The sequence below is a fragment of the Uloborus diversus genome, chromosome 7 (genome assembly GCF_026930045.1).
Source record: "Uloborus diversus isolate 005 chromosome 7, Udiv.v.3.1, whole genome shotgun sequence".
Taxonomy (NCBI): Eukaryota; Metazoa; Arthropoda; class Arachnida; order Araneae; family Uloboridae; genus Uloborus; species Uloborus diversus.
The window spans coordinates 100165504-100236107 of record NC_072737.1 but is presented as its reverse complement, the minus strand read 5'-3'; the positions used below and the strand labels follow the sequence as shown (position 1 = coordinate 100236107).

The 70604-nt window shown below is 32.8% G+C and overlaps 3 protein-coding genes across 7 annotated transcripts in view; 1 reads left to right on the top strand and 2 right to left on the bottom strand.

Annotated features, from left to right (window-relative positions):
- Nucleotides 1-9881: 9881 nt before the first annotated feature.
- LOC129226564 (phosphorylated adapter RNA export protein-like) lies at nt 9882-37054 on the bottom strand. Of its 5 annotated transcripts, none has more exons than XM_054861178.1 (5): nt 36918-37054; nt 24607-25243; nt 22474-22565; nt 14876-15050; nt 9882-10161 (listed from the first exon to the last, which is right to left on the bottom strand). In XM_054861178.1, exons 1-5 carry the CDS (start codon nt 37005-37007, stop codon nt 9986-9988), a joined length of 1170 nt encoding a protein of 389 aa, XP_054717153.1. In that variant the 5' UTR covers nt 37008-37054; the 3' UTR covers nt 9882-9985. The 5 variants fall into 5 exon arrangements, with proteins under 5 accessions (XP_054717153.1, XP_054717156.1, XP_054717155.1 ...); XM_054861181.1 differs by having other exon boundaries at nt 36900-37031; XM_054861180.1 differs by having other exon boundaries at nt 36839-36968.
- Nucleotides 37055-42167: 5113 nt separating this feature from the next.
- LOC129226566 (DNA-directed RNA polymerase III subunit RPC7-like) lies at nt 42168-59815 on the bottom strand. The gene is made up of 5 exons (XM_054861183.1): nt 59520-59815; nt 48160-48349; nt 45609-45712; nt 43185-43292; nt 42168-42381 (listed from the first exon to the last, which is right to left on the bottom strand). Exons 1-5 carry the CDS (start codon nt 59634-59636, stop codon nt 42295-42297), a joined length of 606 nt encoding a protein of 201 aa, XP_054717158.1. The 5' UTR covers nt 59637-59815; the 3' UTR covers nt 42168-42294.
- Nucleotides 59816-63015: 3200 nt separating this feature from the next.
- LOC129226567 (small nuclear ribonucleoprotein E-like) overlaps nt 63016-70604 on the top strand; it is a 14403-nt gene continuing 6814 nt past the window's right edge. Inside the window, exons 1-4 of the mRNA XM_054861184.1 lie at nt 63016-63198; nt 63512-63538; nt 64511-64573; nt 68838-68916. Coding sequence (XP_054717159.1) covers nt 63145-63198; nt 63512-63538; nt 64511-64573; nt 68838-68916 — 223 coding nt within the window. The 5' untranslated portion in view covers nt 63016-63144. The remainder of the gene's footprint in view (nt 63199-63511; nt 63539-64510; nt 64574-68837; nt 68917-70604) is intronic.

Genomic DNA, 70604 nt, shown 5'->3' with positions numbered 1-70604 from the left:
TTTGCAATGCGAATTGTCCAATAAATTCATTTAGTCTATGCGGAATAACTTAATACAGTGAAGCATGGTTTATATGTTTCTCTTCAATATGTTTTTATCAATTATACGTTTTTTTAAATTGTCACTGGATAGTCTAATATACATTAATCTTTACCAATTATAAATTTTTTCCATTTGTACGCTTTTTTCATAGTCCCTTTAAAAATGTATAAGCAGTGTTTCACTGTATATACAAAAATGTGGTTGGAAAAAAAAACTTCAGTATTTACAGGTTGCAGTTAATAAAGCGTGACCACGAAAAGAAGGCGGATGACCTTGAAGGGAAACATCATTTGCATCATTTGTAATAGGTAGAATCTTCCAGAAAGCACCAAATAGTAAGAGGCATGGTCTCGCTAATCCTATCTATTCCAAATAAGAACAAACAACCTGTTACAAATGATTTTTTTGCATTAAGGTCATCCACCTTCTTTTCATGGTAAGCTACAGGAGGGCTGTGGAGTCGAACTGGTTTTATGGTAAAGGAGTCGGAGTCGAAGGTTTAAAATTTCCGTGTCTACCATCTTTCGCCTCAATCCCCAAAGGGATTTCTGCTTGAGAGTATGATGGATGGGAATCTCCCAGTGGGGGGTGTGGGGTATGTCGATTCAAACTGGTTGTAGGGATTTTGGTTTAGGGGACAATCGGTGTAGGAGAATTCTATGCGGGTTATTTTCCCCTGTTCATACCACGTGCGTATCTTCCCTCCTAGGTTTATATCCAACTAAGGTGCATACAGTGTTTTCAGACCTTTAATATGTTCGTGAAATTATTCATTCTTCAGTATACTATATAAGTTTATTTCAAGTAAAAAACCGTATTTGAAGTACTAATTTTTTCGGGAGAGGTACTCCTTGTAGAGAAAATTTCATATTGTTTAAACAAGGTGTGTGTCCCTCTACCCCCCCCCCCCCCCGCAAGATTGAGATTATCTGCAAAAACAACGAAAACGACCCTTTAAAACGGTTTTTCCCCACTTGGACCGAGGTTGGCCCCCTCCCCCACCCCCTTGCTTGAATTCTAGATCCGCCACTGATAAAAACCGAATATTCGGCGTGGCCTAATACTTCAATATTCAGCAGCAGAATAGTAAACAAGTTTAAATGATCGATAATTAGCAAACAAACACATTTTTTATGCATTGAATGAAACTTAAAACATTGTACCAGAGTACAAAATTTGTTCAAATTGTTACTTTCTAATTTTATCAGATTCGAAGTAATTTTAATGCAAGAGAAAATATTCGGATGTTAATCTAAATAGTTCTGCTTTTCAATTTTTCTTAAATCTTATGAGGGCACGTTAGCCGTCATATTAGAAACTCATTTAAATATGACACAGTAACCAGAAAAACAATCATTATCTTAAGTATAGTGCCTAGAAAGAATAGTGTGCCGATCGGCGCTTTTTCCCCTTCGATTCTTGAAGACAAAATGTATGAAAACCGCTAGAGGGCAGTGCGGTCGAGGTGTACGTTCAATTTCGCGGTGTTTACATTAGTAGACGCGGTATTTTGTTACAATTTAGTTCCGCGTTTCTCTTTTTTACCTTTATTTCGTGAATATTTCCTGAAACAGCGTTTAAGGCTTTTAATGGAGGCATCAAAGTTTAATATTAGAAGAAGTAAAGCTTCATCTTGTTTCGTACCAGTGTGCAAAAGTGGATACAAAACATGCAAAGAAAAGGTTTCGCTTTTTAAAGCTCCAGCAGATGAAGAAAAACTAAAGAAGTGGAACTCGTTAATTCCCAGGTTTGATAAAGTTTTTGATAAATATTGCTCAATTTGTGCTCTGCATTTCGAAAAACATTTTATTGAAACGCATAATGAGCATATTATAAATGGTGAGGAAGTTTTGATTCCCCGGGGAAAACTTTTTTTAAAAGACGAGGCAATTACGACAATTCTCCCAAATCTGCCAACATACTTTACTAAAAAAATACCAAAGCTAAGGTCCATCAGGAATTATGCAGTTAAGAAAAATGTTCCCTGTTTGAAAAAAATAAAACTTGATCTTTCCGCAGATGAAACTGAAATAACCACGTATAAATCTATTATAGATGAAATTGTTCATATTAATTTGCCTAACGAATATTGGGTTTGTATGAAATTTAAAAAATCTCCAAATATTGTAGTTTTTGTATATAATGAAAATTATGTGGAAAATAATATTGACGATAAAAAGATCATTATTGAAGTAGAAGAAAATTTACAAATCAATGCTACTATTTTGGTCAAAGGTGTAAAAGTAGATTATCCTGTTCTTCGACTCAGACTGAGAAGCCATAATAATTTTAATTAGCTTCAAGAATTTAGAAGCAGTTTTATTTTGTAACTAGCGGTACCCGCACGACTTTGTCCGAAGGAGAAAATTAAAAGGTCATTTGATTAGCCTGTATATTTACAAATAATGGATGATGAATTTCTCGCCAATAGGCTATGTTCATTCGCTCTTCCCATGTTACGATTCCACGTCAGGATAATTTCGTAATTTACTCGTCCATCTTATGATAATTCTGCTTCGGAAACTGCTTTTAAAATTTAAAAATAAAAAAAGAACAAAATCGATTTTTCGAAAATTCGCTTCGAGGTGCACACCCCCATGCTACAAACTAACTTTGTACTAAATTTCACGAAAATCGGCTGAACGGTATAGGCGCTGTGCGCGTCACAGGGATCCAGACAAAATTCCGGACAGAAATCCAGATAGAGAGACTCGGCTTTATTATTAGTAGAGAAATAAGAGACGCGCTGTTATTGAATACTTAGGGGGCCATTCATTAATTACGTAAGGATGATTTTGGCAATTTTTGACCCTCCCTCCCCCATGTAAGGGTACGTAAGAATTTTCACCTCCCCCCCCATTCTTATGTAAGATTCCATTTCGTTTTTCAAAATGATAAAATAACAAATCTTGAATCGTTACATCACTGGAATCGTTATTAAATTCACATTATTAAATTAAACCTTTTGCGTAAAGAAATAGTTACTGAAAAGAATCTAAACTGAATGTTTTTTCGACTTTTTTTTTTTTTGATGTAATATTAATTACAAATAAAACATGCCGTACGCAATGCGACTCCTTTATTATATTTTACACTATAAATTCTTTGTAAAACAAATAAAAAAACATCTTATCCTAACACGTTTCTTACCTTCCAGACGCAAATGGAACATAATCTCTGCCAAATCACTTGACCGCGCAATGTCTAATGTGAAATATCGACTTGGAAAATATTATGTAAGAATGAGTTTGACCCTCCCCCCAAGTAAGGGTATGTAGAGGCTTTTCCAACCCCCCTCCCCCTTGGGACCCTTACGTATTTAATGAATGGGCCCTTATAGTCTACTATTTTCATTGAAGTAAGGTAGTTTTGTAATAAGGTAATAAGGTAATTTTATATGCTTCAAAAAATAAACGAACACCCATGTAACAATTAGCACTAATTACAGAATTTGTCTTTTGCGCAGAAATAAGTTTAATCCGAAAAACGGGGTTTTAAAACTGCGAAATCAGCATGCAATCGCCGATTTAAAACGAGTCTGATTGAAGAGCATAACGTACTACTCGAGTGCAGCGCCACCTGGATTTTCCTCAGATCTGACCTCACTTTTTCCCCGCCGATCGACACACTACTCTTTCTAGGCACTATATCTTAAGTAATATTAGATATATATAAAGTGCATTTATTGTTACCTAACATAAACTGCTAATTTTTCATATAAAATACATAGTTAAAAAATGGAAAATCACCTGATATTAAATTTAGCAATACTTTAATTTCTGAAGTTTTACATCAAATGATAGATTAAATATTGTTTTAATTAATCACTGTAATCAAAGTTTGATAATCCTTTGCAATAAAGAGAAAAAATGTAAAATGCCTGGCAGTTTTAAATTTCATACATCAATCAGTTTCCGAAGAGATTAACATTTTAGAAACTCATATATATAAATTGTAATTTGTAATGATATATTAAACAACTCGAGTTTCTTTTTCTATCGAAGGTAAACACCAGATTATTTATTACACAACATGTTATTGTACTTATCAGTTTTCGAATCATATATAAGAAAGAAATTAACTATTTTAAATTAAGAAGTATACTTAATATAGATAAGTTTATGTTGTTAAATGAAAATGTACTTACTTTTCCGGAAAAAAAAAATCTATTTTAAACTGGTGTAAAATTAAAATCTTGCAGTAAAAAATTTTTAAGCAAGTATTCTGCTGAATATTCGGTTTGAATTTTAACCGAATATTTGGTATCCGGAATTTGGGAAAATATGGCATTCGGTGCATCTCTAAAAATAACCATCATATATTGCTGCCAGGAATAATAAGTGAGCAAAAATTTTAATTTGCAAAATTTTAATCCTTTATTATCTTAAATTTTATGTATTTTTTCTCAAAATTTGTTATTGAATTCCCATTTCATTTGCTCTAATAAAACGACTGTCCCCAGCGTTTTGGAAATACGCTCCATATAACCAAAAATACGTCTTGATTTGGAAGCCGCAGGACACCCAATGTGTAGTCCTCAATGCTAAGATTACTAAAAGTTAAAACATGTGTAGATTCTTCTACTAAACTTAAACTTCTACTAACGCAAAAGATTAAGAAAAATTCAATAAAATTTTACTTATATTTTTTTATTGCTTTAAAAATGAAACTTTTACATACCAATAAGAACGATACTTGTATTCATTTTTTTTTTGGACAACTTTTATGGGACAAGAATTAAAATGGCTAAACATTTATTTGTTATAGTTCATTTATGAGTTTTCCAAGAAATTAGGAGAGAATAACGGATGGATTAAGTTAAGTCCTCATTCTGCGGTAAAAACTCACATTTGGGTGTATGAGGTCCTTGTTTACATTTAAAAAAAAACATGTTTGAAATTTATTGAAAAATTGAGGTTCTTACGCACTAATCAAATAATTTTAAGCATAAAAATCAAAACTATGTTCTTCTGACATTACGCCTTCAGTAGGTCCTCGTAATTAAAAAAACATGAGCGTTCAATTAAATAAATAAAAAGCCATCACTTTTATATATTAAACGTTCTTTATAAGTGCTGTATATTAGAAGTCAATAAAGAACTGCACTCTGAGGCAGTGGCTTTTCATCTCAAAAATATTCGTGGTGCGCTTAAAATACAGCAATAAAGCGCGCAGACAGATTCATTATTTTGCGAATCGCTGTACGGTTCCGTTTTATTATTTTTTTTTTCTGAATTTCCGAAAGTAATTCGGATAATCGGAGTTCGGATAACTGGAATTCTACTACTTGTTAGAGTTTATTACCTGAGTAACACAAGAAATCCCGAGAGAATAATGAAAGGAGAGCAAAGTCCTTGTTCTCAGGTACAAACGCACACTTGTGTATGAGGTCCTCGTTTACATTGAAAAAAAAACATGTTTGGAATTTTTTGAAAAATTAAAAAATCGAGGTTGTTACGCACTAATCAAATGATTTTAAGCACAAAAATCTAAAAAATGTTCCTCTGACACAACGCCTTCAGTAGGTCCTCGGTGTGACGGTGAAAAAGTAGGGTCCTCGCTTTGCACCATCTGCACACAGTGGTGTGTGTGTGTGTGTGTGGTTTTTTTTTTTTTCTAGTCTTACATGAAAGTGTTACCTACTAGAAGTAACTATAAACAATGGCTCGGCTAAATTCTAATTATTTTACTCATAAATAAGAATAAAAAATAAAATACCTTGTTCACGGAAATTTAAAAAAAAGAAACGTGTGTTTGAAAATAGAGGTCAATTTAATATTATAGGAGAAATTTTGTTAAATGTGCAAACAATTAGTTATTTTATTGATTATTGTGAATCTAATATTGAGTTCTTTTAATTAAAGTACGGCTTAAACTTCAGTTATCATTTTAGTTCAAATTTGTGTTAAAAATTGTTTTGTATTAATATATTTCCAAATTAGCAAATTTGAGAATGCATTGGTAAGTTATAATTTTGGTAGATTTACTAAAATTGAGGTATTTCCTCACCTTCATCATTTATTCTCACCTCAAAAATAATGACATTAATAAGGTCTGCCACGGAGGTGAAGAATTTTCCATCAATATATAATCGAATAGATCAAGTTTTCAGGGAAATAAATTTTTTCTTAGTTGCTACATTCTGCTCATGTTAAGCATATGAAAACATGTGAACTTCTTTTTTACATTAATTTACGTTCTGAAATTCAAATTCACGGAAGTGAGAATTCCCAATAACCACACTCAGTTTTTAAAACCAACTCTATCTTAATTTTCAAGTGAAATCTCACAACTTCTATATTTTTGAACATAAACAAGGGGGCTCCATCGCATAAAGGAAAATAAAATGTGATGTCATTACTGCCATCTGTTAATGAGAAATGGCATTTTGTGACGGAGGTGAGAATTTATTGTATGACGTAATTCCTTATGCTTCTAAAACGAACTAAAACACAATATTAAAAAAATAAATATACTTAAACCGTTAACATTTGTGAAAGAAATAATAAATAAAAAACCAGTTATTAAGCAACAGAAACAGTAACACCAGGTGTTTGACATGCCCCTGAGGTGAGAATTCACATGCTGTGAACCAAAAATATGTTAAAATAAGAATTACTATTAAAATACTGCTGGCAGGTTTAAATAGATATATACTTTTGATGAAGTTAAAAATAAATAAATAAATAAAAACAGAAACTTTATAAAATGAATTGTTTCTTAATGTTTTTACTAAAAGGCGTGTGACGGAAAAGATACTTTTTGAAGATAACCCTAATAGTTTTGCAATGACAATACAAGTTGTAGGTTTTCAAAAAAAAACAAGTATGCAATTTAAGTTCACGAAAAAGTAGCCATTTTGTCTAGCACATGAGGGTTAAGAAGCATTAAGAAGTTTAATAATTTTAAAAAGGAATAACGAAATTTTTTACTTAATGAATCGCACTTACTTGTGTGTTTAAGTAACAAGATATTGTTTAATGGCGATTTAAATTTATTATTTTTAATCTAATATATGAGGCTTTAGTTGCGAGACAAAGTGACTGCTTTCTGTGAAATAGCCCTAATGTGTAATTCATGAAAATAAAGAACTTTATGTGTATAATACGGGAAGTTAGTTTTAATTCATTATTTTCATGCTATTTCTGAATTACTAAATTTGTTCTTTATAGGAGCTGTTTTTTTTTTCCTCGGTTTATTTATTAAATAATAAGATAGGTTGAGCATTGTGGAAATGTAGTTTGCAGTTATCAAGTTCAGATAAGAAAAATTAACTTTAGGAATGTATGCAATTAACAAGCGCATGAATTAAATTCACTTTGCATACTAAAAAACTTTCAGATTTTATTATTTTTACGACTAAAATTATTTTTTTACTCAGCACATCCATAATATTCATATTCTAAACAGCCATCCCACATTAAATCACATTTAAAATGTTTCGGTTTGAAAATAAATGTACTGTATAAAAGATATTAAGATATTTCTGGAAGAGATTCAGAAATATTTGGGAAACGCCTTTGCCTAAAAATAAAGTTTTAAAATAAAAGTTTCTTCCATTTACAGTACAGAATATGATATCGTCAAGAATCTTAAAATATTTTGACCAAAAAAAAAAAAAACAATAAATGAGAAACAAGTTTTTTAACTCAATATATCGTCACATGGGACTTTTACATTTGTAGTCCAAGATGGCGGGTCTACTGATCATACGCGAAAAAATATCCCTGAAAATTTTCCCTCTCGCTAAACTTTTCCCTCGAGTTGGAGGAGAGGGCATCTATTGTAATTCTTATCTCCCCTTTCCCCTTTGTTCCTTTCGAAGCCTCCCGAGTTTGACACTTATTCCCTAAGGGGTTGGGGCAAGAATTGGGGTGAACCAAAATTTCAACAGACAGAGTCAGTAATTTTCTCTCAAAATTCACAGCTCTACCAATATTTGCGGAGTCAGACTAATTTTGGGTAAAGGAGTCTGAGTCTCTAAAAACATGTAGTCAGGGCAAGACATTTTTCCTCCGACTCTGCAGCCCTGGTAAGTAGGGAACTTTATTTTTTGTAAGCACTATGGTTAAGGGAAAAACCTTTCGACATCAACATTAACTTTGCAATGGATTAAAAAAAAATCATAATACTTCTCTGCATACACGATAGAAAATTGTATCAGAGACATAATAAAATGATATGACTCTTGAATGCCTTACATATGACATGTCTATGACTGAAAAGTGGTTTTGTCAAATCTAAACAAATTTTATCAAAAGTTTGACCCTGTGCATTATTTATGGTCATTAGGAAGGCTAATCTAACAGGAAATTGTTTGTGTTTGAATTTAAAAGGCACGTTACTATCGGATAAAATAAGTGGTATTCGTGGATAAGTATCAGTGTGATTATTAGCATTTTTTTTTAAATAAAATAATATTTTTCTCCAGTTTTATTACTATCACTGTTAGTTCAACTCTTTTCTCCAGTAAAGTGCATGATTATGCCGGAAATAAGTTTGAAAACACTTACAGAACTCACTCGATTTGCAATTTGCGGTTCACGGCGTGCGTATGCGCGCCCAATCCTATCGGCATCATTTCTTACCGATCTGCGTTTAAATCTTTCATCTAAAGACTCCCAAGCATACTGCTCTTTTCTTTGTAAATTATATTCAAGTGATCGAAAACATTCATTCAAAAATCAAAATTCTAACGCTAGAAGCGAGTCTGCAGCACTTGTAAACAACCGATCGTACGTAATCAAAGCGCATCGTTGCCAACGGAGAGAAAGAAATAAAGGCTCGTTTTGCGCCACGCATAAGCGTTTTATATATATAGATTATTCCTTACATCTGAAATGATTTTCCTATAGTTGAAAGAATAATTTTTGAAAAAAACAGTGTACTTTATAGACGAAATAATTAAACCAAATTTGAACAAAGAAAATTTTTATTTTTTCGTCCTTACTCATGATCCAAGTACTAATTCCACTGTTCTTTGATTTTATATCTAAACTGAACCCTTTAACACTTGCATTAAGAACAAACAGAGCTTGATAAGGATCCTCTTGACGTTTTTCAGAGTCTTCTTTATGTTTGAATGCTTTAGCATGCTGCCTCAATTGCGAAAATCCACTATTGCATATGGGCACTGAACAGTTGCAAAAATGGCAAAAAGCGGTAGAATCATCTTTTCTTCAAGTGCACCATGCACCAAAATTTGTAGAATTAATGTCCTCCTGGTTCAACAACAAAAAACAGGAATATAGGAAATATAGGATGATTTTGATGCTTTTCTTGAAAATATAGGATATATAGGACTACTTCGACCCCTGCAAATAGTGTCCTGGGAACTACAATTCTCTCACAAAAGTCTTTGAAAAAGACCTGTAGCTGATGCAGGATTCGGCTAGCACCTAATTGGAAAGTCACAGATCTCCCAAGGATTGTTGTCAAAGGCTTTCAAAACAATAGGCAATCTGGGCTAATTCCTTTTTTGCGCACCTAAGTTGGTTTGAAGATTTGAATCAGATTAAAATCAATATGAACCAAATGTAAGTTGAATCAATTTAATTAACTAAGAAGTTAGTTGATTAATGCCTAACACTGGTTACAATACCCTGCGCTCTCCTTTTAAGAATATCAATATAACAGGGGGGAAAGTAAGCAGATAGTGGGATTTTTTTTCAGCAGATTGTTTTCTGATTAAAGAGAATACAACTCGAAAAGTTACGATGTTTAAAAATAATTTTGGCGAGTTATAGTTATTTACTAGAGCCAGCAAGCTTAATTATTAACTTTTTATAATGATGCACTTTTCTACTTACATATATGAATGCAACATATCTATACAACTTTTATTTCACATATAATGAATAACAATTACAAATAATGAGCTTTACACTTTCAATTCAGAAAATGGCTTAAAACACTGTACATAGATGAATCATTTTACTGCAAATCAATTAGGGATTTCTCCATCTTCTATTTCAGCAGCTTTTGTTTCTCCCTCATTACTTATTCCATTTGGTTCTTCAAGTAGCCCTGTGACCTCCATTTCGGTTGATTCATGTTCACCACTTCTCTCTTTATTTTCAGATGTTTGAGAAATTGCATTTTCTAGTAACTTCTTTTCCACTAATAAAATACAAAACCACAAGCTAACTAATCTATTTCAAATAAAATTCATTAAATGAAATATATAGAAACTAATGTACATCCGTCTTTTTTTTTTTGGTTTCAAGCTAAGCATGACTAACAACTTTCATTCATTTCTGATATTTTTCCTGCTATGTTACATCATTGTAAATAAAGAAGCAATAAGTGTTTTAACTGTCTACTTTCATCCCAAAAATTAGTTTGTTTGGAGCTTTATTGAAATTTCAAATTTACTTTATTTGTTACAAAATGTGATTTGACACAAAATTTTCAGAAATAAACATTTTGCAGCAAGATGCAGCATAAGAATCATTTTGGGGCAGCTGTAGAAACACTGAATCTTTAACTAGTAAGAATTTTGGGAAGTTTTGATATTTGGTTGCCTATTCCACATGAAGAAAACGACTGACTATTCAACATTTGGCCAAAACACTATTTGTTGCAAATATATGTTCAACTTTTATTTTTTTCTGCTTCAGAAGCGAGCATCTATAAATTCAAAATCATCAATAAAGAATAATGTTATTGGCTACACCCCTATGCATCACAAATTTAAAAACCTTTTTTTTTAAAGTTATTTTGCAATTTTAGAATGTGTTGTTCTAAAAATAAAATATGTTCCATTCATAACGTTAGCTTCAATTAACTAAGCTATCTAGGTCCCTCTCTGCATGTCTATGATGTGCAAGTTCACACAGAGTGTGAAATTTCAATACTTTAAAACCAAATTAATTATTCAGGACCTTGAAATATTGCTTTTATCCTTCAGAAATGAAATAAAAAACAAAGAAAAGATTAATAATTTTCTAATATGGGTATGGAAAATGTAATTGTTAAATATAGTATTTCTTGCTTAAAAGACACCATAAACTTTACATTTTATTAAAAAAAATTAACTTCTTACCTCACCTCAGATCACAACATATTTCTGAATATTTATGAAATAATTAAAAAAGTTATTCTAATTTGATTAGTAGACTGTATGGATATATTAATTGAGATTGATTTCATAACTCTAAGTAATGAAGTAAACCTTGACTTTTGATTTTATTTAATAGGTAGTGAAAAACATGCCAGGGTGTTAAAATGAGAGTCAGTCAATAAATAACAAGGCAGAGGACATTACACCTAAACTGTGGTATTGAGAAAAATTGAGAGGAACTGGAAATATATTTTCTGATGTGGCAAACACAATTTGCAAATATTTCACCTGCTATAGGGCATCTCGCGTTTAGAAGGGAGGAGAAAAATATCATGATTGTACAACTGACAGGTCCAGTTATTCCATTTTGGAAAGCAAAATGTATTGGAGGCATTGAAAGAAGAGCAGAAGGGTGTAGTGGGCCATTCCATTTGGTGGAAATTAGTGATGTGCCGGGTCGTTAAAAAAGTAGATCTGCGGATACGGATCTTTAGTGTCAAGATCCGCGGATACGGATCTCAATTTTTTTTACCCAAATTAACTACCCAAGTGTAAAACTTGCTACGGAAAGTATTCCCGTTAGGGTAATGGCACTGTTTCTTCAAAAAATGTCATCTACGGCGAAAATATAAACAAGACTCAATTATTTACTCTTTAAATCTCCGTTAAAATTGAGGTGGAATTGGAAGAAATGGGTCAGCGCTACATTAATGCTTAGATAGAATATGAAAAATTATTTCTAGATAGACTGGTAGATGTAGGATAAAGGAGCAAAAGTGTAAAGCTGCTTCTGGACAGGCTAGAAATAATTTTCCACATTTTATTTCAATGTAAATGCCGCGCTGACCCTTTGCACCCAACTTACCCCGACCGACGAAGTAACAGAGCCAGGAACACCTTTACAACTAGTAAATAGATAATTTAGTCTGACTTTTTTTGAAGGATGCCGAGAAAAACCAAAATGAAGAATTACACAAACCCCAGGACAATAACAAAAACCAATATTAAATTAAAAATTAAAAAAAAAAAAAAACTTCCCCCAGACAGCCGACCTCATATTAAGATGAATTTCGCGGATAGGAATACATATTGTTAACAAATGTGAAACGACAGGAGATAAAAATTTTAAATCGTTGAGCTTTTTCTCTTTGTCTTCCGACTATGAAATCGCTACCGATCACGCGTATAAAGGCTTAGATTAGCATTAAAATTTACTTAACAAGATTATAGCTCCTACTGTATATAACTTGGAAGTTCAAAATAAATATCAAACACAGAAAACTTCGTTCTTTCAATTAGGGCCAATATTTTTAACATATGAGTAAGTTTTTACTACCATAATTGTAAAAAACATTAAGTCGGTTTTTAATTAATATCTCCAGTAACTAAAGTTCTACAAAAACGAGGTCAAGCTAAGAACACTTTTGATCAAGTCGCCTTTGAATGAAAAAAATAACTACCAAAATCGGTTCATCTGTTTAGGAGCTACGATGCAACAAATAGACACACAGATACACACTTTTAAAACTTATTACCCCTTCCTTTCTGCGAGGGGGGGGGGAATTGACTTCGGAAATCATAATTTATAATTTAGAAAGGGAATAAAACCTAATTAAAACGGAATTCAAGAATCTTTAATTTAAATATTTAAGAATTTTTAGAATAGAAAAGATCCGTTTAAGATCCGCCAAAAAAGTAACAGATACGGATACAGATCCTTATTTTCACTCGGATATCCGCAGATACCGATACGGATATTCGGAACATCACTAGTGGAAATGGACATTTTTCGGTATATTTTGTTTTATAAATACAAATAAAACAAAGTAGAAATTTTATTTTTGATAGCAACAGTAAGGATTTGTCATAAGAATTCCGTAGAACATTAAAGTTATCGTTTTTGAATAAAATAATAGATGAATACAAGATAAAATGTCGGTGACAGAACAGTAACCTTATGGGTCCCGTTCTGTCACGGGCATTTTATCGCATGTTGTTCAATTATTTTCTTCAAACTGACTAACTTTAGATGATCAACACACTTCTTATGACAAGTCTTTACTGTTGCTATCAAAAATAGAATTTTTAGCTTGTATATTTGTTATCATGAAACAAAATCTTTTGACAAAACTACTCAAAATGTCCGGTTATGTCACATGAAATTACCCTTGTGCATTTTTTGACAACAGATGTAGGAGGAAGTGAAATTCATTGGCGAATAGAGAGAGTTTATAAGGGACATGATGTCTCTGTCAAGAGTTAAGGAGTGGTATAGACAATTTGCAGCACAACAACACTAGACCACACACAGCTAAAGGAACTTTTGTTGAAATTTAAATGGGAAGTCTTGAACCTCCCTCTTATAGTTCAGATCTATGGGGAGTTCAAGAAGGCACTTCGGGGACAATGATTTCATTCGGACAATGAAGTAAAGGAGTGTTTATGTAATCGGTTCCAGCAGCAGCAGGGTTCGCCGATAAATATGATATATATCCGATATTTATTTTGGAAATATCATGATATTTTCGATATTTATGTTTTTAACTACGGTATTTTAGTATAAAAATTATATTAATCCTAGTAATATTGTTCATTTGCTATTAAAAATAACCAAAAAGTTATGTACTGTAGTTTTATGATGTATTAATACATCATTAATGTAACAAAGTAATATACTATATTTTTTAACCTTAATTTTATTCATAATAATCTCTTAAAATTATTAGTAATGTAACAAATTTAATTCATATTAAGAGTGCTTAATTAAATATAAAACATTGGTCAGAAAAAAAAGAAAATGTCTTATGACTGTGCACCGACTAATGCATATTTTTTATTTCTCAAGCTAACAGAGCAAAAATGAGTAAAACAGCTAATGTTAAATTAACTCCATAAAAATTGAGAAAAATGTTAAATGAAATATTAGATATAAATAATGAAAGAAACTTGAATTAAAAATCTACATAGTGTAAGAATAATATAAGAAAAGGAAGAGTGATTTGAGGATGCATAAATTATTTTGAAGACTTTGATTAGAGCTGATTGAAAGTATCAGATATATATAAAAATATTTCGATATTTTCGAACCCTGAGCAACAGCCAAAGGACTTTTATGAGCACGGAATTATGCGACTAATTTCTCAGTGAGATAAGTGTTTAAACAATCTCGGTCAGTATTTTTGAAGAATGTCGAATAAAATCCGTCTTATAGTCTGACTATTTATTGACCGACCCTAATAGAAAAAAAATATTATGTAAAAAAGTAACTTAAACCAGTGGTTCCCAATCTTTTCACCACTGAGGACCACCCTGGTACCCTTCCTAATCCTTAGTGTGCCACATCTGGTAGAAATTATATTTTCACAACAATATTAGGTGAAATTAGATAAATCCAAAAACTTTCTTTATTAACTTCATTACAGCTATAAAAATGACATGGATAGATTTTCTAGCTATTCGAGGACCGCAGGTTGATAATCACCGTCTTAAAGTATTAATGAGATTTGAGTCATGTATGTTCAAATTGTATGAAAACAACTTTTTTTTTAAATTCATTTTTGAAATATCGTGCAAGTTTATAAATATAGCATAATTAATATCTAAAATTTTAGAAGTCTGTTTAAAAAAATAAGAAAATTAATCACTTTTTTTAAATTAAAAAATAAATAATAAATCGCAAGCTCTGCATAATTATTGACAAATGTTTGAGAAAAATTACGAAATAATTACAAAAAACTTTTACAATGAGAAATACTACAAATACAGCCTTACTTCGCAATTTTTTTGCCTCTGCTTTTTGTTTCTTGCGTTCTGCGAAGTGCTTCTTTAGGTCTATAGCTGACATTTCCCCTTCAAAAATTTTGTCAAGCATTTCCTGTGTGACATCCTTGTCATTTTTGAGCAGCTGGAAATAGACTCCACCTGGTGTTCTCCTTCGTGCCTGATTCTAAGAAAGGTATTCACTTTTAATATTGTTATTGCTGGAAATTTCCATCACAGTTGGCAGGATATTATGTGAAATATGAACTGATATACTTGGAATAATTACAAAATTTTGCCAATAATACATTGATAAAAAATTATTAAATTAAAGACACATAAAATCATACCTGCCAAATCTAATGGTTGTTCTGGGAGATTCCTCGATTTTGATAATTTCTCTTGATTATGATAAGATGTAAGGAACATTTGGTTGTACTAAGAAGGATAATAAAAAATTCCTTTATCTCCTAACTAACAATAAAAAATCTGTCCTTAACATCTACTGGATTTTTTAAATATCTTCTGGATTTTTTTCCAGTAAATGTTGGCAGTTGTGTAAAATACTATTTCAATTCAAAAAATGAAAATCGTGCCACCCAAGCATTTAATTACAAAATTACACCTACATGCACCTACTCGCGAGGAACAAAGCAAATCAACAACCACTTCATTGACGTTTTGTAGCTTAAATCATTACTGCGATTACTCAGTTGCGTGCAAATTGTCCTCCTTCTTGGATTTATAAGTAAAAATAGTTTTAGCATATTAATGTTGATGCCAAATCAAATTTAGTTTCTAGAAAATATTTACATGGAGGCACATCAACAGCATGGGCGATCATATGCAAAATTTTAAGGGGGGGGGGGGCTTAGATATTTTCCTAGTGGTTTAGCAGGATATTTTCCCTATGAAAACCGATTTCAGCACAGATTAGAGTAACCAAAATTTTGCATTTTGAATGACTTATTCATTAATGGCTGGAGAAAGTTTTTTTACATTTTTTTTTTTGCAAAGTACTAAAAGCAAGGAAGTTCTAATTTCTAGGAGGGGGGGGGGGGCTTGAGCCCCCATTTGCCCTTCAATATGGGCGTCCATGATCAGCGAGAATATTACCATATTTCCAACATTCAGCCCTCTCATGAGCCTCCTTTTCCTTTACAAAAAGGAATACTTAACCACTTACAAAATTTGCACAAAAAAAAATTTAAACAATGAAATAGAAAACACCTTTCAACAAGAATCAACAACTTTCTCTTTAACTGTATTTCTTGTAAAAATGTCAGCTTTATTTTGTTTACTACTTATAGATTTAATGCCCAATACTTATCCTTTCAGAAGATTCTAATAAAATGAAATTTTATGTCTATATGTTTCCTGCAATGATTCTAAGCACGTGACTTTGAAAAACTAATAGCAGTCTGGTTATTGCAATACAAAACTTCAGAATTTAAGAAACATTTAGAATTTCATATACTTTCACTTCAAATCATTTCCTTTGCAGCTTTAGTTAATAATACTTAGAGACGTACCGAGTACTCGGTAACTACTCGGTACTCGGCCAAATTTTGATCCGATACTCAGCCAATACTAAGTAGTGGTAAAAAACGGAATATTGTTGAGGCAGATTTTAGAATTAATAAAGGAGTGCAACTATATAATATACTGCAATTATTTACAAGTCAAATTTAAATTTTGAGAATAATGAAGTTTGTTATACTTCAATGGAGTAAATCTTTTTAATGTCCGCAAAGTTAATAAAAAATTTTTTATTAAAAATGGAGCAGTACAAAAAATATGAAATTTTTATATTATTATGTTTGGCGAACTAGAATCAGGAGCATGAAGAAGGGGGAAGAAGGGACACCTGTTGTCCCGAGTCTAAAGGGGGCCCAATATTTTTTAAACCAGGCATGAAATATAGAGGTAAACAATATGGAGGGAGACTCAGGAAAAAGTGCGATGAGCCCCAAAATTTCTGTGCACACCCCTGACTAGAACTAAAATAGATTGATATAATTTGTTTTAATTCCAACTTGATTAATCATACTTATTATTTATTTGTTTATTTTTAATTTTAAAAATTACCTTTTTGTAAAATTTTTGACACAAAAAAAAACTTTTACATAATACGTAGTTAAAATTCAGCTGGAATTTTGTTTTAAAAACTATTATGGACATGGAGGTCTATACTACTATTCCAATAAGTTCGAAATTCATCACGTGTGTGTCGGTGGTTCTTCTTAAAACATAACTGGAACTCGGCGAGTAGTGAAAGACAGAGTACTCGGTACTCGGCCAAAGTGCTACTCGGTTCATCTCTAATAATACTTATTCTGCTTCCATAGTTGAAAGTGAAACACACTTTTGCTTAACACGTTTGTCAGAATACGGAAACATTATTAATTTGAAAAAACATTCCACTCACTGAAACGCGATCAACTCGAATAGCTGCAAAATCTGCATCAGAAAAACATGTCAGATTTAAATTCTTTATGCCTGATAAATTTTAACATATAATTTTGAGTATCATTCAAATAAACTAGCAATTTCGATGAAGTATCCGAATGACTACTTATAGGCGAAATACACCGCCAGCTCAGTCATTTCCAGGAGAAGGACTGCAGTTTCGTGCTTATTAGCACTCATCAGCCCGGCATAGATAAGTTACTTAACTGGAGATGGAAAACCTCTTAAGGAAGCCAAGAGTGCGAAACAAACTGGTCGCTAATATAGAATTAGCAGACCAGACGAGTGACCGAAGCAATGGTTCGATTCAACTCGAAGATTGAACGCGAGGCAAGGTATATTCAGTAAATTACCGCCCATTAGCCAGGGCTAAAGCAGAAATACGTAAAATACACCGCCAGCTCAGTCATTTCCAGCCGAGGACTGCAGTTTCGTGCTTATTAGCACTCATCAGCCCGGCATAGGAAAGTGACTGAACTGGAGATGGAAAACTTCTTAAGGAAGTCAAGAGTGCGAAACAAACTGGTTGGCTAATATAGAATTAGCAGACCAGACGGTCACTCGTCTGGTCTGGTCTAGCCCTGGCTAATGGGCGGTAATTTACTGAATATACTTATAGGGTTTTCTTGAAAGTGCCACATTTACTGCATAGCATACATACATGGTACAATCCAAAAGTAATGAGCCTTTGTTTAAAAAGACAGATTTATTGAGCTGATTGGTACAGCTGACTAAAAGTTTTGAAAATAGGCACCTCCTGCAACAATGTACTTCTGTAGGCGGCTTTTCCATGACTCAAAGGTATCCCTGAAGTCCTGTTCCGGGATATCAGCTAGGGCTGCCTTGACATATGCTTAGATGTCCTCGATGGAGTCGAAACGTTTCCTTTTCAGCGCTGATTTTAATAGTGGAAACAAGAAGTCAGAAGGTAACAAGACCAGACTGTAGGAAAACTAGGGCACCACAGGAGCGTTGACTCGGACCTTCTTCAGTCAGAACTCTCGGCACACATTTCGCGCAGACTTTCTGCATGTGCAACTTCTCCGTAACCATGCGTTGCACCGTTGTTTCCGATAAGTCCAGGGCTATTGCTATTTGGTAGAGACTCCAACACTAGTTTGTGTTCAAAAATTCACACTCGTTGCAAATTCATGTCAGTACGGGTCAGGACGGGTGTCCAGACTGGGGTTCCTCAGTCACCACTTCCCGGCCTTACGAAAGGCTTCGTGCCACTTTTCTATTTGCAAATAGGACAGACACTAAACGCCTGTTGAAGCATTACGAACATTTGAGAAGGAAACAGGAAGCAAAATTTGATCTCTTTGCATTGCTCTGACGAACTTTCCATATCAACGTGTCACGCACTACCGTACAGGGGTTACTGTGAAAGCTGATGGTACCACTCCAAAAGCTGGGAGGCAACCAGTGGCGGATGGGGCCGGCGGGCAAATGCCCGGTGGGCCGCCTCGGTTTGGGCCGCATTCAAACTTTCAATTGAATAATTTTTAAAAAAAACAGATTTTTTTCCCATTTTTTTTTCCTTAAAAAAACTTAATAAATATATCTGAAAACATTATAATAACCCGGCATATTTCTAAACGACTAATAAGAAAATTGCTGCAAGAAAAGTAATGGTTGTAAAATTTAAAGAAAAAAAGAAAAAGAACTCTGCAAACTTATGCTGTAAGCAATAAGATGCTTTACTGTGTCTATAAATTCATCGGTCGCCCGAATAATAACTTTGTTGCTTAACTGTCCAGAACCTTCTAAGGCCCTAACAACTGCCTGTAATAATAGTCTGTAGGGGACAATGAACACGTAAAGGCAGGGCCGCCTCCAGGGCAGGTGTAGAACCATGACTGCCAATTGTTGGAAGAAAAAAAAAAAGAAAACCTTCTCAGTATTTAAAAAAAAATTAAATAGAAGTAACAAAATACCAAGTTCAATTCCAGTAACAAAAAATATTTTCTCAACAAAATTTTGAAAGAAAATACAACCCTTGACTATTAAAGAATTAAAACCTTTAAATATTTTTTAGGAACATCCACGGTTATTTATTGTAATTTACCTAACTAAAGGCAGCTAAAATTTTTCGAGACATTCTGACAAATTAAAAAAAAAAAAAATCAACGAAAAAAAGTATTCAGTACATGGTAAAAACCTATGATAAGTTTCAATTTAATACAATGAATGAATAGCTAGATAATAACAGCAGTTTCATGGGGGCCGCTGAAGCATATTTTAAATAGAAAAAAAGTTAAAATGCAGTAAGGGAGATTCAAAACATTGTAACGTACTGAATACTAAGTGTTTGAATGTATGAAACGAAAGTAAAATAAAACTTTGTAAGATATTCTAGCTGGAAGATATTTAAAGTAAAATAAAGTTGGGAGAAGACCTGGTGACCCTGGAAAGTACCACATCAGTCCAAAATGTTAAAAAATCATTTTAACGAATCTCAAACTCTTTAATTTCAAACAAATTCAAACATCAGGTTGGAAATTGAAAATTTCACTATGAAAAAAACCAAAGAACTAAAATGAACTTTGAAAAGATATACTGGGGGGGGGGGGGAGGTTTTCCATAACATTTGTATCAATAATTTAATAAAAAGATAGGGACTTAGCAAAGAATGCGGAAGGGAGAGACATCCTCCGGTCTTACCCTTCATTTTACACCTCCAAGGTAGATTAGAAACGCATTTAAAACTTATTTTGAAAGAGTGCAGGGGAAGTTTCTAAATCGGAACCCAGTCCCATCTCATATCACCTATCGTTATCAAAGATGGCCTGCAATTCGTATTTAGGACTTTAAATTCGAAAAGCTTCCAGGAGAGTGATCACCCAAATCCTGCAGAAGCGTCTCCACACCATCTTTAAGGATCATTTAAAATTTTGTTTTTAGGACTACAATTAAGAAATTTTTCAGAGGTCATCGAATCTCTCCTCCCCCTTGTATCACCAAAGATGGTATGAAATTTCTTTTTTAGGGCTTCAATCCCGAAAAGATTTCTAAGAAGAGCCCCTGAACCCTTGGTAACATCAGCAAATACCATCTACGACTGCGTTTTAGAATTCAAATTTCGAAAAATTACCGAAGGAAGGTCCCCGAACAGCTTCACCCACTACCATTACCAAAGATCGACAAAAACTGCATTTTAAAAGTTAACTTGGAAAATTTTTTGTTCCCAACACGCTCGCCAGCATCACTAAAGGTCTTCTCAAATTTCGTTTTATGGGATTCAATTCCATATTATGTCCCGAAAATTCCTCCCCCTCACGTCATTGAAAGTCGAAGAAATAACGTTTTTTAAGTTTCAATTTCCCAAGAATTGTCGGTCCCCTTTACGGTATCAAAGAAGACCTACAATCCCTTTCTTTAGATTTCAATTACGAAAAAATTCTTGGAGACCTTCGAGCCTCTTCTCTCCCAAACATTGCCTAAGATCATCTAGAATGCATTTTTAAGACAATTAATTTTAAAAATTCCCGGAGGGGAGGGGGGGACACCGGATCTTTGCTCTCATTAACATTGTTAAAGATAGTTTAAAGACGTTCATCAAAATTATACGTTCTCTTTTCACGCCATATCGCGTGAAAAGTTGCTCATCAATCGTTATTGCACATAAGACCTTCAGGTATTGACTTTAGGAGGGGGATGCAATTTATAGGTAACACACTTTTACAAGAACTTCAATTTCAAAAAACATAGCCCCCCCCCCCCCCCCCCAAAGATCATCAATTGTCACCTAAATTGTCGCTTTGGGAACTTCAATTGAGAAATTTTGCCCAGAGAGAATTCCTGAACGCCCTTCTCCCCCCTAGTGTTTCAAAACATTGCTTACGCATACGTTTTAGAGCTCCGATTTTGAAAAAGTTTTGGGGGAATTCTCCAAATACCCCCTCCCACAAACATCGCCCAAGATCATTTAATAAGTCTAACAATGCAATTTTGAAGCTATAATTTTGAAAATTCCGGGGGAAAATCCCCGTCCCTCCCCCCATCATCGGCAAGAATATTAATTTTTACTATGCAGGTGTTCGTATTATTGATTCTTTTTCTCCACATTCGTAAACGCAGTTCTCCTAATTTGAATACTCAAATTCTAATGATGACTCCCTACTAAAACTAGAAGATGTATCCGCTCTATCTTTTACATCTGAAAAAAAAAAAAAAAACTCAAGGAAGGTGGGAGCGTCTCCTCTTCAAGGAGCAAGTCTTAAGGGGCCAGCTGGCCTGTAAATGCCAGGGTCGGTTCATGTTGCCCCATCCGCCACTGGAGGCAACTGACCTACATTGCGCTGTACAACCAACAATCCCCACCCTCGCTGTCAAGCAGAGCGAGCTGCAGGGAGTGTATGCGTCAGTATAACGTGAGGCTCATTACTTTCAGATTGTATCGTGTGTGTCAGGTCTTGTTCAGTTGACAATAAAAGCCAAACGCTCCAGCAAATTCTGGTATGGAAGTTACGCCACTAGTTCTTTGTTACAATCACTAGAAGGGCAATCCAATTTTGACAAAATTACACCTTTAGCAATTGGTAGTGAGGAATGAGGATATTTAATTTCCAAGATCATCGTAATGTGATCGTGGCATAGCAAGTTAAAAAAAAATTGGGCATCAAAGCCTTTCTAAAAGCAAAATAGAAAAATTTCTGCAAATAAACAAAACACTATTTAAAGTTCCTTTAAATTTAAAAATAATCTGCCAAATTATTTTAAAAGCAGTATATTTACACTAAACTTGATTTTAAAATGTAAAATATAAACTTCTAACTATTACTTATCTCCAAGTGACCGTTGTTGCTGTAACCCAGCCATATTTTGGTTTTCCCAAACATACCTATTTCCTTTATTACTCACATCCTTCAAACGAACTTCCCAAATAGTTAGGTACAACAAAAGTTGGTTTTAAAATAAATATTCGTTGCCATCTTCAAAAATTGGAGATTAGGTTATAGGTTGTGGACCCATTTTAGCCACAGAAAATGTTTCACATTTATTGTATTTCAATGGGAGGAAGAGATCTTAAGGTATTTAAGGCAATTCTTTCAAATTTAAGATAGGCATCACCATAAAGGTACTGCTAGTCTTACATATTAAATCAAAGTTCAATAAAACTTCAAAATATCGCTAATTACCATTATCATCATGCCTCCACTTTCTTCAACTTGTTCAGTCATTTTCAAAAGGTTTAGTGCTTTTTCAATTCCAAGGATTTTGACCACTCGATCTAAAGTAAAAGCACATGCTAATGAACATTATACTACACTAACTAAATAACTTAAAAAACAACAAAACAATATTTCTTTATAACTAATGCAAACAATTAATTACCAAATAAATAATTCAACATCAATCATCCTTCCATAAAAATGTAGCAATAGATTCTCACTCTCCCCCTTCATTTTCATGAACCCTCTTCCCCTTCATTTTCATGAACAATATCTGACAACTACGAAAGCTTAGCCAATCTTCATCCTTGAAAATGTTGGCCAGTTGAACATTATGTTTCACCAACTTCAAAAACGTAAATCTGGCAATCGCGAAAGGGCTTTCCCATGAGATAACTACCTGTAAGGAAAATCACAGAATGATGAAGACTTAATAATTTTGTCCATTTTTGCCCCTACTAATTGATTTTCGTAGAATTTTGAACCCAAGAATTAATTATAACTTACCAATTTATTTATTTATTTATTTTTTTTTTTTTTTGCCATGAGATCCCTATTAACAGTTGGCGGACCTCCAAGGGGTCCACGGATCGCAGTTTGGGGGAAGCCCTGTGTTAAACAATGATCATTGGGGTATTCATTACATCAACTGGGAAAGCAATACTGGATACAGCAGACAAATAAGGCAGAACTAAAAATTTAGACTTGAAAGAACATGGAAATTATGTGAAGAGATAACAAATTTTGATGGCAGACTATAGTTGGTATAGTAAAACATTGGGATGCATGTTATAAATTTAAATTTTTCAAAACCAAGATTACTTGCAGACCTTCCACTGCAGAGAAGTTAGCATGGTGGTTACGGTGAACTAGCAAAGATGTTAATTTATAAAGCATGAGCTTTGTGCATGAAATAGATAAAAGTAGGAAACATTGTTTAAAAGCACAAATAAAAGATTGAAAAGTTTAAAATTTCAATCTTTTATTTGTGCTTTTAAACGTTGTTTCCTACTTTTATCTACGGATGTTAAATGCATAGGGTTGGTGTTTAACTGTCCCTGAAGTCCCATTTGTCAGGGATAAAAACGATGAACCATGCAAACGGTAGGTGTGGAGGACTTTGGGGTGTCATGTCATGCAGGGGAGTTACTGAGGGACATTAAATATGCTCAGGGCTACTGAGACCTCCAAGTGAAACGATTCCTCTGGGGAACTGGACCACGGAGTTCTTGGTTTCTGGTCTGGATCAAAAAATCAGAGCTGTCTTGAGGGTCCCATTCAAATGGTTAAACCAAATAGTGATAGGTATGGGGGACCTTGGAGTGAAACATGCAAGGAAGTTGTAGCCGATGCTTAACAGTCCCTAAAGTCCCATTTGTACGGGTAAAACCTGGTACGTCTAAAACTGATAAACCATGTAAACAGTTAGTGCAGACTTTGGGGTGTTATGACATCCAGAGGAGTTTGATTTTATGGAAGTGTTTCATGTGCATTTTTTTCTTTTTTTTTTTCAAATACTTGTGTAACATTTCTTTTGCAGTCCCTTACATTTCGTTAAATCTACTAAATGGTCACGAATTTGCATTGTCTACAGTGGCGCACACAGGAATTTTTCAAAGTAAAAAATACCATTTAATTTTCTCAAAATCATCATTATGGAAAAACTTATGTTTCAATTTTGCAGGGGAAGGAAGAGAAAATGAATATTATTTGTTGATTTTTTAAATCTGAAATTATTGTTACCTTTGCTTGTTATTAATTTGTGTACTACATACATAGGATTATAGTCAATCAAAAAAAGTTGAGAGTGATGGGAAAAGTCCAGACCCCCCAAAACAAACTGATTGTCTAATATCTCAACAGTCAATTTTAATCAAGCTAACCCTGAAGACTGATTCGTTTTGGAGTTACACTTACAATAGCCTTTTCTTCGATAGATGCCAACGAAGGGGGCAACTGCCTTTGAAATCGGTTTGTTTGTTTTAATCTTCTATTTACACATGCACATGTTTTTCTTACTATTTTGACATAACAAAGTGCCTTACTTTAAAGAGTATTAACTTCTAATAAACTACAAAAAAAAAAAAAAAAAAAACTTACATATAATGTACTGTTTCTTTTCATTTAAAATTTTAATTATCTTCCTAGCAGTTTCTATTTCTTCTTTAGTTAACCTCACAAACTCTTCAGTTCGCAAGAGATTTTTTTTATATTTGAAACTACTTTTTGAGCCACCTTCTGAATAGTCCTTTTCAACATCCATTCTTCGAACCTTTTTCCGTTTGTGTCTGTGGGAATCTGAAGAAATGCTATTATTATCATCAGAAGATTCCGACATTTCATCCGTTGACATGCGCCTTTCTAAGTCTTTGACATTTCTAGGGTCTTGATACTTGAGCGTATAATCATAGCTTTCTTCACCACGAGCCTTATAGTTTTTTGGCTTATTTTTCAGACCACAATGATTCAAAGTTTCTGACATTATCTGATCTTCCAAAACCTCACACCATATATTATTTCTCTTTCTTTTAAGAGAAGTTTTAGTGTTCAATTCAGTACTTTGATCATCTTTCTTATCAGGTGATTCCTTTATTTGAGTGAATCCCGTAGCTCTTTCAGAATTGTTGGATTGTTTTTTAGGAGCCCTTTTCCAAACTGCCGGCTCTTTCTCACTTCCATCAGAATCACTATCTGACGATTGTAATTGGGAACGATAGTTAGAGCACAGCTCCATAATCTAAAATTTAAAAAGACAGAGTAAGTAACTGACTCATACACATTGTTAGAGAAAAATCATTATTTTTGTTGAGAAATTTTTTAAAAATGTTATATTAAAATTGATTTTAAAAAATCATTCACATCATTTAAAATGCACTCATATTTAACTTAAAAATCTGTACCTCACAGTCAGACTCACATAAGTCCGAAAATTGCAATTTTCTGTTTACTAGTGCATTGTATGTAGAAGCCTATTCTACATCGAACCATGTCAACAGAATTCTTTAAAAAAATTCCTTCTCAATTTTTTACCAGGGTTAAAAGAGGGCACGTCCCATCCTTTGCATGGGCCAGAGAAAAGTTTTTTCTCTCTACTGTAAAATTATCATAATTTGACTTACGCTCCTCTGGCTCGGAGGTACAGAACTAGCAAAATAATAATTGGTATAACTCGAAGTAATGATAATCATATTATATTATTTTGCTTGCCCTATATACTTGCATAAAGTCGAACCCCCCCCCCCCCCCCTACTTTAAAAAGAAAAATCAGGGGAAATCGAAAAAACACGTATAAGTCAAGCTTTTACTTTCTGAAAAAATCTGCTATTTTGAACACAAACATCTGAAAAAGGAGGGAAATAAAATGTGATGAACATTTTTATACTTTCGCACAAAGAGGTTCCCTTCTGCATTTGCAATTTTTGTAAAGGGTGAGATTTCACTGTTACATTTGTGTTAATTATTGCTTTTATTTTGAACTAATATCAATAAAATTTTGCACTGTAGCCATATTACATTACCTTAAAAAAATGAGCATTAGCTCCCGACTATTAGGAACATATTTGTGAATACAGTAACTCTTGCACTTTCGGCGTACTCGGCCGTGAAATTATTTCGTTTTTATTTCACAGTCCAACCATATAAAATTATAGCAGAATGTGTAAGTATTTACTTCTTTAGCTTCAGTGTAAAAGGGTTGGGCTAGAATCGGGAAAATGATCACTATCAAGTGTTTTTTTTTCCAAGAATTGTTCTGAGAACATTTTTGGCAATTCTGCCCCACATATAAGTAGACCCGCTTACTTTTAACCTGAGTTTTTTGTATTAAGTTTCTCTATTTATACACGAGTCCATACGGTATGCTTGTACAACGCAGCTCAGGACTGATGACAAGTCCTTGAAAGAGTTCAAATGAAGATCAGTTAAAAATGAGAGAAGCAGGGTTGTTGCAATCAAGCATTGGTAAGACAAGTTTTTTTGTGATGCAGCTATGTTTGTTTGCACACTATTGTGTTAGTTTGATACTATATGCAGACTTAGGATGATGTAAGGAAATATTCTGAAACAATTCAACCTATTTGATGTTTTACCTTCTGTATATAAAAGACAGAAACTTTTAAAATTAGACAGTGTTCAGCTGATGAAATTATTGGATAGTTCATCATAAGACAATGGGGAAAATTAGAGAGCATAAATTTACTAGTATGGTGGAGAAGTTTGTGAGGAACAAGTGTTAAAGTAGCTTAGCACATTTGAAGTGCATCAATTAATCTACTACAGGCTGTAGAAGAAAGAATTTTCAGTTAGGTTCACAGTAAAAAAAAGAATAAATATATTTTTTTTTTATCCAACAAAGTGGCTAAGCTCAAATATCTTATTGGAAGCCACATTACAAAAGGGGAGACAAATCAAAAGAAACAAGAACTAGAAATGAATGAAAGAGCCATTACACAAAAAAATTAAGCAATTATTGATACAAGTACAGAAATTATTTGCCTAAAATTAGATAACTTGTACAATTCAGATCACTATTCAAAAATCAAAGTCTCACTTTGAAATGTTTGAATGAAATCATAGTTTTCTCTTTAAATGAGCAAAAGTTTGTAATATGTTTTATTTATCACTTTCAGAAAGATAACCACTGTAAGAATTTTTGAAATAGCACAGAAAATTCCCCCTTTAATTATTGCTATCATTCATTCTGATTTCTACTAGAGCTAGGTGATATAAGAATTTCTGCATTGTGATGCATTGCCAGACTTACATAGCGATGTTGTGATAGATACATCACGATGTAACAAATTCTTTTTTTTTAAAGCTTTAAACAAAATTGCTTGTTTTAATTTTACAACACATGCACAAGTTTTAAAAATATTCTATGATACAGGACTACTTACTTATAAAATCTGGTACCAGCAAGAAATTATGAAAAAAAAAATATATATATATAGGTGCTAATAACAAAAAATATTGTAAACATGTATTTTGAGATTACAATGAGCCTATCTTTTCAATGCAAAAAGATGCGAGTTCATGGAAGAAAAGTCATGCATTTCAACGGCAAGCTGACATCTTGCTTTTAAAAAGGGATTCCAGGCCATTCATTAATTACGTAAGGATCCTGAGGAGGGGGGGGGGAAATCTCTACATATACCCTCATTTTGAGGGGGGGGAGGTCAAACCCATTCTTTTGTAAAAAAAAATTTCAGTCGATATTTTATAGTAGAAATTGCATAGTCAAGTAGTTTGGCAGGTATTACATTTCATTTGCATCTAAATTATTTTTAAAAAAACGTATTCGGATGAACTGTTTTTCACTTGTTTTACAAAGAATGAATAGTATAAGATATCATTAAAGAATTGCACTATGCATGTCAAAATTTAATGTTTAATCAATATTGCATTCCATATAAAAAAGTGAAAAAAACATTCAGTCTAGATCAGCGGTTCCCAAACTTTTTAGGCCGCGGAACCCTTAGTGCTTTTCTTTTACCTCAAGGAACCCCATCATTGTTTATGACTTAAAGACAAAAAGTTAAAGATCTAGGAATTAAATGATAACTATGAAAAATCATTCGAATGCTTTCTTCTGCATAGAAGGAACAATTAATGATGTGAAAATTTTCCTATTTTAAGACTTACGCATTTTGAGATATGCTGAATGCTGAATATGTTTTAACCATTTTTGGAAACTAACTATCTGTTTGCATGTATTTGACTGATTAATTGTGGATGTTCTAATTCAAAACGTAATGCATGAACTTGAGCAAAACTTGGTATACTACATATGCACCCCCCCCCCCCCCCCGTGAATTGGTAATTATTAGTTTTAGTACCAATCTCTTCAAAAGGTGGCACAGCTGAATGATTTCCGCTATTAGTTTGACTATATTTGAAACAGTAATACAAGTATCATCATAAAAATTGGAGTTCTTATACACCATAATGGAAGAGAAGCTGATAAGGTTTTGCCTTCTTCATTTCCAAGGGGTGTCAGAACAAAAAGATTGCTTTTTTCTCAAAAAATAATTTAAGAATTCAAATGGAAACTGAAGTAAGAGGGAACTTCAACTGAAACATTTGTAGATTAGTTTTGAGTTGACTTTGGCCTCAATTGATTGCTCAAGGAAGGGAAGTGCATCGAGTGCTTTTGTCGTCTTATAAAAAGAAATAATTCTCCCCCCCACCCCTTGAATGAAAATAGAGACTTGGTTCAGTTTTCCAAAAGGCTTGGTTCAGTTTTATAGGCAACAGATAGGCTGATTATATCAACCGACAGCATGCAAAACATTGAAAACTGCTAGAAACTTTCTAGTCAGTCTGCAACACTATTTTTGGCAGTTGAAAATAATCTGCAGCGTTATTATTAGTTTTAGTTCCAGTTTTCATAAAATATGCAAGTCCCTGGTAAAGGTCAAGTCTCAAAAATTTTGAAAACTGGCCAATGGCCACTAGACCTGAAAAACTTAGTAGCCACCACTGTCGCCGAGTTTAAAAGTATAAAAAAAGAGGGGGGGGAGAGCAATTTTCACTACTTTCACAAAAATAAATAGAACTCTGCGCACTATGAAAAACAATTATTCAATACATAATTATTTAAATATGGGAAGTTAAAAGAGGTTTTTAAATTTTTTTCAATGAATAAATAAATAAATTTGTAAATGAGAAGTTGGCAGGAAACTGCATTTTAGAAGAAGGTTTTAGTTTATAGCAAAGCTTCCAAATAAATGAGGATCAAATACAATTGTTCACATAACAATCATATGTTTCATGAAACTAATTTTAAAAAAAACATGATGTTATCTTCAATAGTTTGTATTGAGGTGAAGATCCAATTCTGTTTTTTGGAAACTTAAGCAATAGGCTCGTCTATTGCCATTTTGCGTACGACCAAACTGGCGTCTACGCGAAAAATTCATGCTTATAGATTTTTGAATTTGTTACATCAAAATCCTTTAAAAATTACAATTTAGATGAAATACTTCGTTTTTAGCATGTTAGTCTCTAAAGCAATGAAGATAATATTCTAAAGATAAAATTTTGTATTTTCAAGACAATAATCAAGAATTATCCGAAAAAAATGGCACATTTTGCATAGTTTTCAATTGTTTGCATTGCAATAAGCATCCAATGCCATTTATGAAAACGTAGGCAATTAAAGAGTCTTTCGCATCAACATCTTCGGAATGACCAAATATGGCGACTGCGCCAAATATTAAGATACAAATTTCTGAATTTGTTGCAAAAAAATTATTAAAAATCCTCATGAGACTACACTTCAGTTGAAAAGTTTCTAGCGCTTTTGGGTCAGAAGCAATGAGGATAAGGTGAAACTTTAAATATAAAATTTTTCATTTCACGGAAATTATTTTAAAAAACTAAACAAAAAACGATTTGCTGCACTTTTTTAGTTCTTTTCACTAGTTTTTAGTAAATAAAACATCCAATTCTGCTTTGTTTTTCAAAACTTAGGCACTTAAGCATCTTATCTACTTCCATCTTGTGAATGACCAAATATGGCGACTATGTTTCTATCTGAAATGCTGAAGCATCCATCGCCTTTCCGGTCAAAAGACTATCTCCAAGCGATCTTTGCCAAGTTGTTTTTCTTTTATTTATTTCTTTTTGTTCTTTGGTAAAATTATCTGCAGATCGCTGAAAAATCTGCGACGCCCATGTCGCGTCTCGCAGTTTCTGCTACCGGGCTGAAGATCTTCAGCTGAAAAACCTTCAGTTCATCTGTAAGTTCATACACTCTTTCAAAAGTGTTTGTTTCAGATAGCCAGCGTATTTTGTACGGAAAAGTATAGATTTGTGATTACTCCTTCATAAATCTTGCTCAATAGTGTTATTTGGAAGCAATGAGACTTGGAAAAAATTAACTACTTCTGAAGCTTTATCAAGAACTTCCTTTAAATCAAATTATGTTTTTTATGCTGCCATAACAATGATACAATAACACTTATTACTCATTGCACATTATTCATTTGCAGAACTTCAATTTCGCAAACTTTCCAGGGAAAGGCTACCTTATAACATTGCTTAAAACTGTTAAAAAATTGCTTAAAGTGTTTTTGGAAAAAACAATTTTGAAAAAAATTCCAGGGGAAAGCTACATAACCCCTTCCGTAAACTTCTTCGAAGTTTGTCTAAAACTGCAATTTTGAAAAATTGGATGGGGAAAGAGGAATTGATTTCTTTTTATTTTTCAAAAAATGAAAAAGAAAAAAATGATCGGGGAGAGTCCCGGAGCCCCATCCCTTGCCTTAACGTCAATAAATGTGGCTTATAAACCGCTTGTTAAGGCTTCAATTTCTACAAATTCTTTTATACCCTTCTTTCCCCTAACATCACCAAAAAGACCGTCTAAAATTGCGATTTTAAAACTAAGAGTTTCAAAATTGAGAAATTTGATGAGCAAATCAAATCAATCAAATTGATGATATTTTTTTTCCTACTGTGCCCCTATCCTCTCCCCCCCCCCCCCTTAAAAATTATTTTATAGTTGCGCCACTGTTGTTTGTTGTGTTGTAGGTTGTACATGTGGGCATATATCGTTAAAAGATTTTTTTTTTTTTGATTCAAAAAATGTCTTCCTATTGTAACACAGAAATTATTACTTATTTCAAATTACTGGTCATGTAGTTTTAAAGAAAATGCGACAAGTTATCAGTAATTTGAAGAAAATAAAAAGTTCGAATTTTTTTCTTTGTCTACATAAAAATTATGAATCTGGCCCATGAGCACCGGCAGATTCATATGCAGATGGGTACACCCGCATGTAAATCGATGAGATTATTTTACAAATTTTTTAAATTTATATATTTTTAGTATTTTTTTTAACTTAGTTTTATCTATTTTTATTTTATTTATTTTAAAGCGAATACTGAGATGTATTTTTATCTTTGATAAAGTTAATTAACTTATAATTTTTACAAATTTCTCTGATTACAATATTTTGGCACTTTTGTAGTTTGGTCTTGCTTAAAATAAAATTTTACTCATTCAAAATTTTTTGTTATTAAAAGATTAAAAATATTACTAATAAAAATATTAAATGAATATTGATTTTAAAAATTTATTTTGAAAAGCCAGGGGGTGAAAGGGCTTCCTTTGCAACCTCTTACCGGTGCTGCAAGGAGGCGTACTGTAGCGCCGGAAAGCGTACCGGATATAAACGTGAGATTATTAATTTTCGTGATGTATTTTATAGCTTTTCCCTATCCGATTAAGTTTTTGGGGAAGTCGGGGTGAAAGTGCACCACGCTGCCGGCAATCACAGACATAAACATGAGATCAATATCTTCCGTGATTTACTTATAGTTGTTTAAATATTTTGTAGCTTGTTTTGTTTTTAAGGAAAGCAGGGGGGGAGTCTGGGGGTGAAAGTGCACCACGCTGCCGGCAATCACGGACATAAACATGAGATCAATATCTTCCGTGATTTACTTATAGTTGTTTAAATATTTTGTAGCTTCAGGGTGGCGACAGGAACAGGAAAAAAAAGTTCCCTGATTTTTCCCCGATTAAGTTCACCAAATTTCCCGGATTTCCGTTACCAATGACAATGGTTTCCTTTCTTTGCTCTACCTGAAAAGCATTGCAATAAAATGCAGTGTTTAAAACGGTTTAAGTTGTTAATTAAAAATATATTTTGAAAAGATGCTCCTTTTTTTGGTAAAAATAGTTATTAAACTATCGACAGAGAAATATTCTAGGAAATCTAAAACAAATACTTCACTTCCAGGAACCAGTTAACATAAGAATTCTAAGAACTTATTAAAACCACTCTTAAAAACATATCTAATCATGATAAAACTAAAAAATTTAAATGGAAATAATCTTGAACTGAACTTTCAAGCAGTATAATTGTTACTGCAAGAGTAACAAGTGATAGTTGAAATACAGAAGCAATGTAGTTTTACTTACGTAAAAAACTGCACCGTGTGCAGGTAAACGGCAGTATCTGCAGAAATTAGTTTTCGAGATAGTTGAAGAAATGTGTAGTGGATTCAGTATTAACAATGGGAAAGTGTTGGAATTAGACGTTTTTCGCGCCTCTTTTTTTTTTAGCGGAAATCAAATAAGCGACTTGTACAATAAAGGTAACGTACCATAGATGGCAAAAATGCAAAAATAAAAAAGAAAATTGTGCAGTTTCTGCCCTTTACCTGCACATGGCAGAATAGACATATTTATGTAAAACAAATTGAAATCTTGCAACAACCAGTCATACTGAGCTATTCTCTAATCAAGAGCTTAGGTTTTAATGAATGAATTCAGCATTTTAACTATTAAAAATAATTAAAATATTTACTTATGTATACAACTTGATTTCAAATGATTTCATTACTTGTCGAAAAAAAAATCTTAGATTACTTTAGTTACAAACATTGAAATGCAAAACCAATTATTAATTTCAAAATGTATATGGTTTTAAAATAAAAGAGTTTTAAAGTCTGAAAAAAAAAAACCTTCGAGTAATCTGAAGTAACAGGAATGGGCAGTTCTCAAAAGGTGGGAGCAAACACAGACCTCAACTTTGAAGCTTCAACACCAAATAACTTTCATTTTAATTAACTCAAAAATTTTTGAGTTAAATTATAATACTGTATAGAGACAAGAATTGACATAAATTATGGAAAAAATGCTCTTTAAATGCCCTTAAAAAATATTTTCTTTGCTAAAAGGCGCAATTTTGGACATACCAAAACGTTAACTGAGCAAATGTACCATTAAAGAAAATTTTTTAAAAATTATTTCCATATGTTTCAAAAAAAATTTAAAGGTATGAATCTTACACTGAATAATTTTTTGTTAATATTTTACACAAATAACAAAAGTAAAGACAGATTATTCACTTTGTAAACGATTTTAGAAAATAGTAAGTTTGAAATTCGATGCATGTCCAAAATTTACGATCTTTACAATGCTATTTTTTGAGAACTAAGTATATGATGTTTTCATTTTAAAGGTGTTTATCGAGCCTCGGAATCAATTTTTAATTGTTTAAAAGTGTTTTCATAAGCTTTTATGCAGTATCTTAGAAGAAAAATAATTTTTTTTAAACGTACATGTGAGATGTCCAAATGGCGTTACGATCTTGACGCCGATAATTCTGTCCATTTATTCATAATTTTTGATGATCTACTGTCTTCTAACCTCAATAAAAAACGTTATTATAATGTTATCTTCTTTAATCCATTGGTATTCTGCATAATTAATATGTTACACATTGAACAATACATAAATTACAGTAGAAGCATGGCTGCTTATGATCGAACCGAAAGCCATTTTGCGCTAAAATCGCCAAGCAAACCTCCGTTGGCGACAACACAGTATACGATAAGCTAAAGGTTACCAGAGGGGAATTCCAATTTGACAAATGTAGTTTATCGTCAGCTGTACCAGTTTTGGCGACTTTATCACCTGCGCTAGCAATTTTTTTTTTTTTCCGCTTTTATTAATTTAGAATTCTTTTTCTCTTCTTTCTTTTAGAAACATAATTTAACGATCTCCAAATAGAAACACGAATTTCTTTCTTCAATAATTTTTTTAGACATCATTTTAATTCTTATGACATTAGAAAAAATATTCATTATTAAAACTGATGTCACTTTTTACAATTGTATTATTTTTAATTTGAAGCTTTTTTTAACCTTGCATCAATTTCTTCAAAATCATTCCAAAACTTTATTAAATGTAAGGAGCAGCATGTATAACCATTCAAGTATTTCATTAATATCCTCTTTATTATTAAATTGCAAAATTTAAAAAGTAGTAAATAAAATTTTCATTGGAAAAGTTAAAAATCAGATTAACAATTGTCAAAAATGGTGAAACTTACGTTATGATGATGTCCAAAATCCGTTACCTACAGGAAAACAATGTCCAAAATCTGTTACCTACAGATTGCTGATTTAATTTGCTAATTAACAATTTTTACAAATACCTGCTGTCTTTTCATGTTCATATATTGTGTTCTAGGTATGCATACTATAGAATAAAATCAAAATTGATGTCAAATTCGAAAATTTTTGAAATTGCTCAAAGTTAACTTTTTTGTTCCCACCTTTTGAGAACTGCCCGAATAATAACCATGGCAAAAAAACTAATTTGATTTTAAGTCAAAATTAATTTTAGCAATTAAATTTAAAATGCCGAGTGATAACTTTAAAGATTTTTCAGCATTAATTTAAAAAACAAAAATCCTTTCTTGAAATCGTGATATAACAGTATTCTAATTATTTTGAGACAATGAGTAAAAGCAAGGGAGCAAAGTCATTAATGACGACTTCCTCTTTGCCTGTAGGGTTGTTTATTTTATATAGCATGGAATGCGTGAAGGAAAATTCAAGCTAGGTAAAATAAACAACTTTACAGACACAGAATCAATCTTAGGAAGCTCATCCTAAGATTGAACATTTTGACCTTGAGGAAAAAGATTCACAAATATTTGGCACTGTATAATCGCACCTCATTAATTTTACTTTTTTAAAACTAATAATTGGCGGAAAATTCATAGGGAATCAAAATACTTCATTTTGCAAGGAAAAATTTTTTTTTGTTTCTTCATTTGAACAATTTTCCCTGATTTTTTGTTATTTTTTCAAAATTCCCTGATATTTCCCTGATTTTTCCCTGAGTGATAAAGTTCCCTGACTTTTCCCTGATCTGTCGCCACCCTGAGCTTACACCTGTTTTTGAAATGAATTAGTTAAGTTAAGAAAGCTTAGTCAAAAACCCGGGTGGCAGTGGTCGAGTAACCCATGATCTGGTCCCCTCACATTTTCAAGGCACAAGCCGCCACTGGGTACATAAGATTTTCCGCTAAGAGCTATATAGAGCCTTTTACATTGCATGTTTTGGAATGAGTGAAGGGAATGATTTCATCTGTCATCACTTTTTTTTTTTTAATTTTGCTAGAATAAGTTGCCAATTTTTAGAAAACAGGAAATTTCTATGTTCAGACACAATGTCGGGGGACAACGGGACAGGCTGCATGAAAACAGGACCGTCACTTCAAAACAGGATGTCTGGTCTCCTTAGGTATGAATGGACCCCTGTGCCGTTGTTGATCAAAGCAGAATAAAATAAGTACTCCAAATTTTCTACATTACTAACAACTGTTGAATTAATTGCACAAGATCAATTGTTGCTGGTGTTATTACTGAACTTTAGTTTTGTGTTTTAGTGGCAACTTACTGTTGAGATATGAAATCTCTAGAATGTTAATAGTTAGTTGAAAGTTGCAAGAGTTGTTAGCAGGGTCGGCAAGTTTCTGCCGAGGCCGTTAAAACCCTTGGTAGAAACAGGTTAAAACCCGCACGGCAAAAACCACTTTCTGCCACACTTGCAGCAGAAACTGGCAAAAATTCACAAAATGACAAAAAATTAATTTTTGACATACAATAGAAAATGCATGGAAAAAATAATTAATTGTTAACCAAAGCACAATTTAATTACAACATTATCACAATTCAAAATCTAATGTTTCATTGTTTGGACCCTGCAGTTACCTCTTAGAAAAAATGGTTTTTAAAATTTAAAGTTCCTGATTTTAATATGCACAAATGAGAAACTTTAGAATATTCTAGCAACAGAAGAGCTAGCAGGCAATGCATCAAGGAACAAGCGATGTTCGTCAAACTTTCATCAATTATATATTTTTTATACTGGTACACCATGTAGTAACTGGGGTTAATTTAGAAAGGGAACTTTTCAATTGCAGATGCTCTAATGTTTGGATTAATCTAACAAAGGACGAAAAATCATATGGGTGCTTAAGAAAGAGGAGTGACATACAGAATTAAACAGGCATTACTGATTGTAATTTGCTTGCTTATGTGCTTCATCTGAATTCTTTGTGATTGAAATTATCTTATGCTTCAAGAAGAAACCAGAATTTTACTTGCCAATATTAACTTATTTTTCCGACCAAATATTTAGACATCAGTTTTTGCCAGTTCCTGCCACTGGCACAGCAAAAACTAGTTTCTGCCGGCAGAAAGCCAACCCTGGTTGTTAGTCATTTGTTTTCTTGAATCTGCGCCTTCTTAAAATAAATGTTTATCTTAAGTTCTTGCTCAACCCCTGGATTATTTTCGGAGCTTTAAAAAGCCCACATTAACAATAACAAAGAAGTAAAAAAATAAGTTACTAGACATGCAACGATCACCAAAAAAATTACTTTGAACATAAACAATCAGAACAAATAATTCCAAATTTCACTCTGCTACTGCTACCTACTAAACAAGATAGATAGTTGAATCTTCAACTTCACACAACAAAAAAAATATCACCAAAAACTATCTAGTCGTATAATAATACTTGCATTCAGAGCTAATAACGTAAATAGTTAAGAAATGCGCAGATTATCGGAATAACCATCATACTTAATTTTCTTAATTTACCCGGCAAAAGAAGTTATTGTTTACAAGGTTGCTAGGTGGAAAACTTATGAAAACAGCCAAATCGCAGCATGAAATTAGCCAAAAGGACATTGTAAAAATGCGCTCAGATAAAAAGAAAGATATCTCGTCGTCTCTAGGCGCGCTTTATCGCGCATTTTGGCAACTAAATTGTTTCTAGAAACTCGAGCTCCTTTTTCCTGCGAACTGCCATTGCCAAAATATTTTTAAAAACTATCATTTTTCATATCGGATTTTGTTCGCATAGCGCAACCGGACGACCAGTGACTAACCATAGGCTGCGTTCGCATAGCACAACCTATAACCGATAATAAACCAGAGTGTTCTAATAGAGCTACCGGTTTACTGGTTATTTTCGAAGTCGTAATAGCTTAATCGGTAAATCCACTAGTCGATCGCAAATCTAAGCTGGTTGAACCACGTGACATTGTTAGTCTACTAGTAAGTCAAAGTAATAATAAACAAAACAGTAATGGTTGTACAACTCCAACGAACTATAGGGGGCACTGAAGTCACTGTCTAATGGCGGACTTAAAAACTAAAACAAACGCACACGGTAACGAAGAAAATGCTAAAAGTGTTGTGATTTTTGTTCGTACGTATGATTTTTTCGCTTTATTCTTTTTAAATTAATTTTCAAAGTCTTGTGGATATTCTGGCCCACGTAGAAAGAAATGAGAATTCAAGGAAGCATTACTAAACGTCAAAGATTAATGCAAACTTACGTAGTTCCTAGTTCTAAGCAGCTATTTCCACGATGTTGAATTCGATATTTATCAATTCTTGATAAAACTAAATAATAATTGTGGCCTGACAAGAATAACAATTAATGCTAGAAAATGCAATATGACATTACAAATTGTTATCGAAAGAAGATACTTTTTTGCCTTGCTTGGCTAGCGATTATTGTTTTCCATTTGTAGCTGAGTTATTTCTCTCGAATTCCCGAATCGGTTAATTTAAAAATTTTCTGTTTCGATTTTTCTAATTTCTGAGTTACGATTTAATTGTGTCATGTTATGCAAATCATCAACAAAATTCTCACGGATATATAGTGGTAGTTTTCTTTTCAGTTGATTGACCATTATTTCTTTTCACTTATCGAATTCTGTAATCTTACTACCATTTCATTCCACTAATGATAAAAATTAAAAATGGTTTAACTAAAAACGCGAAATCTCGCCAAGGCTACTTTGCTCGCACTATACTAAAACTATAACCCTAAACAAATTTGGCGAAACCTTTCAGCTGAGAATAAAAGGAATAAAGTAAATTCTTTCTCGGTTATTCATTTTGTTCTACGATAATATATTCAAGAAAATATTTTGCATACCGTCCATTCCAACTAAATACTGCTGTAAAATATGGTAAGTTTAATTAATTTAAGATTAAAAAAAACCCATATTCTTACAAATTCATGCAAAACAATAAAATTTTTTACCTTGTATAACGTTATCCAAGTTTGTTAATCCAGAATTTTCGCTTTCACCAATTATTAAGGAAATAATGAAAACTAACATTATTTTGAGCAGCTCGAGAATACTACTAAGGGACGAATTAATTTCTGTAGCTGAAAGCAAACTAAGACACATTGATTGCGTTAATAAATACTCAGAACAAACTGCCTGTGTTTACGTCAACAGACACACGTGGAACACAACGTGGCAATGTTTTAGTTTCATTTGCAGTTTTGTAAATCACCGCAAGGTAGCGTATTCGAGCGCTGGAGTTCCGAATAGTAAGTATTTTTTACCAGCGCGTTATTCTTCTGCGCAAGTAACTGCGCATCAACCGAATCAGATTTATGTATTTTTGTGTTCCTTGTGAACTCTAATGATTTGTAAAAGCGTTCGATGAAGCACCGGTTGGTGAACAATCGGTTAATAACAACTGACGTCATTAGCTGTTATGTGTCTGTCACCGGTAGCGTTATGCGAACAGAAACCTTATGGGCGCAAAAAGCAACCGGTCGAGCGCGGTGAACCATTGACGTACCAGGTGGCAAATAAGCTACCTTTACTCCTGTTCGGTCATAGGAAAATTTCATGTCCTCTCATTGGCTTATTCGAGTGTCAATCAAAGCTTCAAAGACGCCATTGTAATGTTGCTAGTCGTCTTTCGCACTGTGTTTCTTGTTTGTAATCTGCTAACTACGAATAAGCATTTGCAAATGATATCTTTAATTGAATTTTGCTAGCAAAAACAGCATTATTATTCCCAATCAATTTCATTCTTTGCAAAACAAATGAGAGCTGCCGTTGAGCTACTATGCTTTGAAATAAAAATAGGTGGTGCCATATTTGGGCAAAAAATGCATGTTTTACGACATTGTTTTGATTTAAATTGTTTTAAAAGTTATTTTAAAAATAATTCTCATGGCAAATTATTTTGTAGATGGAAAAGAGCGAATTCTGCAATTTTTCATATTCTTAATGATATTTAATGCAATTTAAACAGCTCTTCTTAAAGAAATGATTACCATTTAACTTAATAATAAATACTTCTAGTGAATAATTTAATACATAATAATTTCTAATATAATTTTCTTTTGTGCCAATTTTTTTCTAGCTAATTTCTGTTGAATATGAGTTAGCATTCAAGAATAAGACTTCCAATTGAATTTTGAGTGAGTCTGGCAAACATATCTTTCTTTTCTCCTTCTAATTTCATAACTCATAAAATAAAATAATGCTCTGCTTTTTTTTTAAAAAAACCTGTAAAATATATAATTAAAAATATTAATAATATTAGTATCTGTAAATATTAGTATTTGAAAAAATTGAATTTAATGAAGGTGGATGCCTTTCTTTTTTAAATACAGACATCTCAATTGTTTTAGCATTTTATAATACACATCGACTATTTATAATTTAATTCAGGATTATGAATTTAACCAGTGAAGACACACATAAAGCAATCCAACCAATGAACGATAAGATAAACAAAATATAGACAAAAAAAAACGGATTAACATAAAAAAAATGGACAACCTGTTAGAGAGCTTTATAAAGCTTTTGGCCAATAACGATATGATATTTTGTTCAGCTGACTTGATCCAATAGTAGTGCGTGAACAGCTGATTCTTTTAACATTATCTTTGAAGTAAAGGATTAGTTTTTTTTTTTTTTGCAAAGAAGGAAATTCTTCCAAAACGAAAAGGAACTTCTTCCAGATGCACTCACTATTCAATTAAAGGTCTTATTCTTGAATGCTAACTCATATTCAATAGAAATTAGCTAGAAATAAATGGGCACAAGAGAAAATTATATTAGAAATTATGTATTAAATTATTCACTAGAAGTATTTATTATTAAATTAAATGGTGATCATTTCTTTAAGAAGTACTGTTTAAATTGCATTAAATATCATTAAGAACATGAAAAATTGCAGAATTCGCTCTTTTCCATCTACAAAATAATTTACCATGAGAATTATTTTTAAAATAACTTCAATTTAAATCAAAACAATGTCGTAAACCATGTATTTTTTGCCCAAAGATGGCGTTACCTATTTTTATTTCAAAGCATAGTTGCTCAAAGGCACTTTCATTTGTTTTGCAAAGAATGAAATTGATTGGAAATAATAATGCTGTTTTTGCCAGCAACATTCAATTAAAGATATCATTTGCAAATTCTTATTTGTATTTAGCAGATTACAAACAAGAAACACAGTGCGAAAGACGACTAGCAACATTACAATGGCGTCTTTGAAGCTTTGATTGACACTCGAATAAGCCAATGAGAGGACCTGAAATTTTCATATGACCGAACAGGAGTAAAGGTAGCTTATATGCTACCAGGCGCGTTCTGATAGAGCTACCGATTAGTTAACCGCAACGTAACCAATCAGCCCAAAGACTAATATAGAGTCGCTATATATTGGGACCTTAGACCAATAATAAGAGTAGAGTGAGCTTTGCCGTACTTGTTAACGAGGAAAATTGGTTCACACATATATCATGTGACAGTGGGGTGGCTTGGCGAAAACAGTATGGTTGTTAGATGGCTCTCTTTATAACTCATTTTCCTCTTTTAAACTTCTTGGCTCCTAGTCAGAAATATGTTGAACACTCACACTTTTAATTTATCCCTTTTCTCAACCTTTCTCATGCAGTCATAAGTCTGTTTTATCCCTAAGCAAATTCACGATGTACTTAAAGTATAGTGATTATAAAATAAAACGAGTTTCTATAGAATTGCTAACACTGAATACTGGATGAAAATACGCAGACGAAAAGTTAGAGGGACCGATGCGAATAGGGTCCATCGCGTTTTCAATACTTGAATATCGAAAAACACCGGAATCCCCTAACGTAGCAAAGATAACCTAAAATGAAGCCTCAAAACCTTAGATTTTTCAAGTTTTTTTTGCAGGAGATCACCAAATCCTCTTCATTCTCCATCTTCATCAAACATCATTTAATTGAGACTAGAATTACAGGAAAAATTTCTGAGAAAAGCCCCCTATTCCCTATCATCACCAAAACTAGCCTAAACTTTTCTCAAATTGAAAAAGTAATTCGGTAGCTGTAGTTTTCGGTACACCCATAGATATTATACATGCATTTTAGAAACATCAATGCTATAATGCCGATATTTTACGGGCAGAATTTTTTCTTTAAATAAAAAAGAGCTATGGAATTCAAAAATAAAACAAGCTCTTAAAATAACATTTACAAAAGCACATCATCTAAGATTTCTACATGCCCAAGTTCCAAAGCAGTCTCTTGGTTGGACATCATTAATATTCCTCAAGTTTCCGGTTGAATATGAACTTCTTGAGTCTGTTCTCAAGTTTTTTAGGGCTGAAATTAGTGCTCAAGTTAATTCTGTGGTTCTGCTTCAACATATGTTGAAACAGAACCACCCATTATTTAGATTGCTTTTTCGAGTTATTTTAGATCTACTATGAGATAAGCATAACACTAGCTTAGTCATTTTGTCAAATGAGAAAAAGCAGCTAAAGACAGTTTCTGTTGAAGCAATTTTAAAATTTGTAGAACAAAAACTTAAAAGAGAGAGACTAATGTTTAAAGAAGAACAAAGCTTGTACTTTTAATATAAAAAAAAATGAATGTTTTAATCAGTTTTACTATCATTAAAAAAAAAAAGTTTTTTTAGAATTTCATTTTTATACATTCAATCAGAAAATGAGAAGCATTTTAAAAACCACTTAAACTTAACTATTCACTCTTTTTTTTCCCACATAATAATGCAAACAAGATCTTCCAATGAAAATGTACTAATAATAATATTAGACTGCATTTATTTCTGCCAAATGCCACACAAATAGAAAAATAGTTATTAATTTACAACAACTTAATATATATTTTCACAAAACAAGATAAGCTCTTTTCTGGTTAATATTCCACTTCATCCAAGTTATCATCTTCCTCATCTAAATAGTTTTCTCCATTGTCAAAATAACTAGTTGCATAGTCTGTTTCCTAGGAAATAATAAAACATTTCAATTATATTTATCAGCAGTATAATAAAGGTGCAAACAAAAGAACTTGTTTAAATTTGTTGATAGTATTTAATACATTTTGCATTTGAAACTCGTTAAAAGTTTTGCAGAAACATTTTCCACAACTTAGATTTGAAGTAAAAAAGATTTCTCAAAATACCAAAAATATCTGTCTTGGTTCCCCAAAAATTTTGTGTTTTGAGGTTTGACTGCAGGGAGGAACCAAAAAATGTTTGGCATTGGTCCCTTAATAGCTTTAATGGGCCCTGTGTGCACTAACAGAAATGGTGTACAAAAAATTTCAAAATTTTCTTATGTTAGACTTGATAAGAAAAGCATGTTTACACAAGGGTTTCTGCAATGTAGCCCATTGTGTTAGTTTGAAATCCTTCTGTTAAAAGCTACCTTTTAAGAGGACTACCTGCACTTTGAAATTTTCTGACTTCAATCTAATAGTTAAAAAAAATCACTGAAGAAAAAAGATATACATGATAGCTCATGCAAATTTCGCCCTGATTAAGAATCAAGTCAAAATAATACAAATGAATATTATTTTTACAATTGAAACCCACATATTGATTTGACAAGTGAGACTATCTGATGAACGTAAAGAAAACATTATGAAAAGGTTAAATGGAAAAAAGTTGTTTCTTTTTGCAAAATGTAGAGTTCATTTATTATTTTTTTAAACTTATTTCAATAAAGGGAGATGTTTAAAATCTGAAAATTTCCCCTTGGGACAATGCAGCAATATTGCAACAAAGAAACTATATTACTCCTTACTTCTTCCAGTTCTTCTTCATCATATTCTTCATTTTCTCTGTCTGTCTCCTCCTCCTCTTCGTCTTCTCCTTCTTTTCCCTTTGTTTCCTCTTCTTTAGCTTCTAGTACCTAAAGAAAAAGCATCTGATACATTTTATGCGATTAACTGTTATAAATGGAGGATTTTTATTATTTTTTTTAAATATTAGTTTAATGTACTGGCCTTACATTAGCATTTTATATAGAAGTATTAAAAGGAACCATAAAAACACCATGATTATTATTTAAAAAGAATTTGAATGTTTCTCAAAATAACAAAACTATGATGCAGTGCTTCATAAATAACAATAAATTAGTTTTTAGGAATAAAAAATTATTGATTTCAAGTAAAATCTGTTATGCCATTTCAGGAGATGATTTATTTTTAATGGAACTTCAAAGACACAGTTTTTCATAGTGTATATATCATTGAATTGAACAAGTTCAAATTACATTTGCTGTACATTAGATTGTAAATTAAACTCATACAAGCGCACACGCTAAATTGCAAAAAACAAGTGTCCACTTTCTTCTAATAAAACTGTGCGAAAAAAAACCCATTCAAAATGCTTCTGACATTTCATCGGCTAATTCTTATGTAAAATGACTCCCTGAATCCGAAAATAACCTCCGTTTTCCCCCTATACATACCAATTTTTTTAAAGGCCCCCCTAAGTTTTTTTTTCAATTTACCTTAGTTTCAGAGCAATTATTATTATTTTTTTTTTTTTTTTTTTTTTTTTTTTGAGGTGAAAGGAGCTTTATATCAACTGCTAACATAGTTTTGGCAGGCAAGAGAGGTTCAAAGTTCAAGATCATGGACACCTCTAGCAAGAGGGATATTTAGGGGGTATACCCCTTCAAATATTTGAAAAATCATGGAAAACGATCTTTTTGTTCTGCTTTTTTAAAAAAGATGTTTTAAAAAATTTTTGGTGCAGAATGAGAGTACAAGACACGCTTCTATGACTCCCATGTCAAAAAATTTTTTCGCAATGTAAAAAAAAAAAACTGTCTCGTGAATGTCGCACGTTGCATATGAGTTGAAATTGCAGGTCTTCATTCAAAAAGACATTCTTCTGGCTGATTCTTATGTAAAATGACCCCTTGTTTCCAAATACAACCACCTTTCCCCTCATTGTGCCCCCTTTTTAGAAAGTGGGCGACAATTGATGATTTTAAAACCTTACTCCTAGATGTCCGGTCTCTTAAGGTTTAGAAGGGTGAGACAGGGCAGAATGGCTTTCACTGGATGTCTTCTATACAATGGCATCAGTAAAGACACACCGCCCAGAAAAGATAGGGTTCCAGACACACAGACAGACATGCACAGGTCCGACCAGGGGCAGTTTCTTGACAGACCAGTGATTTCTGTTGCCCATACAACTGTACAAGTACAACATCCACACAATTTAAATGAAAATTTCTCTATTTCTGAAAAACATTGAAAATTTTAGGACACTTTAAAAAAAAATTAGGAATTTTCGGAGAATTAGGATGACTCCTTTACTATATGAATCTAACTAACCTTTACTATATGAAGCAAAATAAAAAAAACTTCCTCTTTCAAGACCAAATTGTAAAAGTTTAGACCGGCCTTTAAGGCAGAAAATATTGAAGCATTTTTAAAAAACTGTTTAAACAATATGGCATGAAACAAGTTCTAAGCAGACTTCTAAATTTTGAAGGGGTCTTGAATCTCAACAATCGTACCCAGTTCAAAATTAATTTCTGAAGGTGGCGAAAAACAACTTAGTCAAGCAGTTTTTGGAGATGTGAATTCAAGTTATTTGTCTTTGCCATTTTAAATTATTAATATTGTTTTACTTATGGTATTCAAATGTGCCTCAGCATCTCCAAATGTACTCCATGTAAGGACATATATTGACGATCTAATATTTGAGCAATTAGGTGTAAGAAAAGATTAGGTGTAAGATTATGGTTAGCAAAAAACATGAGAAAATAAAATGAAAAAGGTTAAATTAATGTATAACATTTAAAAACGTTCCAAATGTTACCTCACTCTCCTTTACTGAGGACAATACATCTGAGTTCTTGGCCTCCAAAGGTGTTCCTTAGAATTCTACACTCAAAGGTACCCAAAAGTTTTACCTCCCTCATTACTAAACAAAATTACTTATCAAAATAAAAAAACACATTTTTTTTTTTTTTTTTGGTGGAAATAGAGAGTTATCAATGCAATTGCTGTGAGCATTGTATCACCAACAGTATAACAGCTGTAAATTAAAGCTATTTATGACAAAAATAATTACAACAATAATGATCGATATTCAAAAAGAGAGCATTAATATTTCACCCACTTTTAAAAATATGTGTTCATAGGAAGGAAGAATAAACTTTAAATTAAAGTAAGAAGCTACTTTTTTAATGATTCACATTTGTTACCTTTAGTTTCTCAACCACAGCTTCTTTCTCAAGGCTTTTCTTAACTACTCTTTTCTTCTTCTTTCTTGGCTTATCAAATAACTCTTTAGGAAAAAGAGATTTATCTGAAATAAAAGTAAATAATTTGTAGAAATGATAAGATAAATTTCTAGAAATTTTAAAATGTGTGTATACAAGAATTTACATTGGAAAACATTTTTAATACTATTACATTATAGGTTGGTGCATTTCTAATCTTGGCGATTGTTTTTCATTTTATTTATTACCGCAACATTTGATCGAAAGCAGAGATGGGAACATTTAGAAAAAAAATGGGGGGAGAGAGGGGAAGTTTTTTAGGGGGGAAAATTTATTTCTTCTGAGGAAAAGTTTAAATTTCGAAATTTCTTGTGCATAATAATATATTTAGAAATTTATATTATATACATTCCAATGTTTTTTTTTCTGTTAAGATATTTTTTTAAGTTTAGTATCCCACATAAAAACAAACTTTGATAATGCAAGCTCTACGATAGTTTAATTTCATTGTGAACCAAAGTATCACGTACTATGTTTCTCAATGAAAATGTAAACACAGAACAGAGTTATATCAATTAACATCAATCAGTGGAAATTTTTTAATTAAAATTTCAATTTATTTTCCTTTTATGAGTTTTCATATGTGCAGTACACATGTATGTAAATGTACCTATGTACAATAACGATTTGTAGAGAAAAAAAAAGCTTCTGGTTTAAAATTTCACAATTTACAGAAGGAAAAAAATATTTCAAAAATATTATTTAGTAATGTATAAAAATCATACCATACTCAAAATTAACTGCAAAATGATGATTGGACTTATTTGGATAATTTTTGATATTTTGAACTTAGAAATTTACTGGCAGTTAGGAAAAAGAAAGATTTTTTAAGTTAAATGCATATTTTTAAGCAGAAAAAACAATATAGACCACTTACAGTTTAAATTAAATCTTTCAAAGTTTTATAAGAAAATACGATGGAACCACATGTTAATTAGTAAAAAATAATTTTTAACAAATTTTTCCAGAGATAAAAAAACAAAAAATCCCCCTAACTTAATAATGCGACAATTTCCATTAAAATAATCAGTCAAACAACATTAGGAAAACCACTAAAACTTAAAAAATAATCTAAAAAATAAATATATCAAAAGTCAGTAATACACATTAAAATTTCAATTATTTTGCTATGATAAACCAGGGGTGCCCACCTAGAGGGGTCATAGCACAGACTGTGCCATTGAAATTTTCAGGAAAGGGGTGTTTTGAGGGGTATTTTTGTCATTTTTAGGAGGAGGCTCTTGCATTTGGAGAGTTTTTCACAATATTTATGGGGGGGGGGGGGGGGTGCCCTTGCCCTTAGGGGGAGGCGCCCCTGGATAAACATTGCCAAGCCTGCAGCCTTTTTTCTTCACGTATGACAGAATTTCTTCAGAGAGAACTGCAATTGCAAGTTATTAATGGGGAAGGCTGCAGGAGAGTAACTATGAAGGAAAAAACTAACAGATACAATTAATAAGCTGAATACAGTACAACCTAGATATCTCAGATCTCTTTGGGCAAGAAAAAATTTTGAGATTTGGACTTTTCAAGTTGTCAAGATTTTGAAAAAAATATTCTACTAACTCTCCCAGATATGCAAACATACACTATAAAAAAAGGTACTATATGGAACCACTTTGCATTTACGACTAACAAGTTACTCCTCAACATTTTACTACATTTAAAATTTATATGCCTGTCTCGATGTAACTACATCTGATATTCAATTCTTTGACTGGTTCCTAGATACTGTTCTGGTAATTGTTAGCTGCTTCTGAATAAGCAGACTTCCTATTTTAATTTTTTAGCATTTTTTTCATCATAGTTTTTCTCACTAACCTGATGATTTTTTATTATTAAGGAAAATGCGTTTGACAGAATTTTTAAATGAACAGCAATTTTGACCTTCTTTTTAATTTTATATTCAACCAATAGCCACATTCAGAAATATTTCGGCAGCCATTTTGTAGGAGTTAAAAAAGCAGAATAATGAGGATGAGGATTTTCCGTTTTTGCTTGAAAATTCACAAAAGTCAACCCTCCGTTCTCAAAGTAAACAACATGTTCCAACAAATGCACACAGAATCTAAACTGGGGAAATCACTGAGATTAAAAGGACTACCTGATACCATCAACACTTTTTTAATGCCTTATGCCCAAATCCCATATGCCTAAAATTTCCAGGAAAATGGATAAACAATCTAGAAGCAACTGTCTCTAAAATAGTTCTATTACAAAAATTGCCAAGAAAAAACAGCAATTGAAACTTGCTTCTGTGTAAAAAGTTTGACAAATCAAGGGTATTGAAAAATAAACTATGGAAAATACATAGGGTTTTTTATAGAAAATGCTAAGGGAAATTTTTTTGCAGAGGCATAAAGAGTTTCCAGATAAGGACGAGATATCAAGGTTTGAATGTACATTGTTTCAGAAAATCTATTGAACAAATGAATCATGAGATCATAAATAAGGACTAAACTATTAAACTTACCCCACACAATTTGATCGGTTGCATGAACCTGTTGGTATTTATCAGTGTATCGTTCAATATCCTTTTTTACTGATGCTGGAGGAATGTTATAGCCAGATTCCTTGAATGAGCTTCTTATTTCCTGTTTCAAAGTTAAAATATAAAGCATCTTTTTCCCAGTGACCAGGGGAACAGGCTTAAACTGAAGAGGCTGTAAAATTTAATTTTGATACATTTAATTTTTGCTACAGATTATAACTATCTCCAAAAATTATTTTAAATATCCTTAAAATCTTCATTTTATCTCTCTTTAATATTTTGTTTTCATTCATTCAAAACACTAAATTTGTATTACCTTGGGCTCATCATTTTGAAATTTTACAGCGGGTAAAGGAAGTATACTCAAAGCAAATTTTATTGGAAAACAAAAACCAGCCCACTTATATGTAAAAATATTAATTTTTCAAAGCCGGGTGAGGGGAGGGGATGTGGATGTGAAGGCAATTGACCCCCTCCATGGATCCTCAAAATGATGGTCATGTATCATCTGAATTGTTTATTAAATAAAATTTTTCACGATTGTACAACAGATCAACATCTTTCAGACAGTGTTGGTACTAGTTCTGTAAGGGTTATAATGCTTTGTGTTGTGAAGTAAGACAATAATCAGATTCATCATTCTTATACATAGAAAATTATAACTTTGTAAGTTATAATTTCTTCTCTGGCATTAAGTGTACATGCTTTTCAGTACTTATTCAATTTCAAGTATAATTGACGCTTGTGATTAAAAATTAAAATGAGGTTGGAAAAATGTGCAACATGAGATAGAACATAGTATTGAAAAAAGTATTCAATATGGGGCGAAGCAAGTTTCTTTTTAGTGAGAAAAGGAAGAATGGAGAAAAGAAAGGGAAGATGAAAAGGTAAGCTGCATGGTGTTTATTGCGCAAAGTCATCTTTGAATGATCACAGGGTGAACGAGCAGGTTAAATGTCAAAAATGGTTCAAATAAACTCATATAGACTCGCTAGTAATTACAAAAAAGGGGGTGTTTTTTTTTTTTGAACTGCATATAGTAAATGTAATGCAAATGCATTAACTTCATGCAGTTGCGTAATAAATGGAAGGCGTCCCATGCAAGCACTTGTTTGGCAAAAATTTATGTTTAATACAGGAACTTTATGTATTTTGCGTTAATATTTTACTGTTTGCAAAGAATTGTCTGTAAAAATTTAGATTAATATTTGAAAATACAAATAGTAAAAAAGTACAGACATAAAATAAATATTTTGGTAAAATTAATTTCGAATAACTTTTGTTAAATAATTATGAAATACAGTCAAACTCTTAATATGACCATGGTTAATGCAAAATCACGGCTAAAGCGAACATTTTGTTAATTAAGTTAGGTTTACTATTTAATTATATTAAACATGTTATGGATATTATGTAGATCAAAATGAAAGTTTCGGTTAAGACGAACAAAACTTTTGACCTCTTCCTGGAACAAAATTGCAATTGAGTGCTTCACTTTTCTTTTTAAGCAATTTTGTGTCATTATATAAAGCTTTCCATGTATCCTTTGATCCTGAGAGTTATATCCAACCCTTTTCTTTTAGTCATCAAGTAGTAGCAGCTATTCTATTTTTTCTGGGTGGTAATGAAAATTTTAAGGAAAGTGAAACTACTGTCAACGCCAGCATTACCTCGCAATTGTCCTTTGCGAGGTAATGCTGGCGTTGACAGTAGTTTCTTCCTCTTTATCTTGAACACACGACCCAAGTTCATACATGTTTGCTCTTTAGGGGGTGGAAAATATTCTCTGCTGCATTGAGTTATTGTGGATAGCCAAGGCCTCTACTATTCTCAAAGAGTTAAAGTTCATCACACCTGTTTACATTTGGACAGATCAGTCTGCTTGGGGATAAAACCATCTATCTTTTCATTTCGGTATTACCACCATCACTTTTCTTCAAATTGGTTCTTCAGTTATCAGTGGGGGTCAGTTAGTGGGGTCTAGTTGTGCACCTCCCCATTGGATTGCATTCAGGTGTTTTTAAGGGGGTCTTTTGCCCCTTTTTGGGGGAGAAATCATTGTTAATTTCGATGTAAACTCAAGTGGTGTTACAATTTGGCGAACACTTGGCGATATATCGCCAGTCTTTTGGTCTCCAACTTGGTGACAAATTTGGAGATTTTTTTTTTTTAAATCTGGTTTCAATTTGGAAACTGTTGGTGATATTTAGAGAGTAAACAGGGCCGATCCTAGGGTGTCGGCCGCCCGTGTGCAAAGACCTGATGTGCCGCCCCTCAAGAGTAATTTGCATATTTTGACTAATCTTTAAAACGTCTATATAAATCTTTCTTCAAATTTCTGTACCAAGTTCTAATTTAAAAAAGAAAGAAAGAAAAAAAAACAGAAGAATGATGAACTTATAAAAAGGAAGAAAAGTTTTATAGTAAGAAACTCCTTAGGTACAATTTATATCTTTGAAGAAAGTAATAGATACCAAAATTTACTAGTCTTAAAAACGCATTTTATAGTCTGTCTTCAGTGATATCAGAGGAAGGATGGAAGAGGGGGAAGCGAGGAGGGGGATAGCTCCGAGAAAATTATCAAAATTGGCGTATGAAAAATAGTTTTAGTTAATCTTTTGTTGAGTTCAGTTGCAAGGACAAAAGACTCGAGTATATTCAAGGTGCATGGAGAAATTTTCGAAAGTGACGTCAAATATCGCAATTTTAGGAACTTTTTCGAGACTTTAGATGATAGTAATGTTGGAATTCTTTCCTAAAATTCTTTCAAAATTGAAATCAGTTTGAAGCTATTTTTGTGACCATAGCGTAGGAAGGATCGGTGCTCTTCCCGAAAATTTTCTGAAACTGAAGTTTTAAACACGCAATTTTGGGTTACCTTTGTTGACGTTGCTAGTGGGAGGGAGATTCAATCATCTCTCATCGAAAGTTTTCGAAATTGAAGTTCGCAAATTTAGGCTATTTTTGGCGATGGTAGGGGATTTAGCGGCTTTCCTCCGGTAATTTCTCGGCACTATTGTTTCAAAATCCCCATTTCTGGCTATATTTGAAAACAATAGGGCAGGGTTCATACTCAACTTTGAAAATCAAAAGTAAGGAGTTTTTAAGGAGTTTCGCAGGAGTTCATTTTATTTTTTAAGGACTAGTTTCCTGTTTAAAGATTCCTGTATTTTTTAAAACTTATTTCAGAAAAAATATGTACAACTCTAATATTATTTATTTTTGTTTTCATACAAAACATTGAACGCACAAACATACCACATAAATTTATAGTAAAATATGCATTTACTGCATTTTCTTTGACGTCAGCAGTCTCGGAATCAAATTCAAATACAAGGGGGGGGGGAGGTAAATAAAAGAATTTATAGAAGCAAAAAAAAAAAAAAACTTGAAAATGGTACTTTAAAAAATCTACAAGATGTTATTTTACAAATAGCTATCTACATAATCGACATAAATTTGAAAAAAAAATTCGGATGTGGGGAAGAAATTTGTCTAACGAAAAAATCGGATTTCCGGTATTAGCAGACGAATAAATAGAGGAATTTTGGTAAAATTAGCTACAACGTAATCACTCCTATCAGATTGGCGATAGAAAAACATCTTTAAGGCCATGTAGAATAAAAAAATAAGGAGTTTGTAAGGAGATAATAGCAAAAGTCAGGAGATTTAAGGGCCCTTATTTTATTTTCTTAAAAAGCAGGAGTTTATAAGGAGTTTGTAAGGAGCGTACGAACCCTGTAGGGGAAACGTGAAAATATTCCAAACCGAAATATTTTTCAGAACAAAAATCCATTATAGGCTATTTTTTAGAAGGAAGGGTTTTGGGGCTCCCAAGCGGATGATTCTAAAAGCGCAATTTTATATTATCTTTGGTGACATTAACGAAACTGGGAAGCTTCGGCGGATCTTAACGGATGTTTCTCGATATTAATATCGGTAAAATAAAACTATAGATTTTTTTTCACCTTACCTCGACGACTGATGGGTATGCCCTAGTGCAGTAGAAAGTTACATAAGCCAAGCCGTTCTCCTCCGGAAGTTTTTAGAAATTGAAGTCCCAAAAACGTATTTTAGGCATTGTTTGTAACGATGGGACTAAGAGCGAGGATTCAGTGTGCTCTCACGAACTGTTTTTTGAAACTGAAGTCAGTTTCAGGCTAGTCCTTCTGCCCTTAGTCTTCTTTAGTTCTTCTGCCCTTATATAGAAGTTTGGTAAGACCCCATTTGGAGTACGCTGTTCAGTTTTGGTCTCCTTATCTTAAGAAAGACATTAATGTATTGGAAAGGGTTCAAAGGCGGGCTACAAGGCTAATAAGTGGACTTTCCCACTTAGATTATGATTCCAGGCTTAGAAGGCTAAAAATGTACAGTCTTGAGCAAAGAAGAGACCGAGGGGACATGATTCAGCTGTTTAAATTTATTAAAACGAAAGATGTTACGGGGTTAAAGTTTAGCACTGAAAACAGGACAAGGGGTCATTGTTTTAAGCTATTTAAATCTCAGGCTAACATGGATATTAGGAAAAGTTATTATTTTAGCAGGGTAGTGGAACCTTGGAACAGCTTACAAGAAGAGGTGGTAATGAGCAAAGGAGTAGACAGTTTTAAGAGGGCCATTGATCTTCACTGGGGATTGTAAATTGACTAGGACCAGTCTAGCTGGGCCCAGAGCCTGTTGCTGGTCGTTACTTTTGTATTTGTATTTGTAGTTTAGGCAGGAAAGGTTCTGTGGCTCCACGGAACCGTCTAAAAACGAAATTTTGAGGTACAGTGATATTGCATTGGAGAAAAGGGGGATCCGGGGTCCTTCCCCGAAAGTTCTTGAAACTGGTGTTTGAAAAACGTAACTTTAGTTTGTTTTTCAATAAATTAAATGAGAGGGGGAGGGATTAAGGGTCTCTCTAAAGACGCTAATTGAGACTGCCTTTGGTAGTAATCGCAAAAATTTCGAAAAAGAAATCCGAAAAATGTCATTAAGCAGTTTTTGAGGACAGAAGGAAGAGTTGTCCTCTAAAAACACATTTTGGATTTTGGAGCCACTATTTTTAGGCTATGTTTGATTAAGTTAAGGTGGAAAGAGTGAATCAACGACTTAATGAATAATTTTAATTGGGAATAGTGATGTGGATCGGGTAAATACCCAGTGGGTAGGTAAATATTTTTTGGGTATTTACCCAGGTATTTACCCAAGGCCTGGGTAAATACCCAAAAACTGAGTATTTTACAAAAAAATGCAAAAAGTGAGTCTGATTTTTTTTTTAAATCTAAATATGAAATAATTGGTAAAATTGATACATACATTTATGTATTACACAGTTGATAATATTTTTTTATTGGAAGACTTGATGAAACTATGAAAGAAACATATCGTGAACCAAAGAATCTTTCTTTTCAATGTCATAATTGGCAAGTATAAGCAATTCAATGATGAACTTCAGGATTTCAAAATCACAATCTAAGTTAGTCATATCCAAAATGAAAAAAAAAAGAAGCATGAGGGATGCTTGGAAGAATTTACTTAGACGTTATTAAGACTATGATGTTATTTATTTATTTATTTTATTGCTGTTTAAATGATAACGTGGCAAATATAGAAACAGTTTTCACATTAATAAGCAAAAAAAAAATATTGTTTTCTGCTGCCTTGCTCATTTGCATTTGCTCCCCGGTATTTCATGATGAAAATGTATTCGAACTATTTTTAATACACGCAATTAGTGATGTGGGAAGGTAAATATTTTTTGGGTATTTATCAGAAGGCAGGGTAAATCCCTTAGTAATTGCGAATTTTGCCAAAAAAAAAATGATGGTATCAAAAGTTGATGATTTTCTTTAACATTAACTGTAAAGTGAAAGTTTAAAAATATAAAAATTTATATATTATAATTTCTTTAATTAAAGGCGTAATGAAATCTTATCAAAAAAACTGTCAGAATTTAGAATGAACTATTCTAAAACTTAAATAGGATGGAAGGATAATTTAATTTTTTATGGGGTAAAGCAAAGGAATATAAGTTTAATTTTGTCACATAGATGGCACTAGCACAACTTTTCATCTTTGATTTTTCATAATATCATGCTACTAGTTAGTTTTGGCTCTGAGTTATAATCAGTTTGTAAAAAGCCTCCTAAATACTAAATGCCTATCACATTTGTTTAAAAGTGATCCTCCGCCAGTACACAAACAACGCTACTGGATCCAAACAATTCCAAACGTTAATTGGTTAATTTTAAAATTAAAATTTAGAAGTTAACCAATTGTTTTCTCCGCTTTTAATTTCTAATGCTTTTGATCTTCGATAGTTGGCAGTAGCCAGAACTCCGAAAATATGCTAACTGGGATCTTTTTGCTCTATGTTAAAAGGGAGAACATGATAGGTATTTAGTATTTAGGAGGCGTTAGTTTGTCACTCACCTTGTATTTGTACTGGTTGTTTTGAAAAGTGAAAAACAAAAAGAAAGATGGGGACATTGATTAGGCATATCCAACACATTTAATGTGAATATCATATTAGATTGCTAAGTTGTTTCACACAATAATTCTTTAAATTTGTGATTCAAAAATTTATTGTTTTGTATATGGTTGGTTATATATATAGTGGAATAGACAGAAAAGTATTTTAGTTGAATATAAATTTTTGAAATAAATACCCGGGTAAATACCCATTTTGGGTATTTATCTGGGTATATACCCTGGGTATTTACCCCTAAAAATAAATACCCAGGTATTTTACATCACTAATTGGGAATCAGAGACTTCAGATCAGTGGTTCAACCAGCGAAATTTTCCGAAATGAAAGTCCTAGAAACGCAATTTTAAGCCTTCTTTAGTCTCGTCAAGGAGGTCATGGCATCCTTTTGGATCTTTGTTTTGGAGCTTCGTTTAAATTTGAAACCCAGGGCAAAAGCCCTGTCCACCTACCTGATCTGAAATGGGGCAGTTCATTCGGGATTATAATTAGGAAAAAAATCCGTAAAGAGGGCTAAATTACAAAATTTTAATTTGTCAATCATATATGTTTGACTTTCAAAGTTGTCGCAATTTTCCATTTTCTTTCCACGCATCCACGATTGTTGAACACAGAATTTGCTGTTTGAAATGCTTGCGAGAGTATCTAATCAGTATAGCTTTTTTTTAATATAAATAAAATATGTCTTCATTGTTTAGGTCTATAAAAGCTTGAGGGGTAAAAATTTAGTGGCCGCCCTCGGTGCTCCTTTTAGAAGGCACCCTTTTATGCTTCAGGAGGGGGGCATTTCCCCTCCCCTGTATCCATGCCCGATTACCGGTTCTGTCACAAATTTTGCAAGCAAATGAAGCATGTGTGTAAAGAGAAAATATTAATGGACAATAAAGCAACACAATGTTCCCAAACATTCTATTTTTCTTAAACTATGCTATACTGCCGGGAAATCGACACTTACTTTGATAATTGAACATTTAAAATTCAGCATATTTATTCGACTAGTTATAAGTTATCTTGTGAAAAATTCTTGAGGAATTTTTCTTGCTTATAAAAACTACATGATACGGCCTGCGGCCGCCCCTTGCTTTGGCCGCCCTTGTGCGGAGCACACTCTGCACACCTGCTAGGATCGGCCCTGAGAGTAAACTATTGAATCACATTAAAATTACCAATATTGGGAAAATGATATTAAATTGGAGTAAAAGGAAGTCATGTGAGGCACACATCAGCTCGTTAATCCTGGAGAAACTCTGCTATTAATTCGTAAGAAGATAGACATTGTCAATGAGTTGCAAAGCAATTCTGTTTAAAATTTACATATGATTTTTTTATTTTTCCCCATTTTACTTTCTTACGGTTGTTACAAATAACGGTAAGTACGAAGAAATTCTTGAATTTTCCGCATTTCGTATTAACAGAGTTCAACTGTACCTTTGCTCTCCCCCCCCCCCAAGATTTTATTATTATTGTTTCCAAACATGCACAACATGAAATTAATGTATAATATACAAACAGTTAAAATATTGTTAGTTATTGAGATTTAAGAGAAACTTGTGGTAGGTTGGTCCGGTCAGACATTCTCTATAAAAAGTAGACTAACGTACACCACACTCTTGCACAGTGTTTCGATTAGTGCTAGCTAGGTGGACAAAAGTCATGTTCAAAATTCTAAACTTTGGTATCAGGATAATGCAAACAATAAACCAAAATATGATACTTTGTTATTTGTTTATGTCTAACTCTGTTCTATCATGTGAGTAATGAGGTTCAAAGGTACGTATCCATTTGTAATAGCAGGGGTCTGGCCAGAGGATATTTGTGTCCGTTAACGGACCCTTCACAAAAATCTAATCAACCAAAACGGACCTTCCACAAAATCCCAATCAACCAAAACGGACATTTCACAAAATTCTCTCTAAAATGCAATTTAAAAATAATTTTATCAAAAATATTTCTTTTACAAGCCATTTTTATACTTTTGATGCCTTCACTTTGAGAATTGCGATCTCTTTGCATCCGCTATGGGAATCCGATTTTTCAAATTTTTGATGTTTACTACGCTTTGTTAAGAGGTAAACAAATAAAATCTCTTTTTATTTTTGTTAAAATCACGGAATTTATAAGTTTTAAAAGAAATTCTGTGCTTTTTAAGAGTGTCTTGGGTCAAAAAGTTAAATGCTGAACCCTTGTCTGAATTTTTTTTTTTTTTGTTTCAACTATTATAAATACTGTACAGAAATATTTCTAGTATAATTTAACATAATCTAGAATGGTAGATAAATATTGATACTTGAGAGAGCAATGCCCCCCCCCCCCGGCCAAATACTAGAATGATATTCTCAACAAAGAAGAGGAAAACACTTAACTTTAAGTTTAAATGATGCAGTTTGTGCCATCTCTATATTCTGAAATTTTGTTTTTAACATTTCTTTTCTTTTTTTTTTTTTTTTTTTTTTTTTGCGAAACTATTTGACTTTTTACAAAATTGATTCATTTTACACAAAATTATTTGATTTTTCACAAAAATCGGACCTTGTGAAAAATGGACAGACCCCTGAATAGAATAAATCAGTTGAGTTCCAGATATCATTTCATCACACAAAATTAAAGTGTTCTTAATTTCATATGATTTTATTGTTCAAGATGGATATTATGTATACTAGCAAGTACTTTGTTTTCCTAATTTAATTAATCTATTTGATTGTTAAACAATGTTAAAACATTTTTAAAAATGCACGAAGGATTTTTTTGCCTGTTCCCAAACTTTAAAGTGATTGTAATGACTTGTACCCATTTGTACCCAGGCTAAATTTTCTGTATACAGTAACTGCAGCTTTCCCACGATTAATGAGACGTATTATAGTCGGCACACTCGAGTACAACATTTTTTTTTCACCCAAAACACTTGACTTCAATCATTCTTCAAAAAAATCCCTACTCGGACGAAAGTACTCTAGAGAAAAAAATATGTTGTACTCGAATGTGCTGACTATACAGTCAACTCCCACTACATCACGATTCGACTTACATGAAAGGGCTATAACGACAATTTTTCACGAGCAACGAATTTTAGAGCTAACGAGAAATTCCTTGTCGACAACATGAATTTTTTTGGAAGGAAGTATCCACTTTGTTATTGGCTATTAAATATTGGTTTTATGAACGCTATTACACCCTTACCCTTTAGCATCACTGACAACGTAAGTTCTCACACCAAACTAGTCTTATGCAATGCGCTGTTAGTGCATCAAATAACCACTCAGTATTTTTTTTTTAATTCTACCAATTGAAGTTGATAAAATATACTGACACCTTAGCACGCTGTTTCATCCAAAGTTTGAAGATGGGAAGAAAAAGAAAGTTACTGCCAAAAAAAGAAAAAACATTAAGACTCTCGATATGCTTGAACAACTACAAAACGTTGATAGTAGCACGACAATCAATATGAGTGAATCTTCCATACTTACAATTAAAAGTTGAAACAAAAAGATATCCATAAAAATTCAGAACTTTGTTTCAACGTTGAAGCTTGCAGAGTAGTCTAGCGAAGTAAATATTTTTAGAATAGAAGCAACTCTTCTACTGTGCGATAAAGAGATCAGGAAGAGAGGTTGTTCCCATGAACGGAAAAGTTATAAAAGAAAAGGTGAAGCGATTGTATTTAAAAAATATATTTAAAAAAAAAACGACCTGATCATGGAGAATAATAAATAATCACCACCTTTATTTTTCAACTCATGAATATTATTACTATATCTATTGTACAGTGCTATTATAGCACAGAATTTTATTATTATGTTTTTTTATTACATAGTGTGCGTGCCATGTTGTTATGTCTTCCCCTCCTATTGATCATTCATTTTGGATCCTTAAAGATTTTTTTTTTAATAAAACGGCTTTTTTGTATTTTTTAAACAAAGTAAAAGTTCAGTTCCTTATGTAAGAAACTAATGTATAGTTGAGGGATCTTTTGAAGCAGTTGCAAGGGTGTTTAGCAGTGTCTAGAAGTTGGTATGTTTCTAAAAAAATAGTATAATTACATTTTTCTACAACGTGAAATTTCGAGGTCACGCGAGGTGTTTTGGAACGCATCCCTCGCGTAAGTTGGGACTCGACTGTAATACGCCTTATTAATAATGGGAAAAGTGCAACTATTATATGCAGAAAATTTAGCCCGGGTACAAATGGGTACAATTATTACCATTACTTGAAAGGTTTTAAACAAGCAAAAACTCCTTCATTTATCCATAAAAAGGTTTTAATATTGTTTAATTATCAGATAGAGTAATTAAATTAGGGAAAAAAAGTAAATAATATCAATCTTGAACAATTAAATCATGTGAATTTAGGAACACTTTAATTTTGTGTGATGAAATGATGAATTCTGAACTTGATTTTTGTCCACCTAGCTTTTATTTAATCGAAACACTGTGTCTTGGTCTGAAAAAAGAGATACCATAAATTTTTTTCTTTGTGACAAAAAATAAAAAAAATGCAAAGAAATGTGAACGAAACAAACTGACTTCAAGAAAGAAGCTAATTTACTGTCTGCAATTTTAATGAAACCCATTAAAAAAATTAAGTTGCAATTTTCTGAAAATTACTCAGCACTGAAGTATCACTTTCTGCAATAAAATTTGTTCAATATAACTGTGCCATTTGATTTCATTATAAAATTTGTAGGACAAAAAGTGCTATTTATTAGTCATTATTTAAAATAAAATATTATACATTAAAAATATTGAGACTGGACCAACGAGCCCAAACTAACCCTCCTAAAAGTTTTGCACTACGAAAAAACCGCTAAAATTAAGCAATTAGAGCAAGAAAAAGAGAAATTTCACAAAACACTTAAAAAAATTTGCCTTCTTACAGGATAATTTGGTGGTGGTTGTCCAGAAGGAGGGGGAGAATCCTGGGGGTTTTGAAATCCAAGTCCTTTATTGAAAGAGAAAGACCCTCTACCTCGTCCGCGACCTCTTGCAGACATTATATTATATCTACACGATACAAAAAACTCAAGATTCTAAAAAAACACAAGCTAACCACTTTCAACACTGCATGCGATGATTAAACGCATTTCATCAAAGAACTGAATTGTAAGCATAGCAGCAATATACACGTTTCGATTGTTAAGTTCGGAGCTTTGTTTACATTCTAGTATTCCATTCACGAGCGCCTGCATCCTAGGAATGGACTTTTACGCATGTGTCATTTGATTGGATGGCGAGAACACGTGACTTCGTGAAAATAAAATGCGGCTGGTGATATGCGGCATACTGCTATAAAGTTAGCCACTTGCAGTAATAATTAGGCTGCGTTCGGAAACGATCCACCGGTTACACCGCGTGGTTAGTCCGGTGTGGTTATGACGTATTTGGAATTTCTCTAGGAATTCCGGTAGAACAGCTGTGTTTCCGAACGCTCGTGGTTAAACCGCGGTAGTTCTAGTTCAGCAGCAAACGACACTCCAATCAAAGCGTAACTTTCATAATAGGCAAGTCACGTGCGTTACGATCAAAACATGAAACACGACCGGATTGGCCAACACAGACTTTGTGACGTTTGTGATCTCGCTAACCGCTTCCAGACAGCGGTGCCACAGGTTGCTACCATGTCGACCGCCAGAAAACAACCGCAGCGTTTCCGAACGCGGTTAAGTGACGTCACCGGTTCCACCGCAAGCGTTTCCGAACGCTTACGGTTGCACCGAGGCGACCGATCCGCGTTTCCGAATGCACCCTAGGTGTTTGCTTCTAAACGGTTTATTTTAAATTTAATGTTGATAAATTTCCGATTCTAAAAATGGAAATGCATATACATTTCCCGTAAACAGATTGTTTTCTGTTTTACATTTGTGTAAAATTCAAATATTTTTTAAACAAATATTCAATATCTAGCTGAATATTCGGTCTGAACTTTTCCTGAATATTCGGTGCAATTGATATGTTACATGAATTTTTATAATGCACGCGATTGAAAAAAGACTTGTAGTTTATAAATAAAATAGAATTCTGGGTACTTATACTGTATATAGTGTGCTTATAAAAAATCCATGATACAGCTTAGAATCAACAAATTGTTGGATTCTAGGAAAGGTGGTCAAGGGATAATTTTTTGGTTCTATTTTGTAGCTTTTGACTGTTTGATCACTTGTGGGGAGGGGGGGGAGGAAACATGGCACTCCTCTGTATTCACACTTGGTGATACAGCTACAGGAAAGTATAGCATTTAGTACAGAACTTTTGGTTTTGAAAATTGAACCTTTAAATTTAAACTGATTCTATCTCTAACATTTGTCGAAAAACTCGGCTACCCTTAAGTATGTACTCCATCATATAAAATAAAATCCTATGGATTTTAGGTTAGTAAAATTAAGAGAGTGTGTGTACATATGTGTATAGATGAATGTCACCCATGTAAAAGAAATCACTCGCATATAAAAGAAATAACCAGCTATAGGCTCAAGGCCTATTTCTGCGTGAATGTGTCAATATTACTATTTTGACCAAATCACTCTACTTTATTTTCCATCTCCTGATGAAGTCGTAATTGAAAATATAATATACATTTATTTTTTTAATATATCCATCATGGAGCGAGTTTTGATAAATATGTTTAAAGAAGCTTTTAAGTCGTGAATTAACTCAGCATAATTAAATTTCATTCTAGTTGCATAAGGAATCCTTTTATCAACATGAGTGAAATTTTCTTCATCCACTCATTAGTTACAATGCTCTAGCATTTTGCTTGAGATGAACTTGGTTTATCAACACAAAAAAAGGAACACTTATTTGAGTTCTTGTGTTGTTTTACTAAAAAAAATTCATATCTGAGATGTATACAGCAGTATTATATCTGAGCAAACTACATTTGTAAGAAACATGCAACTTATCGACAGCTCTGCTATAACATCCGGAGACTGTCGCTTTGTCCTTGTAATGGGCTCATCAGTCTGGAAAAGTGAATAACCAAACTGGAGACAGTTTGGTTATTCACTTTTGCCAACTGGTTGCCAACACATTAAAGCAGCAAGGACCAACAAACTGGTAGCAAAAGATTTAGCTCATCAGCATGAGTTTTCAGCAGTAGTTCGATTCAACTAATTACGAAGCAGTAAGTTACCGCTCTTATGGCAGGGCTAGGACAGAACTACATGCAACATATCAACAACCTGGTTAGTTTGTTGGCACTCTCGGCTCCAATGAGAAGAACAACATCTGCCTCCTGCTCTGTTATTAACTATTCTAGATTGGTCAGTCCATGCAAAAACCAATCTGCTATAGTCAAGGGGGTTTATCCCCAAATTCCTGCTCTTGTCCACCGGTTGTTACTATACACAAGGATGCCCATCCCTCCCCCCAAAAGACACCTGTTAAACAGGCAGGTTCTATAAATATTGCCCCCCCCCCCCCCCGCAAAAAAGCAGCAGGGCCCCTAGCAGCCTACTGGATTGTCCCCTCCCCCCTGCAAAAAAAATTTGTTTATAGGATTGAGTATTGTTAGATTTTAACTGCTTTAATATTTCTACCTATATTTTGAATTCATCAGATTAAATCTTAAAAATTTATTATTTATTATTACTAGTAAGTTATTTCTATTAAGTAAGATATGATTCGTTCATACGTGTTGAGTTTCTATATTTTTCCTCAATTTTTTTTTCTAAAACATAACAAAATATTTTCAACTTTTAAAATTTTAGTATAAGTTCCTTTATTTATTCATTTTTTTGAAATTTAGTTTCTTGAGCCTTGCATCCGAACAAAATGGCTTTTTAAATATCTCGTCACATAAAATCTAACACCACAAATAGAACAGGTAAATTCCATGTTCATTTCGAGCAGAGTAAACCTATGAAGAGCAATATTCAACATTCAGAACGAAAGCGCGAAAATATCATTCAGAACAACGGCGGGAATTGCGTCACTAAGTCATGTGGTTTCAATATCCAAGCAAATGAGACATGAGTAGAAGTCCTCGCACCACGAAGTCACGTGTACGCGCCATCCAATCGTATGAGACATGAGTAAGAGTCCCTTCCTAGGATGCAGGCGCTCGTATTCCGTTCCGGTTAATGTCGATTACAAATACAGTTTAGTGACTTAAATTTGAGTACGTTCGGAAACAAGAAACGGTTGCACCAGTGACACCGCATCGCAAGCGTCAGAAAACGCTTATTAATATGGCGTGCTAATGATCACGTGCTCCAATCAACCAATCAACTGCTTAGAATGACAACCCCTGGTAACTGTGGTAACCGGTTGATCATAGAACGATTCGGTTAGTTACCAGTTACTTACCGGTCGACCGGTGAGTTTCGTCGAATGCAACCTTTGTACACAAATATTACAATTAGTTGGCATCAATTTGCGACCTGCGCCTTTTTGCGACTTCTGTTGTAGTTCTGTCCCGTTTTGTCGAAACGTTGTGTTTTGCCGGCGTTAGTAATTGCTAAGAGCTAATATTAATTTGTAGATTTTGATTTCGTTTCGACCAAAATGTCGACATTTAAAGGAGGACAGAAAGTTCAGAAGGTTATGGTGCAGCCTATTGTATCCTTTTATAATACCATCGCATAACTAAGGACTTAATAGTTTGATAGTTAATCATTAGTTAGTTGTCGAAAATTCTTATTTATCTGTGGAAAATTTTATTAACTATTTTGCACCACTTAAAACTAAATGTTTTGAACTGATTTCTAGATTAAAAGTAGTTTTTCTAGTAACATTTCTATTATGTGCTTCTGTTTTGTCTTTGCCAGTTAGAACTTACTATCAAACTTTTTCAAAAAAAAAAAAAAAAACATTACTTTTGTAAATATAAACTGGATTCTGAAATTTTTCATTTTTTCTTAACTCTATTTAGAATTTGATTTTTAGGTTTTTGCAAAATGTAAGTATCTATTTCCACTTCATTTTCTGCCATTGTATCATGATCATGATTTCATTATGACCGCTTGGAAGGGAGGCCTGTTTACCTTTTTTATTTTCTTTCATTTGTGCCAAACCTGGTGATAAGTGACTTGGTAAAAATGGATTTATGGAACTAATTATTGTTAACAAAACACTTAAATGTTTTGTAACGTACATTGTTCCATGTATTTTGTAAGACGCACAGTAATCTCAATAAAATTACTGCGTTGAAAGATTCAAATGAAAGTTATTTTTTCCTATGGTTAGCCCCATGCTAATTTTTATGGACAAAAACCTCTCATAACTTAACATATTTGCAGGAACCCCTATAAGTTCCTATTCTAGTCCTATTTTTGCTACCAACATTATTTCCAAAAGTGATACCAAAACTCAGGAAAAATTGAGATAATGGAACCTCATTAAGTTGACATCTGCTTAAGTCAACATATTATCATCTTCCCTTAGGGTACCGAAATTTCACTGTATAAGGAGCTGCTGTGTCATCACACTTAAAAAAAAACAAATATCATGCACAGTATAATTATTTTATTCAGCAGAAAGCAATACCTTTTGTTACTACAGTTCATTGCGTTCACTGTATGCTACTTGAACCATATCTAAACGGTATTGAATTTCATGCCATGTCTACAAATTGTACACACTTGGAACTCTGGTAAGGAAAAAGCTTTCTTGTTTTTCTTATTGTGATGATACAGAGATTGCTTATGACTTTTCTTTTTTTTACAAAGTCATAAAATATTCCTAAACCTGTGAAGTATTGATGCAAATCTCATATTCTTACATAACAATATGTTTCTCTGAGAATTTTTAAAATGTGTCAAGTACTTTTTGGACACTCTGTTTATTATATATGGACTAAGGGGAAAATAATTAAGTGTCAACATGATTTTTTCCAACTTATTGTAAAATAATTACATTGAATTTATTACAGAAAACAAGAATCCAAGTTTGGCTTTATGAAAACGTCACTTCAAGGATTGAAGGTTGTATTATTGTAAGTATACTGAAATATTTAACATTCTCAATGTGAGCACTTTCATGAAATTTATAATTGAAAAAATGTATTGGGAGGGGACTTTGTCGAGGAATCCAAATTTTATATACTCCATTAATCAGGGTTGGTATTTTGTACACTTTTTTGTAAAAAGTCCAGGACGCCGGAAGAAACAGGACAAAATAAAAAATCCATATATATTAATTATCCATACATAAATTTTATTGTTATAGTGTAATAAAATTAGTATATAATTGTAATACATTATATATTATGAATTAATCATTTAATTTAAATTGAATAGTTGTTAACTCTAGAATTTAGTGAATCCAAAAAAAAAAAAAAAAATTGATTACAAATTGGTTTAACCAATTTAGAACATAATTTACTTAAAAGTAATAAAATTTAACAGTGTGAATAAGCTATTGGGCATGATTACACTATTATGTATTACGATAAAAATTAAACTCAATGGAAAAGTCAAATGAAATGCTTGGAGACATGCATATAAAATGAAGATTTATAGACTAAAAACATTTTAACTGTTTTATGTTTTTTTGAGTTTTATTGATGTCACCCTATAGTATAATATTTATGTACTAGATTTTTTAGCGCATCGTAGCATTTTTTCATGTTACAAATAGTTCATCATGAATCTTTCTGTAAATAGTGATCCCCACATTGCTTCAATCTACGAAGAACAAATGCAATTGTTAAAGAACTGTGATTCATTTTTATATGCTTGAACAAGTTTTAAAAGCTAATTGTAATGCTTGATTTCTTTTGAAATTCATTCAATTGTTCTTAAAATATTTGAAAAATGGTTGATCAATGTAATATCCTTAGCATGGGTACGATTTACTGAGATTTAAAATGCACCAAGTGAAATACCACTGAAAAGTACCCAATTCATTATGTTCATCATACTTTATTTGTGTAGAAAAATGTCTAAAAATCTAAATTCAGTTAACCTTTTCTGGCATGAGTTATAAAATTTTTGAAATACAGTCGAACCTCCATACATCGAAATTCCAGCACACTTACATGTCCATTACATGGAAAAATTGTCTTTCTCGAGACATTCGTAGATTTTTTTTTTCTACTTTAGACGGTTCTTCTCATAAATAATGAAGGTTAGGGGAGAAAATTATGTTTGCTAAAGGTTACTACGAAACTAACAAGGAATCTGGAGTTAAGGCGAGGGGTGTGTAGATATGTCGTTACGTTCTGGATTTCTTAAATTCCCTCAAGTTTATTTCAAATCTTAGTTGCAAGCAGTAATACAGTGAAATCAGCTTTAAGTGTTGATTATCATCCCTAGTCTTTTTTGCTACAGTGAAAATCGTTCAATGTAAGTAGATTGATTGTTTACGCTTCTCTCAATTACATTGTCAAAAGGAAAACCCCTAATGTTGCAGATCAAGATGAATTGCCGAAGAATGAAGAAGGCGTAAAAATGTTACCTCTGGTAAATATAGTATTTCCGCAAGCAGAGTGCCTGCTATTATGAGAAATTAGCGAGCCGTAATAAATACTGAAACGTACAGAAAACTTGCGCTCAAAACATGAAAAGGCATGGTGTTATGGTTGGTTTTTTTTAGAAACTATGCAGTGCTCAGTAAATGTTTCATTTTTTAATTACAGTGAAACCTCCCTTAACGGACACCTCTAATTAATGGACTTTTTGCAAGTCCCAGTCCCTCAATATAGGCCATTCCATGTAATTCACTCTGAATAACGGACAGTTATTTCACAAAAAATTTCCCTTGCAATCGTAGCACTTCTGTTTTTTTTTTCTTTTCACAGAATATCTTAGTAACTGCTTGCTTTACAAAGCTTTTCATCCTCCACAACTGATATTCCCCCCCCCCCCCGACCCCCGTCATTTCCTTATCACTGTTTCTTGGAATTAAAAGGGTGGTAATGGGCAGAGGCAGTGATTGGGGCTTAAAAGTTGGGGGCAGAAAAAAAAAGTAAAAGGCATAGTACTTTTTGCGGGCAGCAAAAAATGAAAAAGAAAATAAAAGTCATAATTTTGTAACGGCTAGTTTTGAGAGTATTGAAGCAGATAAGTGAAAACTGATGTCAGTCTAACAATTAACGCATGTTTTTCTTAAGATTTTAATGAATTTTGTACACAATAACTATTTAAAAGTTAAGATAAAAAAGAGGAAACTGGACGCTTTTTCTAACTGGGGCTCTCGGGAGATGCAATTGAGCAGATCGGCGCCGGTAGTAGTCGACTTTATGGCGCCGTAGTTTCGTTGGGTTGTTTAATTTTTAGACATGAAACAGATTTGTCCATATTCAAGGTCATATTGCCAACTTTCAATAGTTATACTCGAGATAAAATAAATAAATTAACCATAAAAAATGTGTGGGGGGGGAGTGTTGCTCCGCTGAATCACCGCCGCCGCCGTTGGTAATGGGATTTTCATACCCTGAGATGAAGCGAGAGGCAAGCAAACCTAATTTTCATGCAGCAATCGTAGCTTTGCAGTTTCAAACTTTCCTAAAGGTGTGTTTATGTTTTTTTGTGTGACAATATTATTTGAGTTTTAAAATGGCAACTAAAAGAAAGAGTGACATTGAAAGAAAAAATTAATGTTTTGGATGTTGCCGAAAAAGAAAAAAAAAATGTGCATTGTTTTGCCGATCGTTTTCAAGTTGGAAAAACTCAAATCAGCGAAATTTTAAAAGATAAAGACGAAATTAGAAAACTGTGCACAATTAGAGACTTTTCGGAAGCACTGAAATACAGTGAAGAATTAAAAAACTTTTTCCTGAGCAAAGGGGACATTGAAGGACTTGCTAAGGTAAATGATTTAAATATATTGAGAAACAGGCTTGTAATGCAAAAAAGAGATGTCAAACTGTTTTAACCGATTACTTAAATTGATTAAGTGCTTTTTAAGACAAGAGTGTGCAGTCGGTATACCTTTATTAAAAAAAAAAAAAAACAGATTAATTACACTTGACGTAAAATGTAGTAAACCTTTCGCAATTGTTTCGATTGTGTTCTACAAAGGGAACAACAGCCCATTTTGAAAAAGGTTAATTAAGTAGTTCCTCCTAATAGCGGACATCTTCCAATAATGGACAAAACTTCTGGTCCCTTGACTGTCCGTTATTCGGAGGTTTCACTGTATTAACTTTCATTTAATCCAATGTTTGTATAAATTAGAAATTGAGTTTCGTATGAAAACATTAGCTTTAATTTTTAATGTTTTAGGAATTTTTTATAATAAACGTAAGATTGTTTCGATGTCGCAAAATTTCTATACATTGAATTTTTCCCCAGGAATTTTTGCTACTTCAATATATAGAGGTTTTACTGTATAACGAAATATCTATCTATGGGTTGTAATTGATCATCTAAACTTAGATTTTGCAGTCACAAAATTTTGTTGCGGATATTTAAAACCCCTCAGGGAAAATTAAAGAAATTGGTGGACTATTTTAAAACTGATTGAAATTTTCCAATTTTGGGTTCAAAAAGGGAGGAAATTCAAACAAAAAATTGAGGTTTCTGACAAAGCCATTTTTGTACTGCTGCCATCAATCATCATTTTGTACTGTTGCTGTTAAAGCAATCAAAATGCTACTACAGCGATTTTTTATGGTTTGAAAAGAAAAGTTTTTAGAAATTTTCGAATTTGTTTCCTTTTTTGTGACTACCATTTCGAAAAGAGTCAAGATATATTGCTTTTAACATGCGTTAAGTACACTCACCCATTCTTTTGAGTTATTAAGAACATCTATTATTTAATAGAGGTAAAAGGAAGTGGTGTGGTGTCCACATCATATATTTTTATTTTTATAAATGCTTAAGTTTATAAAAACATTTGGCTTATGTGATAATTTGACACAGAATGACCCTCATATATTTATTTTATCAAGAAATTATTTTTTAACCTATGGAACCTAACTCCTATAACTGACTAATTTACTGCTGTAAGGGTAAGGTCTACAGGGTCTACTGTAATTAATAAAACCAAATTTAATTCTGCTAACTTCACATAACGTATTTGTATTGTAATATTTAATAATTTATTATTAATTCTTTAAATATTGCATTCATTTGAAAATGAAAAAAATAATTTCAAAAAGGTATTCTTTTTGATTAGCTTTTTTAAATTTAAGGCTTTCCTAAATCGAAACAGACAAAAAATGACAAATGACTAAAAATAGGACATCTGCAAAAAAATTTTATTCAAAAGCATTTTCATTTTTCTTCAAATTAAAAAAGTATTGTTTTTACTAGGGATTTGATGAATATATGAATATTGTATTGGACGAAGCAGAAGAGCTTAATATGAAGACCAATACAAGAAAAGCCCTTGGTTTGTGTACTTTATTTTTTATCTTTTATGTATAATAAAAAGTAACTTGTATGAAAAATTATGTCCTGCCAGTAAACCGTGTGACTAGAAACTATAGAAAAAGACAAAATTTTTGGGAGACTCATTTACTGCAAGGGGCAAGAAAAATAGCATAATACAAATTATGTAATTGACTTATTTAAGCAAAACTAATTCTAATGCTAAAAAATTTTACAGAGCAACAGTAAAGAATAATTACAAATAAAAAAATTATTAAATAAAAACAAAAAACCAGACTGCGTAAAAAATTAAAAAGAAAGATGTATAAATCCAGTAGTTTAGAATGTTATTAAGTACTACTGAATAACTACACCGTTGAAATAGTTTTATAACCGTACACAAATAAGGCAAATCATAAATTCAAAAGCAGAATAAAAGGATCAACAGTCGGGGCCCATTCCTTTCTGATTTAAAGAACCCCGAAAAATTTACATTTGTTGTGGAGCTTCTCCAGTAATTATTAAAAATCCCCCCGCCCCCGCTCCTACCCAGAAAATTTAATTCTGCTTAGTTCAAAATCATGTTTTTGGGCACTTGCTAGCGTCAAGCTTGTGCTCATTAAGTTGCTTGAATCAGTGAAAATTGGTCGAATGGTAAAAGTCTATTTTATATATAAACTAGGAGTACCCAAACGGCTCTGCTCGTGCTATAAAACTGAATAAAAAAAACTCTTAGAGCAAGTGTAAATTTCCCTTTCCACTCCGAAATAAAAAGAAAGATCTTGTTTCATTAGTTAAAATGTGGAAACATAATTTTGTCTAAGCTCCAAACATAGCCCATAATGTAATTTTAAGAAAAATCCTGATATAAAGATTACACCTGTCCATCAAAATTCTCTCGAAAAAGTCCAAAATCTCGAGGCAATGCCCCTCAATCCTTCCATGGTTATTAAACATGGACACGTAAACAACAACAGTAGTGTCATATAAGTGAAAGTCAACAATTTTTAACTTAATTAAAAATATGGGTGTTTTTTTTATAGCAATGAATGGACTTTAAAAGCCACTCCAGCGCAGTTACAGGGTTGCCACGCACCGGGAAAACCTGGAATTGTCAGGAAAAATGAAAATTGCCGAAAATCAGGGGAATGTCAGGGAAAATGAAAATTTGCATATTTCCGATCGATCTTGATCGTTCTTAGCGCTGCCCGCGGTCTTGACGTCAAAAAAAAAAAAAAAAAAAAATCTTTCAACCTTGGTTTTTTTTGCTGCCGTTCCCATTCCTCCTTTTGTCACTCCCCTCTTCTTCCCCCTGCAGTTCTTTTTATCAACTCTCTGCTATTGGCACGTGCGTGCGGCAGCGCCATAGCAGTCATAGCAGTCGGCGGCAGACATGCACAGAAGGTTCCTTTCTTCCTAGTTTGAGTGGGTTCTTTTTAAACGCTGCTTGTTTATGTCAGCAGTTGTGAAGTTGTTATGATACACAGCACATTGTTTTGTCTGCGAGTGCGACTGATGTTCTTAATGAGCTGCAATAATCTTTTCATATTTTATGTTATTTCTTCAAATTGATTAATGAAATAGTGTTCTTCTAAACAATTTTGTTCAGTAAATTTAGTTCATTAGACAATTTTAAACTTAGAAAGTTTCTTTTTTACAGAAGTATCATAATCTTTTAGTATTTTAGTAATGATCTTTAAAGACTTTCAA

Excerpts from the sequence above, each read along its gene's own strand:
- LOC129226566 (XM_054861183.1), bottom strand. The coding sequence starts at position 59,636 with ATGTCTGCAAGAGGTCGCGGACGAGGTAGAGGGTCTTTCTCTTTCAAT. Across the intron at positions 45,713-48,159 it reads AACCGATCAAATTGTGTGGG|ATAAATCTCTTTTTCCTAAA; the intron begins GTAAGTTTAATA and ends CTTTTATTTCAG. Across the intron at positions 43,293-45,608 it reads CTGTGGTTGAGAAACTAAAG|GTACTAGAAGCTAAAGAAGA; the intron begins GTAACAAATGTG and ends CTTTTTCTTTAG.
- LOC129226564 (XM_054861178.1), bottom strand. The coding sequence starts at position 37,007 with ATGTCCTTTTGGCTAATTTCATGCTGCGATTTGGCTGTTTTCATAAGT. Across the intron at positions 25,244-36,917 it reads ACAATAACTTCTTTTGCCGG|ATTATGGAGCTGTGCTCTAA; the intron begins GTAAATTAAGAA and ends TTTAAATTTTAG. Across the intron at positions 15,051-22,473 it reads GTGGAGGCATGATGATAATG|AATCAGGCACGAAGGAGAAC; the intron begins GTAATTAGCGAT and ends TACCTTTCTTAG.